Consider the following 72,089-nt stretch of genomic DNA (forward strand, 5'->3'; position numbering starts at 1 on the left):
AATAATAAAGGTGTATGTATATTATAAATCATTGCAAATCGGTAAAGTCTGAAGTGAAAATGTTGTCTATCATTATCACCAAAATAAAGTTGGGGTTTATCAGTGTAAGCAACATCTCGCGAGCTTCCAAAGCTTAGTTTAGCAACGTCTTATCCGAAGCGTTATTTAAATAATATGTTAATACAAACGTTTGTTTTGGCCCCAAAAACTACCGCCCCCGGCTATATTTCTTCATCCCCTCGCCGGAGGGCAGGGGGTTGTTTTAATTAAATCTCGCGGAGAACACGCCGAGACGTTTCAGGTTTTCTTTGTCCAGGTGTTAGGTTTTTGGGTGAAATAAGGGTGGTTCATTAAGGGTTATAATGCTAGATCTTATAGGTTACAGCATCGCGCCTCCTACGCCCTATTAATAATAATGAAAAGTCATTTATGAAAAGTTATCTTAAGCAATGTTATTCCTTTATCCAGTCATAAATAACACACTGTAAGGCTGTATTGATTATTTTTATTGTGCTTATTTTCAGACGAGCTTACCGCCCGCCCATCTGGCGGCATATTGCTTTACTCAAACTCCCAAACGAATATGTGATTTCTGATGTTATATTCTAACTCATCACCTCATCATAATGATAATAATCATAATCATTAACCTCACCACCAGCACTACGAAAGCCACCGCATTTTTTTTATTTTTTCCTACCTAAGCTGGTGGTCTTGAGAGATCATATCAGCGTCACCGGGCGAGTAGGTGAGCTCACGGGGCTCAAACCTGACGTTGTTGGTAACACGAACCCTAGCAAGAAACATGCTTCGCAGAATCTACCACCGGATCGGAAACACGACCCACTGAGAAAATCCGGCGACAAACTCAGTGGACTGTGTGTGTGGGTTAATTTACTTGCCGAGCCCTTCGTCGCAAGCGACGGGTTCGACGAGAACGATGACCGGTGCTTAGGGTACCTAAAAGCACCGTTACTGGGTCGTGAGGATCCGAGTACTCTTTTTTTTAATGCTTAGATGAGTGGCCGAGCTCACAGCCCACCTGGTGTTAATTGGTTACTGAAGCCCATAGACATTTACAAAGTAAATGCGCCACCCACCTTGAGTTGTAAGTTCTAAGGTCTCGGTCTAATTACAACGGCTGCCCCATCCTTCAAGCTGATACGCATTACTGCTTCACGGCAGAAATATGCGGGTGAATAAAATAAAAACATTAATCTATTTTATTCAGATTCGATAATGAAATTGCTATTAAAATAGTAGAATGCTTTAGCGTTAACTCGATTCGGGGAACTAAATAAATTTATAAATTTTCTCCCGAACGCTGGGCTCTTTACAAAGAGCGCCAGTAATTTCAGGCGCACACTTGTTCTGAATATGTGTACAATAAGAGATTGTGTTGCCAGATTTAGGGAACAAAATTTGAGGTTTTTAAGTTTTCTATTTTATTTTTTTATTGCTTATATGGGTGGACGAGCTCACAGCCCACCTGGAAGTGGTTACTGGAGGCCATAGACACCCACAACGTAAATGCACCACCCACCTTGAGATATAAGTTCTAAGGTCTCAAGTATAGTTACAACGGCTGCCCCACCCTTCAAACCGAAACGCATTACTGCTTCTCAGTAGAAATGGGCAGGGTGGTGGCGCCCACCCGCGCGGACTCACAAAAGGTCCTACCACCAGTAATTACGCAAATTATAATTTTGCGGGTTTCATTTTTATTACAGGGTTTTATTCCTTCACCGTGGAAATAAATCGTGAACATTTGTTGAGTACGTATTTCATTAGAAAAATTGGTACCCGCCTGCGGGATTCGAACACCGCTGCATCGCTTAACACGAATGCACCGGACCTCTTATCCATTAGGCCACGACGACTTCAATACACCTGACATAAAGTATCATAATTTATCTTAATTCATATCATTAACGTTTTCTAATGGTAACAGCCTACTGCTTATTTGAACTACTGTTATTCAATTATGAGCCACGACCTTACTAATGTTGTCGACTCATCAAGTCATTCCATCTTTCCGCTATATAATTCTTTAAGACTAAGTTTTCCCTAAATTTAGGGAAATTAATGATTTAATAAAACTATTAAAATAACAAAATTGACGACATCTTGTAGTAAATCTGCAATTGGTTGATGGAAGAGAAGACGGTTATATTTTGATCGTATCTTACGTGACGAAATTACAGGTCTGCGAAGAGAATTGGGTGCTATCTATGATTTAGTCCACTGAGAATACTCTTTGTAATAGTAAAATTCCTTCGGAATTAAGGCTAAAACAAGTCTATTCATGCACAGCCCGTTTGTAGACACTTATCACCATCAGTGTAATAATATTTGAGCCGAAGATGTCACGAATTTCGCGAAACAGTGTTTTGTCGTTCTTTAAAGTAAGCTTAGAAGCTTGGCGATTATAGGGGCTGGTGGGAAGCTGATGTCCGTAATGGGCGCTGACTGTTTTATGTCAGATTAACATGTATATAGATAAAATACGTGCTTATAATGCTCGTGTTTTTAACTCGCTTTTAGTAGGTAGATTTTTTTTTAAGAGAATCTTAGAAAGACTTTTTCACTGATTTCAAGATGTTCGATTAACCTGAATTAACCATTTAACCATGATTAACCACGCGCATGAAGGACCACTTATAACAATAGTTTTATAATTTAGCTCTAAAATAGAGTATTAAGCGGTAGGCAGCGGCTCGGCTTAGCCCCTGGCATTGCTGAAGTCCATGGGCGACGGTAACCACTCACGATCAGGTAGGCCTTATGCTCGTTTGCCTACAAGGGCAATAAAAAATTATCTTGAATGGTATCAACAGGATAAAAAAAAATTTAAATTTATTGTTAATTCGATTCGCTATTTAATTAAACGTGTTTTGTTGATTTTAAATAGCATCTTCTATTATAACAACACTTTCACAGCAGGCGTTATATTTTCATAAGATATCTAAGGTACATATTTGCATCATTTTCTTACACTAAATCAAATTGAAGTTACCGCGACAGAGAAGTTAAGGTTTCTTAGCCCATAGTAAGGGAGGCGTATTGTGCGTAAAACTTAAGGTAATTGGGAATTAAATTCAGCAAAACCCTTGTTCCATGAACTCTCAAGTAAATGTTCTCTGCACAAGAACGACTGTCAATAAATTGATAATAAAGTTTGGTCAAGATTTTTTTTACGAAGAAATTGTTTGGTTTTTTTTTCTTGCGTGTGAACTGGCAACCCAGAAACACGGGCGTACCAACACATACATACACGTGCAATTTAAGATGAATAATTATGTGGCAGCGCCGCCTTGCCTCGCTAAGGAAACTGACGTACGTTATAACATGGATAGTACCGTGCATATAATTTGTTCATCAAGCAATTTAAAGTATGCGATGCTGCCAATAATTATAATACATTGTAACAATATTTTGTATCTGAATTATAATAAATAAGTTACGTGGTCGGTACTATAATTGTGCTGGTTTAATATTCACTTTAACTTTATACTTTGCAAAGTCGTGGTGTGTTGTCCATTATAGCGATTATGATAAATTCAAGTCCAACATTAAGAGAACTCATCGAGAGGTAGGGTGAGGCTTTAATTTGACATTATAATTCGATAAATTTTATAAATTTACTCGGGTTCTAAGTAAATCGGTTTCAAATCTGGAGCCCAGAGAAAAATGGCGGAGAGAATAGCTGAACTGATGAACGCTTAGTGGGTCTATGGCGAAAGAATGGTTAGGAATTCAATTACATAGTTTTAAAATAATTTAATTATAACATGACGAATTATCAAAAGTTTTCAGATTTATTTATTTATTAAGAACTAAACAATCTACTCTAATTTAAGTTATACAATTAATTTTAAATGTGCTTCATCAAATTTCTGGTTTCCACCGTCGTTTTCTCTTTGAGGTGATAGACAATGTGCAGAGTATTCGTTGTCATTAGTCGAAATAATCGTAGATCGGAGCCCACCGGTTAAGCGGTGATTATACCCATAGGCATCAACCAGAATGCAATGGTTTTCATTAGAGCAACGCATTTGGCTATGCTCTCGGAACCTGAAAAAAAAAAAGTAAAATTAAAATAGTCTTATCCACGCTAAGCCCGACACTTTCTCAAGAAGGGTACCCTAAGAAAGCACATACTACACTTATTTATCTACGCGGCCCCACTCTTTATGAAAGGAATGATTAATGTCTGCCAGCATTAGGGCTCGCTAACGAACGCCCCCATACGGCCCCTCGGCGGCCCCCGAATGCCCCCTTTTGTAATTATTCGCACTTATAAGAGTTTCGGAAGATAATGTTTGAGATTAAACGTGTTTTGTTTGATCGCGCGAGATCAAACAAATTTTCTCGTTGATTTTAATTTTTATAATAATATTTATATTTATTTACTCCACAATACAAACAACTTTCCGATTAATATGACATAAAAATTCTAATTCTAAACAATATTACAATATATTATACTAACACAGTGGAAATAAAAAGGCCGCGGCTCAGCTTTGTGATAGCTGAAACTATCGCTGTTATTCTGCGGCTGCCTGTAATCTTAATCTATAAACTAATCTAATCTATAAAATAATAGACTTTAATAGTTTTTTGGGGGTAGGTGTCAAAAGTGAAACAAGTGCTTTAAGTTTGAAAATTAAAATTAATTCATTTTATTTACATTATAAAGATTTTGTGATCCTTTTGTGTGTCATTAAGTATATATATGCATTTTGGCAATATTTACATGATTTAAGCCAATAAAAATACCACCTGCCAGCTCCCCTTGAAACAGAAACATAACTATGTCGCAATTATCTGCGATTGAGGTTGCTCAAAGAAACTTGGAAGAGTGCTTCACGAAAAGAATGGCCGATCTTGAGGCACAGCTTCATGCTGGAGGGCCTGCGAAGGATACAGTCTCCAAGGTTGCGGAGGAATTCCGAACATTCCGGGAACTTATATTCTCTATGTTGAAACTTCTTCGACAGCAGATTGGTGAGTGCACTCGACTGGTTGATGCGATCGAGACCAGACATCGTCGAAAAAACCTCATCTTTCTGGGAGTCCCTGAAGTTCAAAACGAAGACTGCACCGCTGCCATCTTGGATATTTTGCATAAAAAAATGCTTCTGAATACCTCTGCTGCTGACTTCAATGTGTGTCACCGTATAGGAGCCACTAATAAGGATCATCACCGCCCAATCCTGGTCAGATTGAAATGCTTAGATACACGGATGTCGATTTGGAGGACGAAGTCCAAACTTAAAGGTTCTCCTGTGTCCATCAAGGAATTCCTTACAAAATCTCGACAGGCGGTGTTCGGCAAGAGCCGTCAGTATTTTGGTGTGCGTCAATGTTGGACGCAAGACGGGGTCATTATTATCAAGGCTGCGGATGGAAATCGTCACAGATTGACCACTATGGATGAGTTTAGCGACCTCGCAGTTAAATATCCTATTGTGGATGGTAAGCCAACATCAGCTAAGGGCAGCGTCTCTAAGGCGGCACCGGCTATCACTGTGAACTCGAAATTGCGGAAGACCTAGTGGCCTGTGTGTGTGTTTTTTGGTTTTTTTTTTCACTTTAATTACTTAAGATTATTCGACTTTCACTAATATATTTAGTTTTATGACTTCACAACGTATGTATATCATTATTTTCGTTTCACAATTTATGATTTGATGATTTAAATGTTTATCATTGGATTTATTATTTTTCACTTTTACTTTTATTCACGTATTGTTAATGTTGATATGTTTCGTGGGTAGATTAGTGGCATCACGGATTATATATTGTCATTGGCAAATGTTAATGTGTTTGTGGGTAGTCTTGTTTAAATAATTAATTCTGTAAATTTGACACTTGACAGACTGTTTTAATTGACTGCGTTCACAGATAAAATTTGCCTTGTAGTTTACTTTTTTGAAGTTTTAATCAGAATATTGTTGTGGAGATTTGTTCTTCATTATTCTAATTAATTGGTTTTTTTTTTATTGTAAATTATGGCCTTTATTATGTTTTTCGTTATTAATATTCTTTATTTTCTGTTTCTGTTTTATAAGGTATTGTAATTTTTTTTTTTGTTTTGTTTTGTATCATCATCCTGTGTATATCAGCTGGCGGGTGGTGCAGAGACATTGCGCGTGCATTACTTTAAAATTTAATCCTTATTTTTATTTTATGGTAGTATAGTTATATTTATTTTAGTTTATTTTATATATTTATTTATTTATTTTATTATAATAGTATAGTTATAGTTATATTATTCTGTTATATTTAATTTCTATACAATGGAATGTATTGATGATTCGTTTCTTTCTGCTAATGATTCTATGCTGTCATCTGATAACGATAGTTATTGTTCACTTCCCGATTCCCTTGGAGACTATATACGGCAGACGTTTGATAAATCATCTGACTGCCTTTTAAATGTATGTCACATTAATGCTCAAAGTATACCAAGTCACTACAGTGACTTATTCATTACTTTCACTAACACTAACGTTCATGCTGTCTTGATTTCTGAGAGTTGGCTTAAGCCTCATTTACCTTCTGCTATCTACCCTCTCGATGGCTTTACTTTAATACGGAATGATCGTATCGATGCCCGAGGGGGCGGCGTTGCTATATATCTCCGCAGTAACATTACTTATAAAACAATAGCTTGCTCGTCTGCTGATTCTTCTACACCTGTGGAACATCTCTTTCTTGAAATTTCTATGAAGGGAGCAAAAATTGTTCTCGGTGTCGTATACTGTCCCCCCAACGTCGACTACTTCTCCAGTCTCGAGCCGATTCTGGAATCTTTAGGGTCAGATTATTCACATCACATTATCATGGGAGATTTCAACACCAACTTCATAGCTCCTTTATCCTCTCGTTCCCGTAAACTTCAGGAAATCATTAGGTCTACTGGTCTTCATGTCTTGCCTCTACAGGCTACTCACCACAACATTAATGGCGATGATACTTGGCTAGACCTAATGCTGACCTCCACTCCTACCTCTGTACCCACTCACGGTCAATATCCTGCTCCTGGTTTTTCCCATCACGACCTCATCTTTTTATCCTATACGATTAAACCTCCTAAACCACAGCCCAGGGTTTTGTCCATGCGTAGTTTTGGTCGTATGAATAAGGAAAATCTATGCAAAGACGCTTCTAAAGTGGACTGGAACCAACTAATATCTTCACCCTCGGTAGATGAAAAGGTTCACATATTCAATGAGGTTGTCCTTGGGCTTTACAACACTCATGCGCCTATCAGAAAAATTAAACTAAAACGCCCACCAGCTCCTTGGATGACTGAAGGTATTCGGATGGCTATGAGGCGCCGGGATCGGGCTTTTCGAAAATTTAGGAGGAATCGGTGTAATGATAACTGGACTAAATTTAAAGTGTCGAGGAACCGGTGCAATCAGATGATACGTAACGCTAAACGACGCCACATTCTAGAAAACATAAATTCCGCTTCGCCTGCCGATATTTGGAAATTCCTTGGAACTCTGGGTATTGGCAGACAGCGTCACTCTGATTTTCAGGCGACGATAAGTTTGAATGACATCAACTTTCATTTCTCCTCTGCTACACCACTAAATAATCAAACAAAATGTCGCACGTTGAACTACCTGAATGGTTTGTCTCCACTTAATGTTGACTCCTTTGAATTTTCTTCGGTTGCTGTGGATGAGATCAAAAATATTATCCTGTCCATAAAATCGAACGCCGTGGGTTGTGACAATATAAGTCGCCGTATGATCGTCACAATCCTGGATCATCTTCTGCCAGCTATATGGCACATCACAAATTTTTCCCTATCATCAGGCTCTTTTCCTTCATTGTGGCGTAAGGCTTATGTTCTTCCTTTACCTAAAATTCCTAACCCTTCCCTTCCAAATCACTTCAGGCCCATATCTATTCTTCCCTTTCTATCCAAGGTGATAGAGGCCTGCGTACACAAACAATTGTCGCAGTTTATTTTCCGGAACAACCTATTGAGCCCTTACCAGTCTGGCTTCCGACCAGGTCACTCCACCGTTTCCGCTCTCCTTAAAGTGGTTGGCGACATTAGGACAGGTATGCAAGACACTAAAGTCACAGTACTGGTACTAATTGATTTTTCAAATGCGTTCAATGCCGTCAATCACGATATCCTCCTATCTATTTTGTCCTATATTATGATCTCTCCTACAGCACTGGAATGGTTTTCATCATATCTTCGGGGACGCCAGCAGTGTACTCGTATTGATGACACCTCTTCAAGTTGGTGTAGTGTCAACTCTGGCGTGCCCCAGGGCGGTATTTTGTCTCCATTATTATTTTCTATTTTTATAAATTTCTTAACACATAATCTTCAGTGTGCGTATCATCTGTATGCTGATGACTTGCAGCTTTATAGACAGACGACTGTGGAGTCTATTTCTCAGGCAATAAACCAGCTAAATAAGGATCTGGACTACATATGCAGTTGGTCAACTAAGTTTGGCTTAACTGTGAATCCAACGAAATGCCAAGCCATTATTGTGGGCAGTCCTCGTATGATCCAACGCTTAACTACTATGTCACTCCCACCTATATTCTACAATGGTACAGCAATTCCCCTAAGTTCCGTGGTTAAGAACCTAGGCCTTTACATAGACTCCACACTCGACTGGAAAGCTCAAGTATCTTACGTTGGACAAAGAACCTCTGGAATTCTTCGTGCTCTGTATCGCCTCAAGAATTTCTTACCATCAGCGACCAAGACTATGCTAGTACAAGCCTTGATCTTCCCTATAATTGATTATGGTGATGTGTGTTATTTTGACCTGAATGCAGACCTTCTTAATAAACTTGATCGTCTTCTTAATAACTGCATTCGATTTATTTTTAATCTTCGTAAATATGATCATATATCTTCCTATCGTGCTCAGCTCAAACTTCTACCGATTCGCCAGCGTCGTAATTTACGTGCACTGACGACTCTTCATTCCTTACTTATGTCTCCCGAACCTCCTTCCTATCTAACTTCCTATTTTCAATATCTTCACTCCAGCCATGAGCGGGCCCTACGTTCTCTCAATAGCCTATTAATTCGTTGTCCCACACATAGTTCTAGTTATGTTCGTAACTCTTTCGTCGTGCAATCTGTTCTGCTATGGAATGCGCTTCCTCTCGAGATCAGGACTATTACTAACCGCTGCACGTTCAAGTTAAGGGTTCGGCGAATGCTGTTAGAAAAGTTAGCGGAATCGTCATGAACTTGATGAAGTTATTTGTTAAGGAAATTTATTAATATATTCCTTTTAATACTGTATAAACTATTATATGTATGTATGTGTGTATATATGTATGTATGTATATGTATATGTGATTTTGTATATATGTAGATATACTTTTTTGTATGTATTCGTTACCTAATATAAATTTCATTGCACCTACCACTATTTACTCTGCACTACCTTTGGTTGACTGGTAGAGAATGCCTTAGGCATTAAGTCCGCCAATGTAAATTTTACATGAAGTGTAATAAATAAATAAAAATAAATAAATAAATAAACTACTAAAACTAAAATAATATAAAGTCTTTGAAGTCGTCGTGGCCTAACGGATAAGACGTTCGGTGCATTCGTATGAAGCGATGCACCGGTGTTCGAATCTCAGGCGGGTACCAATTTTTTCTAATGAAATACGTACTCAAGAAATGTTCACGATTGACTTCCACGGCGAAGGAATAACATCGTGTAATAAAAATGAAACCAGCAAAATTATAATTTGCGTAATTACTGGTGGTAGGACCTCTTGTGAGTCCGCGCGGGTAGGTACCACCGCCCTGCCTATTTCTACCGTGACGCAGTAATGCGTTTCGGTTTGAAGGGTGGGGCAGCCGTTGTAACTATACTGAGACCTTAGAACTTATGCCTCAAGGTGGGTGGCGCATTTACGTTGTGGATGTCTATGGGCTCCAGTAACCACTTAACACCAAGTGGGCTGTGAGATCGTCCACCCAGCTAAGCAATAAAAAAAAACTAATCTATAAAAGAATCTAATAATACCTATATTTAAATATGTGGCATAATCTACAGAATCCCTGCCTCCGCACTTTGCTATTTAAGTAGAAATTCGTTATAAAAGTATTTGAAGGGGTTTAATCCTTGTGTGTGTCTACTTCTCAAAGGCGGAGGCAAGACATTCCAGATTTTGTACGATTATTCTTGATTTAGCTGTCGAGACGTGGGATGGATGGAGCTCGAAGTAGCTGAGATCGAAAACCATTTAAAATTTCCGCCAAGGGAAGATATTTGTATGATAAATATAGAAATGTCTTTTCCAGGGTTGTGGATGTTTATTAAATATATGTATGTGTATAATAAAAATCTTACATTTATTTCCGTTATCTGGTACCTGTAATACAAGTTCTTTACGAACTTAGTACGGGACCAGTTAATGTGGCGTGATTGTTTAAATACTTATATTTATATTTTAAAAACCAATGAAACGGATTTGGCTGAATGTCGACGGACATCGACAGGACCGAGTCCATTGAGGACAGCGGTGCGGGGTCGCGAATTTACGCCGGCTTCGACACTTCGTGCAGCAACGCCGCCCGCGACACTTACTTGTTTTCATCTTGTGTTACTCTTTTTATAAATTTACCAAATAATACAGTCCACTGTTTTATTTTATATATCACCGGTCTACCCCAGAGCAGTCGTAACACTGAACATAAAAAAAAAACAGTCGTGTTAGTGCATTGAATCCTGAATCAAGAACCGATACTAATGAGTTATAATCAAACTCGCCTAAAGTTGGAAACTGGTCCATAGCATCATAGTAGGATCTTCCTAGTACCTTCGAGCTGTTAGGCCTCCTGTAGGGGTCTTAAGACAGCTGCTATTTAAACCTTCCCCTTCTGACAGAGCCCAAGGACGATAGAAAAAAAAGATTTGCTTATTTATGTACTGCGATCACTTAAATAGCCAATCGTCTCAGCTGAAAAGTCTCTTGGAGCAGGGTAAAATGGGGTATTGAACTCTGCAAGTCTAAAGAAATTAAATTCCCAAAATAAGATTGCTCGCATGACCATACAAATGGTCTGGCTATGTGGAATGGACCTAGTATCGTAGATGACCTACCAGTCATGTTGTGTATGGTAAAAGCGACTATGCGATATCCGTTTTAAACAATCATACGACGATCATCATTTCGCTTAGCCATTAGGAGCCGCAGATAGCTTCGCGAAGCAGTGGCGTGGTCCAGTCTCTGTATGAGACGGGACAGGGATTACACAACACAACTGAATCTTCAATCTTATGCCTCATAGGAGAATGACGAGATTCGTTTTAAATTCGATTTCGATTCGCGTCAAGATAAAAAGTCCACTAAACGCCCTTTTTATCTTGACTTTAAATTTATTTTGATATTTCGAAAGAAACGAATTTTAAAAATTTTGAAATTACGGTTCGTGTAACGAATTTTAATAAATGTCAAAGCTTATTATGTGGGTTCTTCAATCGGCATGTCAGCTATCAAACATTTCAAATCTAGATTAAAATGACGTGTAATGTTTTTTTGGAACGAAGTTCCTTACGGCAAGCTTGGAGGAGAGAGGGATTTTGATGCGCGACCGAACTGAAAAAAATGTGATAGTAAAACCGTAAGAAAAAGTCCGTGGAATAAAACCGTTAAATGAGACGTGCGCAGGCGCGACAGTCGTATACACAAGCGAGTAGTGTATAATACCTTTCTCTTTCTCCCTCTTTCTTTTCGTTCTCTCATCCCTTCTCTCTCTATTTTGTAATTACATATTTCTATTTCTATGTAATTTTATGTTGTCAAACAAAAATAAAGAGACATATTTTGTTATTTTAATTGATAATTTGAATTACGATTTTTTTTTTATTTTACGTAATTTATTATTTCCTAAAATACTGAATTTCCTAAATACTTTCCTGTACTTAAATAAAAACTAATCAGCAAAATTTAAGAGAAAAATCAAGAAAACCTACATAAAATTGAGCACGATTTTTTTTTGCAAATTGTGTCGATTCTACCGAAGGAACTGTGTTCCTGCCTGGTGTCCCACGACACCACATCTTTTTTTTAAAATAAATATTACTACAAAGAATTGTAACAAAGAAAAACGTAGGAAATTTAACATCTTTGCTCGCATAGTAATTAAAGTATTTGAAGTCGGTACAATTCAATTAATTATAAGTAAATAGTTGAAAGCGTTATGTAAGATTTTCAGTAAGATCGTACAGTGTGTGTGTGTGTGTGAGGCGTGCCTGAGACGGAGCGAGGAAGGTTTTTTGTGAGAAAACCCCTGCTACGACGGTAATTACTCGCTTGAGGAATATACAGGGTGGTGTTATTAGTACATAATTAAAATTAATTAATTTATACTATACTGAGACCTTAGAACTCATATATCAAGGTGGGTGGCGGCATTAACGTTGTAGATTTGAATGAGCCCCGGTAACCACTTAACATCAGGTGGGCGGCGTATACGTTGTTGATGTCTATGAGCTAGGGTGACCACTTAACACTAAGCGAGTTATAAGCTCATACAGCTATTTCCGCCTATTTCCGCCGTGAAGCAGTAATGCATTTCGGTTCGAAGGGTGGGGTAGCCGTTGTAACTATACTGAGATCTTAGAACTTATATCTTGAGGTGGGTGGCGCATTTACGTTGTAGATGTCTATGGGCTCCAGTAACCACTTAACACCAGGTGGGCTGTGACCTCGTCCATCCATTTAAGCAAAAAAAAAAACAATTAGTTAATAAAAAAATACAGCTAGTATACAGGCGATCCCAAATTTTACTTCACAGACAAGCGATTTCGAATTTGCACTGGTCTAATCGTAAGCCTCAATCTACGAGGTCAATGCTGAATCAAAAATAGAATTTTAATCTAAACTTACAGAGCACAACACGCTGTATATGGCCGCAAAATTCGTCTAAGAAAACGTAGGCCGCGCCGGGTTCTGTAGCAATTTATCACGAGTCAAGTTATATTAATGTGGATAAATGGGGCGTTGGGTGAGGGAGGAGACGCCGGTGGACTCATCGAGAGATTGATTGATTTTTTTATATATATATTTTTAGAGAGAAAGAGAGAGAGCATACTCTGTTGCACACCAAAACACAATTAACATTAGAAAACAGTCAACAAGCAGATTTTGTACAATAGACGTACATAGACAACCGTTTAATTAATAGAAATTCTGGAAAAGGTATAGATACAGCAGGTATGTTGCGGTGTACTATGAATATAAAATGAAAATACATACATACAATAAATAGATATATACAGTTAAATATGAAATCACTATATGATTTATATTGCAATATACTTCTATTCTCTTAATAAATCAACAGTATTGATAAAGCATAAACAAGCAATAAACATTAGGCTGTTAGGTAATGTTTCTTCCTGAAAATAATTAATGAAGTTCCTTTTTTCTATAATATATAATTAAATGGAATCTAAGGAAGGACTTGTGTAATATAATTAAGTAATTTATGTTTTATTTAAGTTAGGGATTGATACAAGTCGGGGTAATAACCACCGTCTTGCCTGTTCCTGCCGCGAGCTTATTTCAGTCTGAAGAGTATAATAGCTAAATTTTTTTCCTACCTATGCTGATAGTCTTGAGAGGCTATATCAGCTTCGCCCTAACGTGTAGGTGAGCTCACGGGACTAAAACCGGAGTGTTGCTAACGCTGGTGGTAGGACCTCTTATGAGTCCGCACGGGTACATACCACCACTCTGCCTATTTCTGCCGTGAAGCAGTAATGCGTTTCGCTTTGAAGGGTGGGACAGCCGTTGTAACTATACTGACCTTAGAACTTAGATCTCAAGGTGGGTGGCGCATTTACGTCGCAGATGTCTATGGGCTCAAATAACCACTTGACACTAGTTGGGCTGTGATCTCGTCCACCCATTGAATCAATAAAAAAAAGCTTAAACATACCTACATAATTATACAATATTGAAAAGTTAAATTTGAAATTACCTATATTCGAATTATTAAAGTAACAGTTATTTAAAATTTATCTTATAACAGATGCTTTTGATGTAGACTGATGTTGATATTTACAAATGAGTTGTACTTAGTTCACACATCCTCACGTTACGTATGGTTAGATAGTATATTATATAGTATGTTAGTTTATCTATATATTAATACGTGAAGCAAAAACTTTGTATCCCTTTTTACGAAAATTGCGCTGACAAAATATAGAGAATATAGAGAAGGAGTGCACAATGCTAATATTTTTTAAAAAACTATACATTTATAATACATTAATTCAATAAAAAAACATTACACACACTACCATGTATTTGACACACACACACATATATATAAATACGCTTTATTTACTGTCAAACCTGTCAAACTTTTGTCATTGCATTAAAGTCTGTGGTCAAAATGAGAATAGATTAATATTTTTTATCTATATATTAATACGTGAAGCAGAAACTTTGTATCCTTTTTTACGAAAATTGCACGGACGGAGGAGTATGAAATTTTCCACACTTACAGAGAATATAGAGAAGAAGTGCACAATGCTAATATTTTTTAAAAATTATGCATAAAAGATACATTAAATCAATAAAGAAAACATTACACACACTACCATGTATTTGACACACACCAATATACTCTTTGTTTATTGCACTGAAGTATTGTCAAACTTTTGTTATTGCCTTAAGTCTGTAGTCAAATTGAAAATAGGTTAGTATTGTTTATCATTAATATTACGAATATTTGCCTATAGTGTAGTCTTGGCGAAATCTGTAACAATAGGACCATAATAATGTTGAAACTTATAATTTCAATTACCTAATTATAGTCGAATTTCGAACTAGTTATGTTAAATAAGTATATTTATCAATCTCTGGTACCGCATAGCACAGGGAATTCTAAATTGAGGCATATGACCGTGCGTGATTTGTTCCCTATTATTCTTAAAAAAAACGGTATCTAGTTATCCAGTTCAATTACGTCATTGATTATGTCTGTCTACCGCTTATCATCAGGCGAGCTGTGTGCCCATTTTAACTCTAAGTAAATAAAAGAAACTTATCGAATGCTTATTAATAAAAATCACCTTTAATTTAAGCTTAGTTAAAAAAGATAAGCTCCCTAATAATAGCAAAACTTTGAAAATCTCCGCCCAGGACGTAGGGCAGATAACAAAAGCTCGTAATAAATATTAAAGCTGTCAATACTGGGGTATGTACAGGGAACTTATCTCTTAGATATTATATAAGCGCCCCGGGGTACCGAGGCGAGGAATTTTAAGGCGATTACAGGATACAGTTACGAAACGCAGCGTTTGTTTAAACGCTTCAATATTTGAATAGTACTGGAAGATTTTTACTTATTTATTGCGTAGATGGGTGAACGACCTCACAGCCCAGCTGGTTTTAAGTGGTTACCGGAGCCTATAGACATCTACAACGTAAATGCGCCCACCCACCTTGAGATATGAGTTCTAAGGTCTCAGTATAGTTACAAAGGCTGCCCCACCCTTTAAACCGAAACACATTGCGGCTTCACGGCAGAAATAGGCAGAGTGGTGGTACCTACCCGTGCGGACTCACAAGAGGTCCTACCACCAGTAAGATTTTGTTTGTAGTGAGCAGATGTATTGCCGATTTTAAGACATGATGAACTCCAAGAGCCAATTGAATTGACTATACCGACCTTGAAATCTGAAGATGTAGCTGCTTCTCGGCAAAAACAAGTAGACAGGTGTTAGATACCGGTGGGGCTAACAAAGTAAAAACATAATTAGATAAAAAAAAAATCGTTCTATCTCGTTCTCTCGTAGACTAAATCCTAATTGATTGTTGTTTTGTCTCTTTCTAATGTCGAATTTTTGTTTCATCGAGCATGACTTCAAATGTTAAGTGTCATTAAAAAATTGTTGATCGGAGTGTATTAACCAAGTTAATTGCGTCTCGTATTTCATAGATAGATTTTTTTTTAACCCAAAGCTTTTAATTAAAGCTGCGTCCATAACGTTAGTGTATACACCCGCCCCCTCCCGTAATGAGCCCCAGTACAACTTTCTGCAGAGCTGCGAAAGTAGCACGGAAAACTTTAACAGCGTCTTCGTTTCATACTACACTCGAACGATTTTGATACTTTATGAAAAAAATATTTATGAGCATAATAATGTTAGTAATTATTTGTGTATTTAAGGACGAATTGTAATAATCGTTTTAGTGTGTTAATTATTTATTGTAAATTTAAAGCTCGTCAATCAGTGTCACTCTCACTAAATAACATAAGCACCGTTACGACAATTTGAATCATTCTTCCATTTTGTTAAAGTTGGAAAAACTATACCTATTATTTTAATATATCATTAATTGCTACTTCAGTCTTATATATCAATGTGTATCGTACGCCTAAGCATTCGGATAGCCACACAATACTAATAAGCCATGAGCTCTTCTATAATCAAGAACATTTTACGTTATTGACTGGAAAAGGCTATTTATTTTAAAAAAACCGACAAATTTTTGATTCTCAGCCAAGATATTTGTTCCATTTTTTTGTCCACCATTGTAAGTAATGTGTAGGTAGGGCCTACAGCGCTAACCAAACGAAAACGATTGACCCCTGATACCTGATTACCTGGAGGAATTCGAATTGCGTTTTCGACTCCTTCATTGTGAAGTCCAAGAGCATCACTGACCATCCACCGTGAGACGGGGACGTATATCCGAACTATAATGATAATAAAATTATACAACAAACCTGTTTACACTTCAGTCTTTAATCGATCGAACCCTTCACGCGACCCGTTCCCACACTGACCATTGTCCGAGCAAGCTCAGTAACGTCTTCGGATAATTTTAACCCCTCATTGCAAAACGGGTCGAACTAGTAAAAAACCTGTTTTTTTTTTAAACTAAAATATAGTTTTTGTTCGTTCCTTTTTCTCACCACTGGTCATTCGAACGAGCAGGTTTCGAAGTCACGATACATGGATACCAGATTTTTATTAAGCGGTTTTTATGAGGAGCTTTTATTGCTTAGATGGGTGGACGAGCTCACCTGGTATGAAGTGATTACCGGAGCCCATTGACATCTACAACGTAAATGCCGCCACCTAGGTTGAGATATAGTTCTAAGATCTCGGCTTTTACAGTACCACGGCTGCTCCACGCTTCAAACCGAAATGCATTACTGCTTTACGGCAGCAATATACAGGGTGTATAACCTACCCGTGCGGACTCACAAGACGTCGTACCACTAGTAATAAATAATCTAAAGTGTTTATGGGGTGATATTAAAAGTATTGTAATGTAATATAATGTAATGACGCTACGACATTAGCACAATATTTTTCAATAAAAACTGATTTAATACGATTTCACCGTGAGTTTCGAAGGATGAGACCCACCATCTAAGGGTCAGTATCCTTTTCTTTGCAAAGTGCAGAGCCGTATAGATACCATTGAGCTGAATGGTGTCAATGGTCTTTTAAAAATCACTTGATAACCTGCAACAATGGGAAGGGGCGATTTAAAACAAGCGACCTTTAATGTGGCCACTACTAGCTGAGCTAATTCGTTCTGTTTTTTTTTTATTAGTGACTTATAAAATTTGTAGGTAAAAAGTGTTTTGTGCGAAAGTAGGGCATCTAGGAAGACCGCTGGTGTTCGTACCACCACCCTGCCAATTTTTGCCACAGAGGTTTCCGACTCGAAGGATGGGGCAACAAACAGTTGTACTGTAAAACTCAGAACTCATATCTGAAGGCGTCATTCACGCTGCTGATATCTATGAGCTCCGGTAACCACTTGGTTCTCCAGGTGGGCCCTGAGTTCGTCCACCCATCTGAGCAATAAAAAATATTTGTTTATTAATATAATTAGTAACCATGTTGATTATTATAAAACAACTCTTCTCACCTTTATATTTGTTGACTTGTCTTGTAAGAATAATATTAAGATTGGTTACATTAAGTTGACACAAAAAAGATCAGGTTTGTATTCATAACGAGGGGTTAATGTACCTTAAGACGGCGGTCTTCGATCGGACAACGGTCAGACCGTGTGAATATTACAACAATAGGTAAGTAGCCTAACGCCACGGGCTCGGACCGGTGGCGATTCGGGGCAGATTCAACAAATTGACAATGTCAAAACCGGTTTCGTGCGGACAGTGAATGTTCTAGCAATGGTCATTTTATGATTTGAAACCTATTGATATAGGTACAAAATAGTTGATGCATTGAATTATCAGCCCACTGAGTTTCTCGCCGGATCTTTTCAGTGGGTCGCGTTTCCGATGCGGTGGTAGATTCTGTGGATCGCTGCTCTTGCTAGGACCAGTGTTAGCAAAACCTCCGGCTTGAGCCCCGAGAGCTCACCTACACGCTAGGGTAACGCTGATATAGCCTCTCAAGGCTATCAGCATAGGTAGGAAAAAAAATATTAACATATTTTGAATTCCAAAAAAAAAACACCACTCTGCAACATTGCTGAACTATAATATGATGTACAGGGTGTGTTAAAATAAAATTTAAAAAGTTTTTTTGTTATAAATTTAGCAAAGACAGGTGAACGCGTTTATGACCCATCTGATATTAAGGGATTACCTACCGAAGCCAATAGATTAGGCGCTGTGAGCGCCACCACTGACTTAGTTGAATTAGTATAATGGCCGGGCCATCCCTCGAATCGAAAAACGAAATTAAGACTGTTACATTGACGAAAAGGTAAAAGACCAATTCTTTCTTTATTTATTTTTTAGTGCTTTGCAGGCCGTTGCCTACCGTTAAGTACTCTCCAAAAGCCTCTTTTGAAAAAAGATCGAAATTCTTCATAAGAATCTGTTTCCATTACCTTCTGATACATACATTTGACACAATCCATACAAAACAAATACCGCAGGTCATCAAGTATCAAAACTAGTCGAATCACCTAAGCCGCGCCCGAGATAAATTTTGGAACGGCAGTGAAATTTTAATAACTAATTTTCTTGTAGAACTCGTGCGCCAGCGGCGTATACATCCGACTACGTATGTGTGTGAGTTTGTATGTGTGTGTGTGTGTGAATGTATGTACGCTTACGTAATAATAACTGTAACGTATAGACTTAAGAATAACAGAGGGTGGCAACCTTGGAAGAAGCGTAGCGGTAAAACACGTGCCTCTCAACCAAAAGATCAAAATTCCAATACTGAACAAATATATTTTTTTTTCATTCTCATGTCACTTACAAGACGTTGATTATAGGTGAATCTGTGATAAGCGGTTCTCTCGAAGTAAGCGAATTCTTACATAGTGATATCAGATTAATGTAGGGTTGTCGACTTTAATTTTTAAATTCAATTCGTAACGCAAGGACCATTCTCTTAAAGTGACCGCGTGCACAAATGCTGCTTACCCTATGTTTGAAGTAGTAATTACTGTTGTTATTATCAATAAAAATCTGTTGCGTATGAAAAAACGAATACCATGAAGAATATGCAGGGAACATCCTTATTCTAACAATACTTGAGGTATTGGAAGAGAATTTTATTTCACGCTGTAACTGATCGATTTGATTTTTGTTTTAGGGGTTTGAGGATAAGTCATTATGAGCACGTCTTAAATTTAACTTTAAAGATAAGTCACCCGGTATGCTTGATATCTTATGCCCCGTCATACTAGTACCAAACTATTCTTGTATATATTCAGAGAAGAAAAGAAAGACTCTTTGAAACTCAAGGAGTTCAAGATAAATCTTCAAGCTTATAACGTCCTAACTCTATTCATGTAACATCAGATTCTTGTGAATGAGAAATAAATTCAATATAAAGCTCTGCTTACGGCCTAACCTACTCATATCAAGCGATGCGAGCTCATAGCAAGCGGTGTTCGAATCCCGCAGGCAAGTATCAATCATTCTAAGTTAATACGTACTTAACTTACTCATGAACGGTAAAGGAATAACATCGTGTAGTAAAAACCAAACTCGTAAAGTTTGTGAGTTGTATTCATTGGTAAGACATACTATGACTCTGCCTATTTCTGCATAGCAATCATAAATATGGGTTTGAAAGGTAATACGGTCGTTTGATATAACAAATAAGTCCTCATACTTCAAGACGGAGATATTCACATTGTTATGTTTATGAGGATCTTGTTGTCATGGTGAACGTTCGTGAGCACTTAGACTTAGATACGTTTTTAAATAGCACCTGGCATATAATTATCACAATTCAAAGCGTCATTTTTAATTAAAACTGACTTCAAAATTAACACAGGAAAACTTTAATTAGAAACCCTATTAAGTTCAGCACTATGCAATACATTAATTATAAATCAATTAAAAACTTACACTTCCATGAATACAAAATATTATTACAAACATATAAGGTTATCCAGATTATTTTGAACCTTCATTCCTCGTGAAATCCGGCGAGAACGGCATTTTAAACGCTAAAGCACAGATCATGATGGAATGGCCGTTAGGAAATTACCTCCGAGGGTGGGGGGGAGGGTGGTGTGCCGAGGGCGGAAAAGCGTGAAAATTACACAAGAAAATTTCTCCATTCAGCATCTTTGTGTTTTCCTTCAAGATGGCGGACGTATTGGCTGGAGCTGCAAGATGTGGTAAATAAAAATAGGTTTATTTGTGAAAATGTTTTGAGTTTAATTTCGAGTGAGCTTGTGCGTAATGGTACACCTTAGGACCCTTTTTTTATTGCTTAGATGGGTGGACGAGCTCACAGACCACCTGGTGTTAAGTGGTTACTGGAGCCCATCGACATCTACAACGTAAATGCGCCACCCACCTTGAGATATAAGTTCTAAGATCTCAGTATAGTTACAACGGCTGCCCCACCCTTCAAACCGAAATGCATTACTGCTTCACGGCAGAAATAGGCAGGGCGGTGGTACCTACCCGCACGGACCCTGCATTGAGTGTTCCGGACCGGCACGAGTGATTGCCACGAGACGGGCATCCGGGGTTTTATAAGATAGTCAAAAAATTTTTTAAGATTAACAAACCAGTCCAACCCGGGTTGACGTCACTCGCCTTATCGACGCGTGTAACGTGCTGCGTAAAAAATGCTGTATATTCGACTTTATTCGAGGGCTATTTGGCTTCAGTGACGTTTTTGCAATAGACAGCCATTTAAAGTTTTAAAAAAATGTGAAAAAATGGAGTGAAGTAAACTTAATTGGAGTTCAATTAAAAACATCGAACTGTTGATGCTTATACTAAATAAAAAGTACATTTAATTATAGAGATAAATGTGGGGTGCTAAGCGAAATTTCCCTTAAGCCTTTTCACTCCTCAATGTATATTTTTTATTATACGACAAAGTCAAATGTTAATGAAACTAATTAGATATTTATTTTTGTTGGACCATCCAAATCGCTACTCATAGCTGCTTAACGACAGATAAACGTAGATAGGTCAGATTTTTTATTCGTAACTATACCTAAGAATTGGTGGTAATCCCCTGTACCTTATTTCTCGCTTAGAAATTCACTTTGTTAAGTAGGATATCCAATTCAGTGCCCACGTAGCTGCAAATTATCTCAATAGGTACTAAGAGCCTTTAACAATGGAACATGCATTTTTTCACACGTGCGACATATAAAATTGTAGCTTAATACCCGTCCTAATTTCCTTTTTGGGTTTAGTACCACTGCAATTATACCATCATTGAAGATTGAGCTTTGCATAGCGGTTCTTATTTCAATTTTTGGATCGGGGATATGAATAATACACATTATTTTACGCCGTGACCAAGATATACAGTTGTAATCGAATTTCCAATATCTTGATATTTTTGGGTATACATCTATGTATTCTCTTCATCAATCCATTTCTATCACAATTGGTTTTTTTTTGAGTCTGAAAAAAAAACGGAGTTAAAATTTTAAATTGTTTTTTTTTAGATTAATTAAAATTAATTTTACGGTCCAATCTCGGGTTTGTTGTTTTCGACATATAATTCCAAGCGCAGTTTGGACGGCCATCCAAATGGATCGGTGACCTAGTGAACATTGCTGGGTCACGTTGGATACAGGTGGTAATGGACCGGCCGCACTGGACATCAATTGTACAGGCCTATGTTCAGCAGTGGACAGGCTCAGATGATGATGATGATGATGATGATATAATTTCAGATGTTTTGAATATTTTACACTTTCGTGATTCTTGGACGACTGCTTGAAAAGTACACTTTTAATTATTATTTACGATTCGATAAACCTGTAGAATATACTAAAATTTTAATTATTTATTGAAATACCACATGTATTATATAATCATTGTTTCTGTATCAATGTGATGATCTCGTGGACAATCATACACCGAAGCTATTGAAAGGAGTTTAATTTTTCATCCCTTGCTTTTAGCGTCATTTTCGTTTGTTCACATCTTCGAGTCAGCGCTAGGAGACTGAACTGACTTTGACAAGATGCGGCTACGTTGATATCGTGATAGTTTCGGAGCTTTGAACTGATTTTAACCTAATATCGAACGATTAACGGTCGATTTTTAAATCACAAATTTAATTATAATAAAAATTTTAATTTTTGTCTTTACGTCTTTATTCGCGTCGATTAATACAGGAAGTCGGTACAATAGCATCGCTCGACAACGTTCTTTGATCATCGGTTTTAATTAAAGCATTATAATATATACTTACTCGTTTACTTACTTACCTACGTACATATTTTATTTGTTCGTTATGCCAACGGTACTATACTGATGTGACAAATATTAACACGATTTGTGTTAGGTAAAGTTTATTTGCGTAATCGTGAGCACCCGTGAACATGCCTATTCAATTCAGTGCATGCCATTTTTTTGTATTTCATTGTACTACGTTAAATAACTTTGAAAAGTGGTAGCCTTTAGATAAGTAACTGGTATATTACCTATACGTATGTATGAATTCATGGGCTTATAAAACATCACAACCAATCAGATCCGGTTCTAAAAATTGAATTTGGAACGGCTCTCTGTAACGTACACACGTGTACAAGAAGAATCCGGTAAATCAAGTATTCTAAATTCGAAACGACAATATAAAAAATCGAGTTTCGTACAAAAATGTATTTTTCTATTTAGTTATTTAATTTTTGTGAAACGATAAACCGGATTTAACCCTTTTGAGGATGGACTGTTCGAATTTCGAAACTAGTTCGGTTGCACGATGAATGGTTATTAAGTTGAACGGACAAAAAAAACTAGTTTTTATTTTTTATTTTATTTTAATGAAACTTTCTACGTAATTTGGATGACTTGAATATTACAAGAAGCTATTAGATTAGTCCGCGTTCGTGTCGTTCGCTATAGTGAACTGTAGGTAGTATTGATTTTAACTTTAATGAACATTTCTATATTTTTGTTAAGATATTCTTTGACTACGACTATAAAAATATTAGACTATGTCTCAGTAAATGACTGAAATTATATTTCATCCCATATCATCTCATCTCATTTTATTTAATTTCATCTCAGTTGATAAATGTCTCAAATTAATCATCTTCATTTCATTTCACTCCATAATATAATTTTTCATAAAAATAAGAATATAAATTAAAATAAGACTTAATCTAAAGGTCTTAGTTACCAGGTCATAAAATACCTTAAAAATAATTTCTTTTTTCATATTTCCATTGTTGGATTCTAAGATGTACGAGTCTTTTATGTACACAATCCATAATGAATATTACGTCGACTCAACCATTTGTAAACATTTATTTAAGTGTTACATAAATTTTAACATAATACAAGATCCCGAAATCTTATCTTTTCGACCTCTTTTATCTTCCAGAAAACGGAGGAACCATTTTAATTATACCCCGGAACGGCATAACGGCAGTTTATCGCGGGTCCCTCCCCCTCCTCCTCGGTGGGGGCGAGGGGGCAAGAAGCACAGATTTTATAGCTCAGTAACGTCGCGGGCTTTTAATGGCTTATTTGCCCAGCCTTTGTGAATACTCCCCCCCTTCATCTGGGCTTTGTATTGGGCATTTTATTCTCGATGGAAGACAACGGGGTCATGAGTTAAGAAATTTTGCGTTGTGTTTTGTTTTAACGACAAACATGTGGTCAAGGGGCGTTGTGTTGGAGCCGGTAGCGACCGATGCATCATTGTTAAATATTAATACGTGAAGCAAAAACTTTGTATCCCTTTTTACGAAAATTGCGCGGACGGAGGAGTATGAAATTTTCCACACTTATATAGAATATAGAGAAGAAGTGCACAATGCTAATATTTTTTTTAAATAATGTACAAAAGATACATGAAATCAATAAACAAAACATTACACACACTACATACCATGTATTTGATGCACACACGCATGCATACTATTTACTGTCAAACTTTTGTTTCTTGACGTCTGTTGTCAAATTGAGAATAGATTAAATATTGTTTGTCTTTGTTAATCAATTTTTTATAGTGTAGTCTTGGCGAAATTTGTGATTATAGAAGCATAAAATACAATCACAATAGTGTACAAACTTACAATTCCAATTAATTATAGTCGAATTTTTACTACTGCGGGACATCTAGTTGTTAATTAATACGGCTAATTTAAGTCTTAAAGCTAATTTATCGAGCCTTTTTTGTTTTTTTTTACGAGATAAGTCTAATCGGTAATGATTGCTTCGTGGCGTGCATAGCCCCTGCGTTACCAGTCCTTACGGAGTCTAACCAATTGCTTAGGACTCCAATAACATGTAGTCTATATGACGAATGCGCTCATGTTTCACTTGGCGTTCAGTAGTGATCGGAGCACCTAGGCATCGCGATGTGAAAACTAAAATCGCCTTATTGAAATTAACCCGAAAATACAACTTGACCGGAAAGCATTATTGCTTTGCGGGAGATATAGGCCACACATTTATTGAATATGAGATTATTGTCTTAAAAAAAGATCTTGCTAATTTTTTTTATTGCATAAATGAGTGGATGAGCTCACAGCCCACCTGGTGTTAAGTGGTTACCGGAGCCAATAGACATCTACAACGTAAATGCTGCCACCTACCTTGAGATATGAGTTCTAAGGTCTCAGTAAAGTTACAACGGCTGCCCCACCCTTCAAACCGAAACGCATTACAGCTTCACTGATTGGAATAGCTGTATTTAAATAAATTTAAAACTAAAAGTTACTGAAAGGTCAATGAATTCTCGAATAGGAGCACAGCAAATAACCAAAAAAAATCAGATACGAACTTTTACAGGCAGAGCGAATCGCACGAAGACTTACAAACCGAAGAATTAAAAAAAAAAAAACATTTTAATTGTACGAACGAATGTTTTTAATTTGTTTTAGGCAATTTTAATGTATTAAGTAGGTTTTGAATTTAGAATTTGGAATTAGAATTCGGATTGTTTTGGATTTTGAATTTTACTTTTAATTTTAATATTCCTGTTTTTTTTACGTTGCCCATACTGCCATTTGCTTAAGCTGCAGTCATCAATTTATTTAAATCATTTCTATTTTATATATTATTACACTGTAGTCGTAATGTCGTTGATGAAATTGATTAATTTGGTCGCAATTTTAACTAGGACCTCTTAGGAATGTTTTTTTAGAATAAGATTTTAAATTATCCCAATATTATTTATTCCCTAAGCTTGGTTTAATTACGAAAAATTGAGAACTGTGTTTTTTGAGATATTTGAAATTTACATATTCGTAATATTTTACGCCATATCGAAAAACCAGTACAAAATATGTTTTTACGTCTCCGTCATATAAAATTAGCTTTTCATATTGAAAACTCCTTATATGTAGTATACGTTTAATACGAAAATTATACATAATAATACTGGGTTTCATTTATTTATCGCATTTACATCCCTTTATCAGCTCCTTGTCGGAGCTCATAAAGGGATTCTTGCTTTGTGGACCGACGGTTTTTTTTTCCTACCTAAGCTGATGGCCTTGAGAGACCACTTCAGCGTAACCTTAACTAGTAGGTGAGCTCACGGGGCTCAAACCTGACGACGTTGCTTACACTAGCCCTAGCAAGAGACTTAATTAATGAAATGTAATCCGTGAAGTAGTAATGCGTTTCGGTTTGAAGCGTGGGGCAACCGTTGTAACTATACTGAGACCTTAGAACTGATATCTCAAGGTGGGTGGCGCATTTACGTCGTAGATGTCTATGGGCTCTAGTAACCACTTAACACCAGGTGAGCTGTGAGCTCGTCCACCCATTAAAGCAATAAAAAAAAACGTGTTTCGCAGAATCTACCACCGTATCGGAAACTCGACCCACTGAGAAAATCTACCGTCGCGGCGGTTCGAATACTATTTGGAACATGTAGGGTAAAGCCGAGATAGATGCCCCAGTTTTTGAAATAGTCATGTAATTTTGAAAATATTAATTTTATACGAATAATTTCTATTAATGTAGTTAGCTCAATCCTTTATGTTTAATTAATATAAACTTTTTTTAACCTATCAAATACAGATTTTGCAGAAATTCGTTTTTCGTAGAACCTTTTTTTGGAGGATAGATGCCTACCTGTATGGATAGTTGCCCCACCAAGAAAATACTGAGTAGGATAGATGCCTGCAGTACAGGATAGATGCCCTTTATACCATGTAAACGAAAAAACCAATCCAAATATTAAGAAGTTCTATTCCTAACAGAGCAATTGTCTCCAAGAAACATGGGTCATAATAATAAAAAATATTTTGTATTTTTTAAGTCTTTGAATGTTTATAATTAAAAGATAATTCTCATATCACACAAATGATCATAATTAAAATTTTAAAGCGTTAAGTAAGCGTAAGCTAAACTACAAATTTTTTAGTTTCAATATGCATTATCCTATTTTTTATTAAATTAAATTTTACAAATATTTATTCAACAAAAATATAAATTCTTAATTGTTTATAAAATATTCACATTAAGTGTCAATGTGTACATTGCCAAATCATATTTTTTTATATTAAATTAACACAATAAAGATATCTTTATTATTTTGTCCAATTGAAGTTTAACTGGATAGTGCTTTCAATTTTCCACATTTTCTACATCATTTCTAAAAACACGTTTCATGTAGCTAGTTCTGAAACATTAAACATTGAATCCAGTCGGATTGCGACTTCGTATTTTTATAGTTTTCAAAATATTCAATGCAGATATATTTACATGCGTTTTAGGTTTATCCCTTAGATTTCTTTAGGGGCAAATCTATTGTTTTATTTCCTTTCATTTTATAGTTAAGTGGATTGTCTTCATCTTCGCTGCTTGAACTGTAAATAATTTGTTTATGTTTTATGTTTTCGTGGCATATTTCTGCTATATTCTGAAATGGCAGAGTATGGAGGGATAGATGCCCCTAAAGGCACCTATACCCCAAAAAATCAGGGCAACTATCCTTTGTGATAAGGATAGATACCCAATTTTTTTGTAAATAAATTATAAACATAATAGCATTTATTTACACCTAGATGCAGACTCAATGAACCAATATATTCACGTAGTAAAAAATATAATGGAATTTTACATTAATTATAAAGTTATACCACGCTAAATACTAACCTTTAAATCTTTGACGTGTTCGTGAAATTCCGCGCGGAGAAAATTACATGCACGAGGAAAACACTTCGTCAGCACGCGATTGTCAAATGGTACATAAGGTATAGGGTGACTGTGGTTCCTACTTATGAAATTAATTTTTTGTTATGAGTGCGGGAAGTTAGGTTTTTAGAACATGAGGCATCTATCCCGCTGCGGCATCTATCCAGGTTTTACCCTATATATGTAAACTTATTTTGAAAATGTCGATAGCGAGATTTAGGCATCTATGAAATATCTAATGTTCTAATGATAGGGTACCTATACCTATACACTACTTAAATTAGCATAGCACATTTTTTTCTTTTCAATCAGTGGGCCAGTTTTTTTGGTTCACTTAATCATTTGTTTTGGTTTGAATACGAATTTATTTTTTATTTACATTTTGGTGGCGTACTTACTTAGTATACACTCTGAGATTTTTCATGAGCAATTTCCCCGCGTCTATTCCTAAAAATATTTTTTTACTTTGAGGTATGAGTTAAGAGCTCGCAACCTTCATTCAAACTTCCAGCTCAACACACATCAACTTTTGTTTAATAATAGCCTAAAAATAATCTAATCAGAAACGATTACTTCCGGAAAAAACGAATCGACAAACGTATTTAATTAACCATTTAATTATTAAATAATATGACAATAAGTTGCGCCTTAAGAGTGAGTCTCGCGTCAAAACAACAAAAATTTAAAACCGCGACATTCCAAATTCAAAACTTCAAATCACGGGTGGACGGTAGAAAAAAAAAGCATAATTTCAACCAGCACAATAAAACCACAGAACAAAAACACTACAATAGGCGACACTGGCTCTAATCTCCAACCAAAATCAATACCTTTTTACCTCGAACGGGCTCCCACCCCCATTTTCACAAACTAGCCTCCCGCGCCCCCTCCCCTTTCAATTTAAACGACAAAGTATTATTTAATTTCTATCGTCTTTTCACCATTATCAAGGCGCGGAGATAGAAAGAGCGGCCCTCTCTTTTTCTCTACGCCAAGACATCGCCCGTCTCTTTCTATCGTTAAAGAAACCTGTGCGTTGGCAGAGGACGGGTATACGCAAGACGAGGGCGCGTCGTTTTCTTAATGACGTCATATAGATTTATAGATGTACCGAGGGTGGCTTTCCTCCGTTGCGGGTGGGGGTTGAAAACTTTTTGCAGCCCCTTTTATGAATGTTTTAGTTCGATGTTTTATAAGGGTTTTTCGTGTTCATTATATTTTGTGTTCTTTGTCATGAAAATGTATTATTATACTCTACTAGCAGTGCCCTATGGTTTCCGCTACGCTTTATTTGGAATTAATAACAATGAAATGCGTGTTACTTTTTTGTTTTCTACAGACAAACATCTGCTTAATATTAACAAACTACATTATTATCCTATTTTGACTTGCTTAAGTTTCGTACTAACTCTATGGCACGAAAATTAAAACACAAAAAAATTTATATGTATTTTTTTTTTTTATAATAACGAGAGGCAAACGAGCAAGACGGGTCACCTGATGGTAAGTGAATCACCGCTGCCCACGGTCACCAGCGTTTACGCCAGTGCGTTGCCTACCCTTCAGGTAAGAATATGCTCTTTTCTTGAATAACCCATATATATATATGTCGGAGGCGGCGCCAGGGATGGCTAAGCGGTAGTTTCCTCATCACTCGTATTCGATTAAACTCAGTTTAGTCAATAAAACTTTTCAATAATAGTTAGTGAAACTCAACACACACAACTTTCACAATGACAGGATAAACCGACAGTTTCGTTGCACATACCGACAGACCGACTGACTGACTGACTGACCGTCAGAGACTCACTGCTGAGACGGACGGAATCACTGTCTGACACGAAATGCCACGACTCTGTCCACGTACCGCCATTTTATACTGTGGCGTTACGGAGTCTACCCTTCCTTATGTGATATTTATCAAAACAACATTTCATCATTTAAAATAATAATCAAAACCACCGTCTTAGTATTACTAAAAGTCGTTATCCACGACATATATATATATTTCTTGAATATAGTTGCACAATAAACATTAATATTCTGTGTTACCCGATAAAACAATTAATTATAATCTATCGACTAATATTATGCTTCCTCTACAGTTGAGGATCGAATTCGAACACGTTCGAAATACAAAAAACAAAAACCGGATATAAATATTTTTGATTCGCTTAATCACGAGACTCATGACGTACATAATATGTCAGGCACGTCGGATACAAATCAAAGTTCAAATTACGAACGAACGCCATCTTGGACGTGTCACAGTTTAGGGGCATACAATAAAACAATGTGCGCTTAGTATTCGTGCTCTGCTTATTCGACTCGTAAATTTTTCAACTGTAACATTTGGGTTGTGGATTCGAAGGTAATTTTGGGAATCTTGGGTGTTCTAATCCTGCAATTACACATTTTAATGGCATTCGTTGGCGGATGGCTTTTAATATTCCCCATTCTTGTTTTACTGTCGACTCTAGTTTAATACGTGGGCCGGTATTATTGTATTAGTGATTTTAATTGTAATGTCTTGGAGCTGTAATCAGGGGACTGATGAGTGGGCTTAAAGTGGAATTTGAATTCGTTTTAAAACGAGTATAAATGTAAAGTGTGCCCAATTCAAAAAAATACAATGACATGTAAGCCATTTTCAGTATTATACAGCACATTATAAAGACGGATTCACATTGAGGCATAAGGTAAAATTTTCGATTCAATTACAGATGAGGTAAAATTTCAATAACCGTCTTAGGCCGATGTTATCCGAAGCGATATTTAACTAAATTCCAATCATAAATTGTCTTTTGTCATCCGTGACGGCGAATAATACAAACTACCCGCAAAATCGTTATTCGTATCGATTACGCAATTGAAAACGTCGGAATGCTTAAATAAATTAACACTTCGATTGCTACGAAGGTCACCGGTGACCTACACGGCGCACTTTTTTTTTTATTGCTTAGTTGGGTGGACGATCTCACAGCCCACCTGGTGTTAAGTGGTTACTGGAGCCCATGGACATCTACAACGTAAATGCGCCACCCACCTTGAGATATAAGTTCTAAGATCTCAGTATAGTTACAACGGCTGCCCCACCCTTCAAACCGAAACGCATTACTGCTTCACGGCAGAAATAGGCAGAGCGGTGGTACCCACCCGCGCGGACTCACAAGAGGTCCTACCACCAGTAAAACCTTTTCTGGAGGTAAGCACTGAATGAGCTAAGCAAACAGCTTGGTACAATCGAAACTAGTAATAATATGTGTGGTTTCAAAATTAAAAAGACACGTTTAAATAGCAAATAGAACTAGCAATTGATTGATTGCATTTTTTTTTAAATTCTTTTGATATTAATCAGGATATTAATACGAAGTTATAAAGTTAATGTATTGTCAACAGCCCTTGATTCGTGTGAAACTATACAAGTTAATAGGACGTCTTGAAGTCGTTAAAAATGAAGTTCAAAGATTCGGTTACACATTGTACAAAGCTGATAAATAGTTTTAAATAAATATTGAGGCAACTTGTTACGATCAATGGTTTCCAAATTTTGACAGCACCTATCTAGACTAGATTACCAAACCTCCAGTGCTAAAAGTAGGTAAGATTTCAGTGTGTCAGCCATTTTAATACAAACGTTCTGTACGTCTTAAGATAAATCTCGTGCTTAATTTACTTTTCGCAACATTTGCAATTAGTTTTATCTTGTACCTCTTCCTTGAAGTTTAGACATCCAGACAAGACTAGAGACAGTTCCAGGTCTAGACAAATTATTCAAAGGAAGACTTTTCATGCAATTCATTACATATAATGACGTAATGCAAAAAGCTCACAGTCCCAAAACTAAAGAACTTAAATGACATAGACAAGCTCGTAAGAACTAATTACCGTTTTGAATTGACTATTCGAAATCATGCTATCTGACCTAGTGCCTTTAAGATCAAAGTTCATAGAGACACCAGCCACTAGACTGATGAATTTGACAGTTAGAGACGAGCTTTAAGCTTCAGCTGCGTCAAGAGATAAAGTACCGCGTTCTCTCTACGAAACCGAAGAGTAAAAATTGCGAAAGAGAAAGAGGCAAAACCGTTTATTAAAACGCGGGTTTCGCGAAGTTAAAATTAAACATGAAAAACGGCTTCCCCCCTCCCTCCCCGTGAACTACGGGAGGATCGCCCCTCCCAACTATTTCGTAGTTGTAGGGCTGACAAAAATTTACTTGAAGCAAAGTTATTGCAAATGTCGAGCATTCCTGCAGCAGGAATTATAATGTTAGCTGCTGCTCTTGGAGGATCTGATCATAGAGTCCTGAACGCCAATGCGGCCGCTTTAAAGCTTGAGACCAAAATCGCAATTCCGTTCCAAAGACTGCATATCCTTCAGACCGGAACGTGTGATTTACTCCTGTTAGATATACCGGCTACACCGTCCTTCAGATCTAATACCTAAGTCCATTACCATCAGAATGATAATTACCCACTTATCCGTGATCGGAAATATTTAGTAATGAAATAAAGGAGGCGACGCTGAAGGAAAACCCGAAGTACAGAATTCATTCAGTCATGAACAATGCGTTTTATCTGAAAAATTAAATATAAAAAGCCTGATTTGTTATGAAAAGTTTTTTTTTTTATATATTGATTTATTAAAAATTACTGCCAACCCTATACAACTAATATTTTATTTCAGAGCGCGAAATTCGTAAATTTATGTAAATATTCCGCGTCTTCGTGGAGCGGGGGGGGGCGAGAAAGTTAGGGGAAAGGGGCCGAGAGGCGAGTTATAAGTGCGAAAGTATGGGGGGGCGCGGCACAACGTTGTGACTTGAATTAATTCGGTTCATTTAATTCTTGACAAATACCCGGATTATATAGATTAATGTAGTTGTGTATAGAACCTTCGTCGGCGTCTTGCGTGCGTTATATAACACATACAATAATATATCGTTGGATATATACCAGGAATATTCATAATCAACAGAACGATCCGTCCAAGCCCGGATTCCTGTTCCAAAATCCGTTTGCTTCAAAATGACGTCATATTAAAAAAATAAAAAAAAAAAACACGTTTTGCGCCTAACCGAAAGCTTAGGTAGGTAATAGTTTTGTTTTATCAATACCTACCTTTTAATAAGTCAATGGACCAATTCATTGCTATTAGTCTCGCTGACAGCTAATAGTATAAGCTGACAATATAAAAAAGTTATACAAATTGGTAATTTATAAACATCACGTTTAATAAATAGATATACAAAACAAAATGACGATTAACGAACGTTTTTAAAAAAAAGCCAGTTTTAAAAAAAAAAAACTCAAAGGTTTTTTGATTGATATTTAATACACTTACATGTATTTTTTTTTTCTACTCTAAGCAAAATAATTACAACATCCAAATTAAAATGTTCAAGACAAGAGAGGGACGTGTTCGAAGAAAACTCATTAAAACTAAACTAAATTCGATCGAAGGCCGAAAACGATACAATTTAAGTTTGAGAAAATAGAATCCTCTAGATTAAACTCAAGATATTTTGATTGAAAACACGCGTCAATTGATTAATCTTACTGCTGCTTTTGTATTAACTAAATAGTTTTGTTTGAATTCGGAATTCGATTGGAACAGATAATAATAAATTTTAAATTTCGACTTAAAAAAACAATGTATTCAATTTTAATTCAAAAAAGATTAGAACGAAAAAAATAATTAAATAAAGCTGTGCATTCCAGACCAGACTTTATAATAAGAGTTTTATTGTGTACATAAAGCAGTGTGATTGCCTTTGACTGTACGCGGCGCGAGTGGCAAGTTTTAATAGAAATTTAAATTAGGTACAGTGAGCGCCAAACGCTTGTATGTATTGCACTGGCTCGTGTTTTCGATATTGCTAGTTTTGAATTCGTAGTCGAAGAATAAACATTCCAAATTCAAACAAGCTGAATAATCTAAAAGATAGTTCTTCAAGCAAACGATTAATGTTTTGACTAACGGAAACAAACCGAGTTATTTAATTCAAAAAGAGAATGTCACTTTTCAATATATCGAAGGGTGAAAGGCTTAAGCGACATTTTTGCAACATTACAAGAGAGCCATTTAAAGTTTAAAATTTTGAAAAAATATCATTACAAAAAACTTCTTCAGCTATTTGAACAAAGTAAATTTAATTGAAGTTCAATTAAAAACATCGAACTGTTGATGCGAATATCAAATAAAACGCAATTTTAATTACAAAGACAAATGTCGCGTATTAGCCCCTCGATATGTAGGTACATATGTCTCTATAATTTATAAAAATAAATGTCATTCAACATTAACAAAAAAATGACCGAATTAACGAACTAAAAAATCAGAATATAACTACAGCCGAGCCCGAAATGACATCACTTCCTCTTCGAACTCGCGTTCCAAAATTCAAAATATCCGCGGCACCAACCGAAATTACCATATCCAACATTCCTATTCCAAAGTTAGAATAAGACGCAGGCAAAATAATGGAGCCATCAACTTATGATTGTCAAACAAGAGGCAAGACGGGGCTTAACTTTGAGCCTTCGTCCGCGGATAGAGTTGGGAGTAAATGATAACTTTAATCGATATTATTGACTAGTATCATTTGTAATACCTAGTATACTATTCAATTAGCGATTCAATTAGTTTCGGATGAAAATTTACAAAAACAATATCGGATTACAAACAAAACGTAAATAGCTTCAAAATACCCTTGATATGAAGTGATGACCTTAGTAACAGCTGCCACACCGTCCAAAGTAGAACACATGAACATTTCACATTGGAACAAGGCCCAACCTATATAACCACTACACAATCACTAATTACGTTTTTTACCTGGAAATAAAAAATGAGCCATCGCTCAAGCACATGTGAAACATAGATATTATTTTGTACAAGTACAGATGCATAAAATGATAATATACGACAGGAAAGCCATGTGGCTTAATGTAAAATACATTAATGTTAAAAAACAGTCGCTTGTGCCTGGCGACGCATCGCCACATCGCACACAATATTACTTATTATAGACTGTATATACTATATATTTACTATCATAAAGCGCGGCGACGAGTCGCCACGGCAGCAATCAGCTCTACGTGCGGCTATAGATGTTTCACATAAGACATATTATGTAGGCAATCTCGTCACTACCAGTATAGTGATACGGTTATAAATGTTTCACATAAAAAATGCTACTAGCCCAACATAATCACGTCCCTATATTTTTTTAAGGGATTTTATGACCTGGTAACTAAGACCTTTAAGTCATGTCTTATTTTAATTTATTTTCTTATTTTTATGAAAAATGATGAAATGAAATGAAGATGATTAATTTGAGACATTAATCGACTGGGATGAAATCAAATGAAATGAAATGAGATAATATGGGATGAAATATAATCTCAGTAAAATGGTAGTCATCTACTGAAACTTTTTCATTGGACTTTTTGGAGAATCCCGAGAAGTGACGTTCGGCGGCTTTGTTTCATTTTCCCATATTTGTGCACTTTCACAGATATTAAACAGTTAATAAACCACCATTATTACACATTTAATCCTGAAGAAACACTAAATAGACAAAATGAAACAAATCACACAACTTCACTCCTCGCGTTCCCGCCAAAAAGTCCACGTCCCTATATCGACATTAATAACCACAGATAATACTCGGTCAAGACCGTGACGTATTTGAGATATTCGAATAAAATACTATAAGCGTCTCATCCGTCACTATTCGAGTAAGTACAAACGAGCTCCGTTGGCTTCGTTCGACGCAAGTTTTGATAGAATTTTCAATTACCCTCCTTTGTTCCAGAGTTACGCGGGCGTCGTCTCGGAGCCGCGTACTTTGCTACTTTGTCTTTGTAACTTCGTTAGGAATTCGTATTTTGCAACAAAAACCCTATATATGTATGTACGTATTTCGAGCCCGCCATTTTCACGATTACGGAATATTTTTTTTGAATTTTCGAAAATGGAATCGTTCGTTTTTTTTTTAATTAGGTTTTTGAATATAACGTTCTAAACATTTAAATACCATCATTAGGTAAGTACCATTAGCGTTATTGAAATGCTTTTAGTTTAAAAGTAGTAAATATACAATAATTAAACGAAGGTAAACTGTAAAGTTAGTTTAGCATGACGGCGTTAACAATATTTCTAATAAACATCACGTGCAACAGGCGTGACTCACACAAGCCGGGTGCGCCGGCCGTGTCGTTCCACTCGTGCAACAGAAGTGACTCATAAGCCAGCTGCGCCGGCTAGTATAAAAAGGCGGTGCGTGCCTTGTTCAATCACGATTCTGCAGGATAGCCGTCGGAGCGCCTTGGTTCCTTAGGAATGTGGATCTCCACGACGACCTGGAGCTCGACTCTTTTAGTAAGTATCTACAGTCGGCATCGCTGCGCCATTTTGAGAAGGCGGCACGACATGAGAACCCTCTCATCGTAGCCGCTGGAAATTACATACCCGACCCAGTAGACCGAATGGTAAACCGTCGACGTCGCCCAAAGCACGTCATTACGGATCCTCCTGATCCATTAACGGTGCTTTTAGGCACCACAAGCACCGGTCACCGTCCTCGTCGAACCCGTCGCTTGCGACGAAGGGCTCGACGAGCGAACTAACCCATAGACACAGCCCACTGAGTTTCTCGCCGGATCTTCTCAGTGGGTCGCGTTTCCGATCCGGTGGTAGATTCTGCGAAGCACTGCTCTTGCTAGGGTCAGTGTTAGCAACTCTCCGGTTGAGCCCCGCGAGCTCACCTACTAACGTTAGGGTGAAGCTGAAATAGCCTCTCAAGGCTATCAGCATAGGTAGGGAAAAAAAAAAAAAAAAAATGCGAGAAACCGGTACGCGATCGTGCCGCCTTCATCCTAGGACGTCTCTACCCGATGATATGTAGGCGAAGTAAAATGTCCCTTAGAAATAAGGTGACACTCTACAAAACTTGCATACGCCCCGTCATGACCTATGCAAGTGTAGTGTTCGCTCACGCGGCCCGCATACACTTAAAATCCTTTCAAATCATTCAATCCCGTTTTTGCAGGATAACCGTCGGAGCCCCGTGGTTCGTCAGGAATGTCGACCTCCATGACGACCTGGACTTAGAGTCCATCAGTAAGTACCTGCAGTCGGCGTCCATGCGCCACTTCGATAAAGCGGCACGACACGAGAACCCTCTCATCGTGGCCGCCGGTAACTACATTCCCGATCCTGCGGACCGAATGGAAAGCAGTCGACGTCGCCCAAAACACGTCATCTCGGATCCTCCTGATCCACTAACGGTGCTTTTAGGTACTTCAAGCACCGGTCACCGTTCTCGTCGAACCCGTCGCTTGCGACGAAGGGCTCGACGAGTAAGTTAACTCTCAGACACAGCCCACTGAGTTTCTCGCCGGATCTTCTCAGTGGGTCGCGTTTCCGATCCGGTGATAGATTCTGCGAAGCACGACTCTTGCTAGGGTTCGTGTTAGCAACATCGTCAGGTTTGAGCCCCGTGAGCTCACCTACTAAAGTTAGGGTTACGCTGACATAGCCGCTAGGGCTATCAGCTTAGGTAGGAAAAAAAAAAAAAATGCGAGAAACATTCGTTGGATTGCGCTTGCCTGGTGCACTTACTATATCCTTGTTACGTTGTGTGATTCAGTGACTGTTGTACGTACTGGTTAAAGTTGGACAAGTGTTAAAGTGAATTGTTAAGATAACATATTGTTGATTAAATCAGGAATCAGAAGTGACATCGTTTTACTTGGTGTTCAACAAGATAATGACTACCCTCAAGCTTACATCAGAAGTGAGATCAGGACTCTACTCTTACTGGCGTGACGTGTTTGAACATGTTCGAAGTACAGCAAAAAAAAAAACATTATGCAGATCAGAATACTAGTAGTGGTACGCCACAAGAACGTGAATGCAGCATACGTAAGTCGTGTAATAACGTCTCTGTTACCTCGATGGAAGATCTGAGCCACGAAGAAATCGTCACATCTTACGTTCTGGCTCATGTTGCCCAGTTTGACTGTCGACGTCATCACATGGCGTTTACTAACGGAAATACAACACGTAACAAGCTATTGCAAGAAATTAAGGCAAGTGCAAATCTCAAGTGAAACTTCGATCGCAATAATGGATCTGTCATGACGAGTGGGTAGTTCCGACACGAATCGTTTTTAAGCCAATGACTACTGCTAGAGTTATATGGCACTAGTACAGTAAACCAGGACATGAGACTGTGAATTGTCGCTGAAATTTTAGAATCTACTCGATTCAATACCAATAACACTACACGTTCGATGACTTCGGGCTCCAGCAAGCAAGCAAACAAGAAAGCAAGCAAGTTTCCGTGGGGAAGAAAAATTGACACATCTGAAGTCGTCGTGACCTGTAAGATAAGACGTCCGGTGCGTTCGTGTCTGGCGATGCGGCGGTGTTCGGGTTCCGCTGGCGGATGCAGGTTTTTCCGGTGAAGTGCGTGCTTGTGCGTGCTTGACAAGTGTTCGCGGTTGGCTTCCTCAGTGTGGGAGTAACATCGTGTAAGAGAGGTGGAACCCGTAAAATTGTAGTTTGCGTGGTGGCTGGTAAGATTTGTTGCGGTAAGAAGTTTGCATGGTGGTAAAATGTCTTGTGAGTCTGCACAGGTAGCCGGAGGTGAGACTTCCGCGGTCGCGGCCCACCCAGTCCGCGAGAACCGGGCAGATCGCCTCGACGGTACGGAGGCCGGCCGACGGGTCCGCCAAACGACGAGATCACGCCTCCAGCACGGACTGCCGATATTGGAGCCCCCGCGCTCCGGCTGCACTTGCGCTAGGGTGCGCCGCCTCGTAGGAGACTGTGCTGTGGCAGGTCCAACCAGAGACGTCAACGTGTGTTCCAGAGCTTCAGTGTGTTACAGATAAGTGGTTTTGGCTTCCCCTTTATGTTCCATTCAAGGTCAGAATGTAGTCTCAAAAAAAAAAAAAAAAAAACATAGTAATTTATTCAATGGTAAGCGGTTTCATGAACAACTCACTCTTTGATCTGAAAGTAACTCGAACCAATCATGGCAAGAGCAGTTAGGGGATATTCAACTCGCCCTTAATAGTACACGTTGTCGAGTAACAGGGTTTACTCCAATAGAATAGATGTTTACCGTTCAGGGTAGTTCACTTGAAATATCTAAGTTTCAACAGAGTGATAATCCCTCTAGATTAGATCTTGATTTAGCACGGTCGAAGGCCTGCGAAAACAAAAAAAAAAAAAAACAAAAATGGGCACAAACAGAAGCTTGGTTTAGTCGAGGCAAAGCTAAAGTCAAACTCTTTTCCGCTGGGGGTTTTGTTTTCGTAAATTAGACCGAAAATATAAAGGTCCCTTCAACATTACTGCACCCCGAATCCTGATCACGCAGGAGCAAGTCACCGTCGTCGCCCTAGACACGTCCTTACGGATCCACCAGATCCAATAACTCTTGCATTAGATACCTTCAGCTCTAACACTAGGAGCAGGCTGAGGAACCCCGGTAACCGTACTCATCGAACTCTACAAAGAGGCCGACGTGCAACCTAACCCATGCATCAGCCCACTGAGTTTCTCGCCGGATCTTCTCAGTGGGTCACGATTCCGATCCGGTAGTAGATTCATTCGCGAAGCAATTGCTCTTGAGTTGTTAGGTCTCCTTCGGAGGCACTCGGGCAGTTGTTAGCAAATCCCACCCCTCTTGGCTGAGCCTTTGCTCGCCCACCCGTCCCGGTGAAGCGGGAAAGGCCTCCGGACCACCAGTAATATTTCAATCATCTGCAGTTTTGGAAAACGATAGGTATAAGTTGAGACATGTAAATGGTTCTAGTGTACAAAGTTTCCCATGAAAACTTACGCGAAGTACCTCGAGGCCCGTCAGGCCTACTAGAAATTTCTGAAAATTATAGTGACGATGACGTGACGGCGTACACAGATGGGTTAAGTAATCTTGTTCATGAAACTGATCTTAATGATGACGACTCTATCACTGACAATAGAAGCGACATTTTTGTCCGCAAATAGCGATACAGCAAACATAGTCTGCGGGTAGTGATACAATGTCTGTAAGCTCAGGCACCTCAGGTGCAGGTGTTGGAAATGTAGAAAACGATGGTCGGGCTCGCACTATTTCTGAAGAAATTCCGTATAAATGTTCTGGTTTAAGAGATGTTTTAACAAACGCTACCGTACACGCAGATTAAAAAAAAAAAAAAAAAGAGAAAAAAAAAATGTAGGTCATTGAAGGGTCTGTCCGGTCCAATGGCTTGGCTATAGGGATTTTCATCTGGACTAGCCACAACAATTAGCTACAGGGATTGCGATCCGGTCTAGCACTATCCGGTCCAGTTCGAAAAACTGAAGGGATAACAATTCCGATTTAAGTTAAAAGGGACATACTTACATACCTGAAGAGATTTAAATGAACTGGCCCAGGTATGTAAGCAGTCAGTATTTATAGCCAGTATAGGATTTTCTGAAGAATTCTGCGAACCGAACCGTATTAGATTGTTAATATCATAGACCACGTTTTAAGTTGCATCCGTTAATGTCAGGATGAACGAATACGCTTATTGTCTACAGAACAACCATAAAAAGGCGCACGAGGACGAGCGCATGTCAGTATGGCCGTGACGGCGTTAACAGTATTTCTAATAAACATCACGTGCAACAGGCGTGACTCACACAAGCCGGGTGCGCCGGCCGTGTCGTTCCACTCGTGCAACAGAAGTGACTCATAAGCCAGCTGCGCCGGCTAGTATAAAGAGGCGGTGCGTGCCTTGCGAGAAACATTCGTTGGATTGCGCTTGCCTGGTGCACTTACTATATCCTTGTTACGTTGTGTGATTCAGTGACTGTTGTACGTACTGGTTAAAGTTGGACAAGTGTTAAAGTGAATTGTTAAGATAACATATTGTTGATTAAATCAGGAATCAGAAGTGACATCGTTTTACTTGGTGTTCAACAAGATAATGACTACCCTCAAGCTTACAAGCATATAAATGTCTGGAATATTATTAATAAATAAACAAAATTCAATTCTCAATATTGACGGCTAAGTGAATCGATAGAAGAAAGCTTCACTTTCCTGGGTCATCGGGAAGTTATTCAAAAATCACTCCAAAAAGATGTCGAGAAAAAGATGTTATACTGGTGGTAGGACCTCTTGAGAGTCCGCACGGCTAGGTACCACCGCCCTGTCTATTTCTGCCGTGAAGCAGTAATTCGTTTCAGTTTGAATGGTGGGGCAGCCGCTGTAACTACACTGAGACCTTAGAACTTATATCTCAAGGTGTGTGGCGCATTTACGTCATAGATGTCTATGGGCTTCAGTAACCATTTAACACCAGGTGGGCTGTGAGTTCGTCCACCCACTTAAGAAAAAAAATATCGATTTATTGTGTCGTTTTTTGTTACACCTTTTTCGCTCTAGTCTCTTTCCACGCTCTAAAAAATCAGTAATTTGAGTTATAATTTCTGAAGTTCTAAATTTAAAACATATTTTAAACGACCAAAATGTTGTACTATTTAAAACTCCTTTTTAAACCGAGGATTCCAATTTTAAACTTTGGCGTCGATGTCTTGGACGTACGGTCCCCTCCGCGCCCCGCGCCCCGCCTCCTCGCGGTGAAACTTTCGCGTTTCAGAACGTCCACCGCCGCGCTTAATAAATTTTCAACTAAGTTTTAAATATTATTCTGTTCTGTTTATAAATACATATTAGTGGTTCCGTCCAATCATCGAAATTCGAACGTAGTTTTGTCGTTTCATTTATTCGCTATTGATTTTTTGAAAAAAGAACGATTACGATGCTTGTTCTTTTTATTAAAAACGCACTGGCCGATAGTCAACGAAAAAAAAAGAAGAATTCGATTCACAGCTAGAGTAGAAAATTGTACTCAGCTCTAAAAAAATAATGATAAATGTCGTATTAATATAATTTATATTTTTTCATATTTTACGTTTTAATTTACCATCAAGACAAGAGGTCGCGGTGATGTCAAAAAAGACAGTGGTCGAATGAATGAAGATAAAAAATTGCAAGATATAATATTATACTCGTAATAAGGGATGTGATCTACATATAAATATCCAACAATAGAATTTGCTAACGAACCTTATACTTGGTTTTACAAGTGCAATTCTGACTGCGAGTATTGTGCTTGGTATACTATAGAGGTCAGTAGTGAAATATTCGCTTGCTCACTTAAAAACTATGTTTGTATTATAACTGTACTTCCTATAGACTTCATATGTGGGGAGCATTTGTAATTTGAAACATGTCATTTTGTAGAAAAGACTTAGTGTTATAAGCTTTAAGTCTCACCTGATGACGCTTACCTTCATATTGTATGTTTGTCATATTTTTCCTGTGACATTTATGGGATCGGAATTTAAAATACTGAGAAGTTAAAAATACCGTCACAATTTAAACACCTTCGCCTTCGTTTTCACTCTCTGTTAAGTGTATTATCTGTGCTCTCCGTCCTGTCATCTGTCAAACTCGGACAAACTACAGCTTGTCAAACTCAAAACGTTCCGTTCCTACATAAGTATATAATTAAAAATATAGCGATAGAGCTGCTTATAACGATAATCTTTGCACTACAGAACATCAACAAATTTACAGACAGATTATTTCACGATTGAAAAAATAACACTAAATTCAAATTCCAAGTTACCGAACACAATATTCAAGGAAAGCTTCAAACAACAACAAAAAAACAACATTAAAATAAAACGAAACAATTCGAAAAACAAATATTTAAAAACGGAACAGTTCGAAATGTTAATTTACAACAATTTTACATTCCGAAACTATCCCGGTCGGGTAAAAAAGGTCGGCCTAACCAAACACGTACCCTTATAAACCAGGGGGGAAAAACGTCCAAAAAGGCAGTAAAACTAAAGGAATTAACAAGGGGGGGAACTACTTTCCGAACTCCCCCACGGCGGGGGTTTGACCGAAATATATGAATCTCAATTTATATTTTCGCACGGGTCCAGTGAAATTTCGAATGTTTTTCGAATAATTTGTTTCGTTGCTTTTGGTTTTTCGGAATAACGTAAATGTTTTTTTTTTTTTGAGATCGACTTTACCTCTTTTTGCCTGGCGGTCTTGAAAAGATAGCTGGTATTTTTTTTAAGTGTAAAATTTAATGGTTAATATGGAACACTAATTTAGTCGCATTTATGAGCATCGTTTAATGGAAAAAAAATAGAAGTACGGTTTGAAAATGCAGCACTTTTTTATGCACTATGAAAGATGATTCCTTAGCTTTGTGCTGATTTTGGTTATAAATTATAGGTATTAGGTATGGGCGTTTCGCTAATTCTCTGTATATCGCATGTTTCTCATTTTTTTTAGAATTCTAAATACTAAAAAAAAAAGAACAAGCAAAACAACCTTCGTCTAATCTGTATTAATGTAGTATTAATACATCAGAGACAATAGGCATCTGAGTTAGCGTTACAAATGAGCTGTCAATAACATAGACAATAGATACAAAGGTCATACGCTACCTTCGTTCACTTGCTTATTAGTGCCTATTTCAATTTCTTAGGCTTTTATGTTTGATGGTTCTTGTAACATGGAGATGATGGCGGGTCTTGATACGACATCCACGCAATTAGTGACGAAGTCTTGCATAATGGTGACACCACTGTGAAATGAGTAGAATGGTGGTGGTAGCGGTTTCACGATACGTCCCACCCCTAGTGAATGCTGTATAGCGATTATATTCGTTATAATATTCGAAAAACGTGGATTCAGATTAAAATTAATCTGAATCCGACCTTACTACGTCCAGGATAAGAGATGGAATCTTCTATCTATTAATTCAAAGCCATACATTGCATGCTCGAAATATTAATCGCAGTAAGGAATCACGAAAGATTTTAACAATCATTAGGCTTTACGCTAACCAAATTTATCGAACCGTGAACTTCTTATAAAAAAAAAAAATTTCAATAATTCACCAAATTCGATTTTCGAATACAAATTTCCCGGAAGAAACAAGAGCAAACCAAAAAAAATTATTAAACAATTTCGAATTTCGAACGCCAAGATGGCGACATGGCGTCATTTACAGCCTGCAATATTAACTGTCTACATTCGGATCACGAACACCTGACAAAAGTACTGCATCCCGACTCCAGACCGCTCTCGGAACAAATTCAATAAAGTTCAGCCGAAACTACGCTAAGGGGAATACATAATTTCTTAGTGTCTCTTTGTATGGAGTTTAGGGATGGGACGACGCAGACTGGAATTCGATATTTTTTATATATTCGCATAAGCAAACAGAATCGTCGTGTGCAGACTAAGCAAACTTTACTCATAGAATTGTAATTTATTTGGTATACTATTGCCGTTTTAATCTGTACTGCAATCCATCAAACCCTCGAGACATTGAAACTTGAAGTTTATTATCGATTAACTCGTCTACCTAAACCTCAACTGATCTCATTGGACAGAATTTGAAATTAATGTTTTTTTTTAATCGATTAAAATCTACATTTAATAAAACCTTGAATCCAATGCGACGCTTATTATAAAAAGGTAAAATTTAAAAAAAAATGTTTTTCCTACCTTACCGGTTTTTTTTACAATAAAATCAAATTACACAAAATAAGTAATAATTTTGATCACACTTTTATTGGCTTGATGCGTGCGTGTGTTTGTTTGTATCAAACGGAATCTTTGAACGTCATTTTCGCCAACTTCCAGACCTTAGATTAACTTGAATAGTTGCACATGCATCAAGGACCGATGACAGAACAATAATTTTATAACTTCGCTTCAATATCCGGACTACTCTCAACAGAATAGAAAATATGAAGTTAATTATTAGTTTGGTTTGCTCAAGCATTTTATTTTTATTTTTTATCTATTAGCGAAATTTCACATTCACGGTAGGCAGCGGCTTGGCTCTGCCCCGGGCATTGCTGAAGTCCATGGGCGACGGTATTCACTCACCATCAGGTGGGCCGTATGTTCGTCTGCCTAGCCAGGCAATAAAAAAAGGCATTTATCTTTAATTAACGGTGCGTTTTATTTTTGTATTAGCATCAACAGCTCGATGTTTTTAATTGAACTTCAATTAAGTTTAATCCATTCAAATCGCTGAAGAAGTTTTTTTTAACGATATTTTTCCTAAAATTTAAACTTTAAATGGCTCTTCTGTAAAATTTCTAAAATGTCAGTTAAATCAAATAGCCTTTTACCGTTCGATACATTATAAATATTTAGTATCAATACCGTAATGGCGCCTCCCTAGAAACAGCAGCGTTACTATTTAAATCCAGTTACGAGTTCTGAATGTATTTTGTTAATTACAAGTAAGTTGTTACATGAAAATTTCTGAGACGCAGGTGCGCCTCGCTCCTTACGTACCTACATACCTAGAGGACTTTAATTTGTTTCAAGAAATGTCTTTATTTACCATAACAACGTAAACGTACCTAAATATCGTTCAGTCATTATTACATAATTGCGAAAGGGGAGACGAACTTAATTGGAACTCTGCGGGCTACGAATTACATACCTTTATTGTTTGACACATAAATGTTTTATAACCATTTAAAAACTAAACAGTAGAGTTTCTTTTCTTTTTTTTCTAAATTCGAAAAACGTGATTCAATTCGAAAGTGACGTATAATAATTCGTAGCATCACGAGAGCGCACCGGGCCGCCATATTGTATTTAATTCCGACCAAGTCGGTTTAATTTTCGAATTTGGAAACTTGGAGCGCGCCGTTCCACGTTTAAATTCAAGTTTGAATCGAGCCGGCTCCGTATTCGAGGCACGAGTTTTCATATCGCGCCTTCGAGAGGGATCGCGACTTGTTAAATTGACTTGTCGAATAACTTTCACGAGAAAAAGCTGAGCCACAACGATTAGATTAATATTCGCGCTGCGATTATCGATGTTACTCTAATGTGATTATTGATAATCGATTTACATTAAGACTATATTCCGAAATCAAATCGTTACGTAATCGATTCCTCAACACCTAATTATTTACAAAAACAAAAAAATTCGAAATTCTAAATTTAAAAAAAAATTATAGGTATTCATTCAACACATTCAAAACTACATGCGTTCTAGAATAAAGAATTAAACGTTTTAAATGTGGAAACGAAACGAATCCCGGGCGAGTTCCTATTTCAAACGCTTCCTCCCGGATGCCGGGCTCCTTGCCGAGAGAGAAGTAAACAAAATTTCTGCAAGGATATGAGGGCCCACCCCCCCGGGCGGGGGGCACACCCCCAGGGTACGCGACTAGTTAACGTTTTTTGCATGTGTACTCCGCACGAATGGGGATTTTTATTCGTGTGCGTAGTTTTATAGTTACGTAGCTCTAGGAAGGGCGGGGGTGTTCGGATAAGCTTTTTAACCCCCGGAAAGGGTTAAATTTAATAGACGGCTTTTGAGTAAAAACTTGTAATATGGTCGCGTACGGGTTATGTTTCCGGGGAAAAGTTTCGGGTGGTTTTAATGAAATTTTTCGTAATTCAAAACCGTGTGGTTCGCTGCGTCCGCGCTTCGCGACATATTTTTTGTTTGTTGTTTGTAACAGGAACTTTAGTTTAATTTTAGTAATAAATAAAAAAAATCTTAACTATAACTAGTCATTGAATTAATTACTTAGGTACGACCATATAAAATGGTGTTAATATTTTGTTTAAGTATTCAGACAAAGCGATCGAAACGTGCTTTACAATTCCATAATATTTCTACAATTTCTTCCAAATTCGATTTTTAAGTAAAAAAGTTTTTATTCTAAATGTTAATGAGCTAAAATATCGAAACAAAAACATATAACATTTAGGTACTCTAAAATTCCAATTTCGAAAAAAAAAACTTACCGCCAACAAAACGGCAAACAAACCAATAAAACAAAAACAAAATAAAAACAAAAAAAACCAACCAACCAATCGCAACGGATTCCAAATTGAAACTCGACGCGCGCTTATAAAAAATACGATCCCCGCCATAGTGGCTTGCTAAGTATCCACCCCGATTCTAACCCAAGAATAGCTAAGGCGGGCCGCGGTGGAATGGGGAGGGACGCGCGGGGTTTTTTCACCCTTTGAAGAATTGCCCCAAGGCGCGGGGAGGTTTTTGCAAGCGAGGCCGCGCCTGTGTGAGTTTAGTTGTAAGTATAAAACGAATTGAAAAGGGTGAAGTTTTTGAACGCGCCGCGCTCCGGTCGATAACGCTAGAGATTCATAGACAATTAAAATTTACTATTATAAATTCGAATTTCGAATTTGTTATGAAAACAATTTTTAAAAAAAATGCTTAATGTCAGTAATCCGCTTGTCTGTCTAATGTCTATTTCTAAGGCAAAGGATTCGCGTGATCCTCATTTTAGGTACAACATACTCCAAGTCAGATTGTATTGATATTATGGTGTATTTATTTTTAAATTATTAATGTTGAGTAAGAGCGAACCTTGATATAAATTTTAATTTATAATTTTTGCGATTTTTTATTTATTATATTAAGCAATGTTATGTGGAAGTCATTAGTGAACATGAGTTAAGTACGTACTTCATTCAAAAAGGTCGGTTACCATCCGAACGACTTATCTCCTGGTGGATGACTGAATTTTCATTTTAGATGTCTATGGGCTTCAGTAACCACTTAACACCAGATGGGCTGTGAGCTCGTCCAGCCATCTAAGCCATAAAAAAGAATTTACGCCAATAAGCTCACGAACATTTTTAGTGGCTTACCCACGGTTGATATTTAAAATGAGAGTACCCCATAACACATTCGCATTACAATTAAAAAAATTAAACTACTTTAAACAATAATTTACTGTAATAGAATATCCAAAGAATGAACTAAGAAACACGCTTTAGATCAACAGTCAAAGAACACAATAACCATGCATCCCTTCGTGCTACAGGATGGATCCCTTTGCTTGATACATTGTAAAAGTAAGCGCCCTCCGTGAGCTTGCGATGTCTCAGATATCCAATGCAAACGAATTTTAGATACTTGTTTTGAATTCGTACCAGAAGTCGATACAGGGTGTTGCAAAATATTAATAAAAAAATTGGTAATAGAAATATTTTCATATTTTAATGTAGGTATTTGTGGTTGGATAAACACAGTTTCTCGACTCTTCAACTCTTCGGTTAAGACTCTTCATGGAGGTACCTGTAGACGTCTTCTTGATTTAGAAACATACTGGTGTTAGGACATCTTGTGAGTCCGCGCGGGTAGGTACCAACACCCTGCCTATTTCTGCAGTGAAGCAGTAATGCGTTTCGGCTTGAAGGGTGGTGCAGCCGTTGTAACTATACTTGAGACTTTAGAACTTATATCTCAAGGTGGGTGGCGCATTTACGTTGTAGATGTCTATGGGCTCCGGTAACCACTTAACACCAGGTGGGTTGTGAGCTCGTCCACCCATCTGAGCAATTAAAAAAAAAACAATTGTCTAAAATCCTAAAACAACGCATCAATTCAATTTCACTTAGAAGAGCTATGGTGTGTTTAAATGCTAACGTATTCCACTCCAGTATTCCGTTTTTGAGTAACCATGCATTATGGGTTGACCTCAATGTAATTCCCGTTCACGGTCTTATTGCTGCCTTTGCAAAGTCCTTGCTTATTTCCCACGATGCCAACACGTTCAGGTACCCAGTACGATCTACTCCATTCAAGACTCTTCACCATTGTGCCTCCGTAGAGTCCGAGTTTTTTGGCCACATCAGAAAACAGATCTCTTCATGAATGAGGAAGACGACGCGAGGGGGATGAGGTGACCACAGATACTGAACCAAGAGTCGTTGCTATTTTTTATTTATTTATTGCTTAGATAGGTGGACGAGCTCACAGCCCACCTGATGTTAAGTGGTTACTGGAGCCCATAGACATCTACAACGTAAATGCGCCACCCACCTTGAGACATAAGCTCTGCGGTCTCAAGTATAGTTGCAACGGCTGCCCCGCCCTTCGAACTGAAACGCATTGCTTCACGGCAGAAACAGGCGGCGTGGTGGTACCTACCCGTGCGGACTTCTTGTCCTACCACCAGTAATTACGCAAATTATAATTTTGCGGGTTTGATTTTTATTACACGATGTTATTCCTTCACCGTGGAAGTCAATCGTGAACATTTGTTGAGTACGTATTTCATTAGAAAAATTGGTACCCGCCTGCGGGATTCGAACACCGGTGCATCGCTTCAATACGAATGCACCGGATGTCTTATCCGTTAGCCCACGACGACTACAAATTTCTATTCTTTAGTTGGATTTCAATTTTTTCAAATTTTTTTTTAATATTGAATTGTCTTCGGTCCTTAATAATTATACCAAATTTCGAGTTAATCCGGGGTCGAAATCATTTTCAAAGATTCCGATACATACTGTATGTAACATACGTCTGAAGCTAATAAAAGCGTATTAATAAAAACAAAAATCCTAAAGATCTTGGATGAATCGCACGTTCAATATTAACTATGCGACGAGTGGATGCTTTCATAACTATCTGATAGGTACTCTCAAATTTCGCCGCAACCTTCCAATTTCCCAATGAACTCAGGTAACCAAGAAATTCACTAACAATTACGTTCGCCTAGCCGGAATCACACAAGAAACGTAATATAAATTATCACCCTATATAAACATTTGCACCCTTAGCGAAAATCTTTGCGAGTCATTACTCGCAAGCCGGGGGTGGCTTGAGGCGGTCGGTTAAGGTACAACGGAATTTAGGGAAAAATATGGCCGACTGCGAACACTAACTATTCGAAGATTTTAATTTAAGAACGGCTTAATTTAAATTTATAAGTCGCATATGTGATTACAAATTTAAAATTCGAATTCGATTCTTTTTTCGAATACAGTTAAAATATTATTTTTTATTTTACTGGTGGTAAAGTGTCTTATAAGCCTACATGGAAGGTAGCACCACCCTGCCTATTTCTGCCGTGAAGCAGTAATGCATTTTGGTTTGAAAGCAGCCGTTGTGCTGTATAAAATACTGAGACCTTTGAACTTATATCTCAAAGTGGGTGGCGGCATTTATGTTGTTGACGTCCATGGGCTCCAGTAACCGCTTAACTACAGGTAGGCCGTGAGCGCCTTCACCCATTAAAGCAATAAAAACAATCTACAGAATATGTTTTTTTAGAGTTCTTTGAATAATCATATCGATTTCTATAATATGCCAGCCATTCCGGCTGTAGTATCAATGCGCCGGTCACCGTCCTCGTCGAACCCGTTGCTTGCGACGAAGGGCTCGACGAGCGAATTAACCCACAGACACAACCCACTGAGTTTCTCGCCGGATCTCAGTGGGTCGCGTTTCCGATCCGGTGCTAGATTCTGCGAAGCACGGCTCTTGCTAGGGCCAGTGTTAGCAACACTCCGGTTTGAGACCTGTGAGCTCACCTATGTCTTAGGGCGAAGCTGAAATTGCTTCTCAAAGCTTCTCAGCATAGCTTTAGCTTTTAACACATTCAAATTTATTTTATTCGTGACGTAAAATCTCAAATCAGCTTTCGATGGTAAATCCTTGTTATTAATTTCCATGGAAACTTTTTTAAATCGCATTAAATTAGACATTGAATCACATTCTGTTAGATATTAAAGAAAACTGATGACAACAGTAAATGCAATCACGATTTTATCAACACAAGACACATCCCCTTAAGGAGCGGTGGGTGGTGCTAGGGAATCTTCGTTCAAATCTGTGACGTTTTATCTAAATGGGCCTCGGAATGGGCGCCGTTCCGCTAATGACCCCGAAGAAATACTAAGACGAGGATTTGTGACAGTGAGTTACGTGTGGGAGGCGCCTTAATGTATGTACGTTGTTTACACGCGGCCTTATTTAATTTGAAAACGTTCTAATTTTGAAACTGCGCTCGTTTCGAGAATCCGTTCTGTTTATTATCAAATATCCCATTATTAATTATAATTAAAAGTCTTCGTGGCCTAAAGGATAAAACGTCCGGTGCATTCTTATGTATCGATGCACCGGTGTTCGAATCCCGCAGACGGGTACCAATTTTTCTAATGAAATACGTACTCAACAAATGTTCACGATTGTCTTCCACGGTGAAGGAATATCATCGTGTAATAAAAATCAAACCCACAAAATTCTAATTTGCGTAATCACTGGTGGTAGGACCTCTTGGGAGTCCGCACGGGTAGGTACCACCACCCCGCCTATTTCCGCCGTGAAGCAGTAATGCGTTTCGGTTTGAAGGGTGGGGTAGCCGTTGTAACTATACTGAGACCTTAGAACTTATATCTCAAGATGAGTGGCGCATTTACGTTGTAGATGTCTATGGGCTCCAGTAACCACTTAACATCAGGTGGGCTGTGAGCGCGTCCATACAACTAAGCAAAAAAAAAAAATTTAGATTTTCAAATTTGTTTTTTCTTAAATATTAAACAAATTTATTTAGTGTGCGAGATGTGTGTTGCGTTTTAAATACATAACGTAATAATAACGTTCGAAGTTTTAAATTAAGAATGATTTTAAATAAATTAGTTTTTAAATACGAGCTCTTGGTCAACGGATTTATTATCTTTAGCTGACATCAGAAAAGAAGGAGGTTATCAATTCGACTACATTTTTAACGCGTGTAACCTCAGAGCTTTTTTATAGGTACGTGAACCTATTTTCATGATTACAATTCGAAAGCTGGTGTTTTTCTTGCAATAAGTTCCTTTTAAACTTTATCAGAATTTAATCAGTACTTTTTTTTATTGCTTAGATGGGTGGACGAGCTCACAGCCCACCTGATGTTAAGTGGTTACTGGAGCCCATAGACATCTACAACGTCAATGCGCCACCCACCTTGAGATATAAGTTTTAAGGTCTCAAGTATAGTTACAACGGATGCCTCACCCTTCAAACCGAAACGCATTACTGCTTCACGGCAGAAATAGGCAGGGCGGTGGTACCTACCCGTTACTAGTTAAATATCCTTATTAATGTATATTTAACTTACTTCGACTACATGAATGATATCCCCTTTTTTTTGTAATTTTTTTGTATTAGCTCCTATATTTTTCAACTCATATTGTTTTCTTTAAGACGTGGACTATAACGAAAACAATTGACACTGAAGACCTCACTGCGTACGATAATAATATAAACTAAACAGTAGGTAGGTACATCTCTATTATGTAGTGTTGTAGTGAGGTGCTCACCGCCAACGATAAATCCTCGCGCCGTGAACGGAAAACCTAATGAAACGACATGCATTTTGCCCCGACCGACCTCCGTTCGTCTTAGTCTTGAGACATAGTGAGGCGAACAAATCAAATAATTTTTATTTATAATTAATTTTTTTCTATTAAATTTTTCGAGAAGTTTTTTTACTAACTATTTGCTGTCTAAGGGGCTATTCCAGCTATTTGCGGACGGTGTGCTCATGGGATCAATCTGAGAGAATTGCTAACACTGGCCCTAGTGCATACTGCAGGGCTTTGCAGAATCTACCACCGAGTCGGAGCCGTTTTAAAGATTATTTTAGAAACTTAAGAGTAGACTAGAGACTTGATCAGAGACTAGTGGTAGATTACTGGTGATAGCACGTCTTGTGAGCCCGCACGGGTAGGTACCACCTCCCTCCCTATTTCTGTCTTGAAACAGTAATTCGTTTCGGTTTGAAGGGTCCGGCAGCTGTTGTAACTATACTGAGACCTTACAACTTATACCTCAAGGTAGGTGGCTGCATGGCTCCGGTAAGCACTTAACACCATGTGGGCCGTGGACCCATCTACCCGCTTAAGCAATAAAAAAAAATCGGGCATAACATAACGAAGGTCTGTAATGAGTACAAAAAAAAAAAAAAATTTGAAAAAAGAACACGCAGTCTAAGAGTTGCGGCTCTATTCACGCGGACGCGTACCTACAAAGCGAGCGCAACAGAAAACAAATTACGAATGATCTCCCCCCGCGAAGACTCCCGCCAAATGACTCAGTTAACGGTAAATTGCTCGAGTGCTGCCTCTCGGAGCGAAATTTCCGTTGTGCTCCCCCACTCGGGCTAATGAAATTGTATCGATTTAATTTCGATTCAAATCGATTCTAATTGTATCGATGTTCTGGCGAAACTAATTTGTCTCTCGAACGGGACCGAACGACTCAGTCGGTCGACTAAGCTGCTATTGTTTTTATTACCGCCTCCGGGTTATGCGAAATGTAAACATAATTAAAACGGGCTTCAAAAAAATTGAAACTAAGAAAAAACTGCGAGATTAAACCGTAAAAATATTAATAGGTTAAGAGGCGCTTAGAAAATTTACGAGAACAAACCAATACTCACTCCTTGATGTCGATCGAGATGATTTTGTGCTAAGAACATTCAAACTTCGAATTTAATATAAACACATTGTAACCGATCACTTCACACGAATGTTCAATTTGCACTGAATTTTAAATAAAACAAACAATTTCAACAAAACAACAACAATGTAAACAAAACAATAAAATATACGTTCTATATTTAAAAAATAAGAATTAAAATTTTTGTTTCAATTCAATAGTTGCGAAGTTTTCGATTTATCAAGAATGCTTAAGATTCTTAATTCAAATTCCTTCGTTCCATTTTTAAATCGCATTTCAAACTTCAACCCTTGACCGCTGACGTTGCACTGAAGAAAACACTGGCCACTGTGGGACCACTAACTTGTTTTAGTATCAAGAAGATCATCTTTAGAATGGGGTTGGTTCGAGTGACCAAAACCGGCCGGCGGTCAGCCTGGGAACAAGAGGGTGATTCTGTTATTATACCGACGACGAATAAAATAATTGAATGTCGACCTTTAAGACGTTTTACAATTTTATATCTGTTAATAAAACTCCAATAATACAACTCGCTTTATAATAATTAATAGGTACTTTATAAATTTGGAGATTAACATAATTTCTTATGAGCGGTCGAAACGTCCGCTGTTGATCGAGTCTGTCGGCGATCGCGATCAGCTGATGCGTCCCCCCGTCCGCCGCTGTTGTCCACGCGTTCGATGCGTGGACAATATCGAAAATAATATTTTTAATTTCGATCATAAATTTGACAGATTTCTCATCTATATATTAATACGTGAAGCAAGAACATCGTATCCCTGTTTACGAAAATTGCGTGGACGGAGGAGTATGAAATTTCCCACACTCATAGAGAATATAGAATAGGAATGCAGAATGTTATTTTTTTTTAATTCTGCATAATTAAATCAATAAAAAAAGAACATTACAAGCACTATCATGTATTTGGCACAACACTTATATTATTATTATTATTAACTCTTTGTTTATTGTCAAAGTTATTATTGTTTAAAGTCTGTGGTAAAATTGAGAATAGGTTAAGTTTTTTAAATTAATATTATTTGTCTATAGTGTAGTCCTGGCGAAATCCGTGATTAAAGAAGTATAGTCTTTGACAATAGAACCATAATAATGTTCAAACTTTTAATTTCAATTGATAGTTTAATTTCGATAAAAATTTTTATGAATGAAGGATTACTGCTGTCCCAGAGACTTTTCATGTTTCACCAGGGCAGGTGGGCCAGGAGGGCTGGGATCAGCTAACAGCTACCTAAGCGCTTCCAAAGAAGACCCAACGACTCAAGAGCAAATGCTTCGCGAATGAATCTACTACCGGTTCGGAATCGCAACCCGCTGAGAAGATCCGGCCATGAATTTCGGCTACTGAGGGACTACCATTATAATTAAAATACACGAAAACTGAATGATGGAATATCAATAGATATATTTATTTGGATCGCGAAGCAGCCCGTGTCTTTTCAAGAATGGTAGATACCAATGTTATATAATAATTGGGACTTCATCTTCGAATGTCAAGATGGATGAAGGCGTTCATGTTATGATGTCTATGGAAACCTATAACCACTAATCACTAAGTGGGCCATTTAGAACAAAAACAGCCAAGAAATCGCGAGTCTAAGCTTACGAAGTGAGATTTCAATCGTGACGTAATTTTTTTTATTTTGTTCTACGACTTTTTACTGGTGGTAAGACTTCTTGTGAGTCCGCACGGGTAGGTACCACCACCCTGCCTATGTCTGCCGTGAAGCATTAATACGTTTCGGTTTGAAGGGTGGGGCAGCCGTTGTAATTATACTTGAGACCTTAGAACTTATATCTCAAGGTGGGTGGCACATTTACGTTTTTGAGGTCCATGGGCTCCAGTAACCACTTAACACTAGGTGGGCTGTGAGCTCGTTCACTCATCTATACAAAAAATAATAATAAAAAAAACTGCCAAAGTCCAAGGACTACAACCCGACCAATGTCTCATCGATCCATTATCTAAATACTACAAAGAGTTTTCAGGATTGAATCTTGTATTTCTGACAGTTAAAGTCTCATGGGAATCGTGACCGGTTCTAATGTAACGAGCAAAACCGGTTCGAAGTCCAGTTTCGGGTTAAAAATGACCATAGATGAGAACTATATGACAATACAAAGGGCTGTCGAAGGGTTAAAGATATCTATTAGGATATTTTAAAATTATCCGTGGCAACCCTGAGTCGATTAAGGTCGATAAGTATCGTGTTTTAAAGTTTTATCATAAGCTTATCGAAGTTCTGACTGAGACTAGAACTCGTGTCTCGAGGTGGGTGATGGCATCTACTTTGCTGATGTCTATGGGCTCCGGTAACCATTTAACGCCAGGTAGATCGTAAGCTCGTCTAACCATCTAAGCAATTAACCCTGCCCATTTCTGCCGTGAAGCAGTACTGCGTTTCGGTTTGGAGGGTGGGGCATCCGTTGTAACTATACTTGAGACCTTAGAACTTATATCTCAAGGTGGGTGGCGCATTTACGTTGTAGATGTCTTTGGGCTCCAGTAATCACTTAACACCAGGTGGGCTGTGAGCTCGTCCACACATCTAAGATTAAAAAAATAAAAAAAGAGACCGTCAACACTGAGCACTCGTGATCACATTTTATGCGTCTTTTTTTATTGCTTAAACAGAACTTTACACTGGTGGCAGGACCTCTTGTGAGTCCGCGCGGGTAGGTACCACCGCCCTGCCTATTTCAGCCGTGAAGCAGTAATGCGTTTCGGTTTGAAGGGCGGGGCAGCCGTTGTAACTATACTGAGACCTTAGAACTTATATCTCAAGGTGGGTGGCGTATTTAAGTTATAGATGTCTATGAGCTCCAGTAACCACTTAACACCAGGTGGGCTGAGAGCTCGTCCACCCATCTAAGCTATAAAAAAAAAAAGATATACGAAGCTCACGCCCTAACTTGTGTTAAGTGAGTAGCCGGACCGCGTAAGTGCTTCGCAACGAAATAGGCCGGATGTCAGAAACAAGCCGGATGTCACTTAAAAAAAACCCGATTGGGTTCTTATCACGCGACCTTGTTCGGAAGTGGTTCGGTACGTATTTTAGTTTAAGCAAAGCTTAAATTTATCATACTGTTACTAAAATGTACCGCCCTGTGAATATCTATATCTATGAATATATATCTACTGGTGGTAGGACCTCTTCCGAGTCCGCGCAGGTACCTACCACTACCCTGCTTATTTCTGCCGTGAAGTAGTAATGCGTTTCGGTTTGGAGGGCGGGGCAGCCGTTGTAACTATACTGAGACCTTAGAAAACTCATCTCATATCTCAAGGTAGGTGGTGCATTTACGTTATAGATGTCTTATGGGCTCCGGTAACCACTTTACACCAGGTAAGCTGTGAGCTCGTCCACCCACATAAGCAATAAAAAAATTAAAAAAATATCGCGAAATATACGAACGATAAATTATTTATGACCCGCCATGCCCCTTCTTCGTGATTATGAGACAGAAGGTCGCCTTTGAGGTGGATCATATTGAGCACGACTAAACATTATGAACATTACAATCGTAAATAACTTAAAGGCTTGGGAACCAGTGCGCTAACCCATTGATCCTCGTTGGAAATAATTTGCTAATAATAAATTATTTTTTCTTATTAGAAAGAAATACAGTAATTCAAATTAACTGCTAAACGAATCTCAACCGAGTGATGAATTTCCTTCTTTTGATTTTTCATGTTTTATATATATATATTTTGTAAATTTGATTTGATAACTTTAATTTTTTCACGAAACGCGGATTATATTACACTTACTTACATATATAAATGAGTTACTGTACATGCACAAATGAAAATGGAAGATTTTGAGAAAAGTTGCTTAGCAGCGCCATCTAGTATTAGATAGGATACGTATATTTTGAAAAAAAAAACACCATTAAATGTCGTTGTAAAACATTTTGTACGCAAAATCAATTATAAATCTTATTACACTAATAAATTTAAATTGAATAAATTAATTTTGCTATATCAATTAACTTAGAAATCCACTAAAAAGCTTATAGCGACATCTATTGCCAAGTATATATAATCTATTTGGAAAAATATATTCTTTTAAAGCTTCCATCTAGCGCTGAGTAGCGGAATAAAAAAATTTTTTTTTAATAAACATTGAGGAACATTCGATTCCAACATTATTTGCATAAATAAAGAGGCATTTTATTTTATTAAAAAAAATAATGAATTATTCTATTGTAGTGTTAAGGAATTTAGAGGTACGCATGTGTAAAAATTGTTCATCTTAAAAATCTTATTAGATTAATTTTGTCTGTCACGCAATCCGAATAATAACTTTAATGAACGGAAATAAAAGATATTTTTACAATTTTTCATTTTGAAATCGCAGAGTTCGTATTAAGACAAACCATCTAGTCGTCGTCAAAATCACACAGTGACTTTAATAATTACATTCAGAGCCGAAATATACTCTAGTCTATTTTAATATTCTAAATATTAATTATAAATATTATAAATATTAAAATGTGTTTGTTTTTTTTATCCTTCTTACTAGTCCAAACATGAGATGATTTTTTAAAATTGATAGTTAGCGTCAAGGTCAAGCGATTGAGATAGGCTACATTTTATCTCGAAAAATAAAACTCATTGCCGCGTTTAACTACACTGACAGTATTCCTTGACCATGCGGGCGAAGTCGCGGGTAGCAGCTTGTTAAAAATGCTTATATCTATCTATAAATTAATACTTGAAGCAAAAACTTTGTACCCTTTTTTACGAAAATTGCTCGGACGGAGGAGTATGAAATTTTCCTCCCTTATAAAAAATACAGAGAAGGAGTGCAGAACGCTAAAAAAATTTTAGGCTTACGACTGGTAAAGCAATACAGCTTATAGATAAGGTTTGAGGTGGAATTGGTGCTGCAAGGCATGAGCTCTTCTTTTTTTTGTTGCTTAGATGAGCGGATGAGCTCATGGAACACCTGGTGTTAAGTGGTTACCGGAGCCCATATACATCTACAACGTAAATGCCGCCGCCCACCTCGAGACATGAATTGTAAGGGTCTCACTTTTAACAGTACAATGGTGTAGCCCACTCTTCAAACCGAATTACTGCTTCACGGCAGAAATAGGCAGGGTGGTGGTACCTACGCGTGCGGACTCAAGACGTCCTACCGTCCTTCTGTCTATTAGCGGCAAAAATGGAACATCACTTTATAGAAATTTTGCGATAAGCAGCGACTTTAACCGTGCCTATGCTTATGAGAGACCTCCTCCAACGAAAGCAATAAAAAGTTTAAGCACCAGTGTCATTCGAGATGTTCTATGCAGAAAAAATCACGGTAGTCGAAATTCGACTATAATTCATTGAAATTTTAAGTTTATATAGGTATACACTATTATGATTATATTGTAAAAGGCTATTCTACTTCTGTACAGATTTCGCTGAGACTACCTACACTTTAGACAAATATTAACAAAGACAAATAATATTTAATCTATTCCCAATTTGACCACAGACTATTAGCAATAAAAAAAGTTTGACAATAAACAAATAGTATGCATGCGTTGTGTGTCAAATATATGGTAGTGTGTGTAATGTTTTTTTTAATTGATTTAATATAGTTTTTATGCCTAATTAAAAAAAATATTAACATTATGCACTCCTTCTCTATATTTTCTATAAGGTAGGGAGGAATTTCATACTCCTCCGTACATGCAATTTTCGTAAAAAGGCATACAAAGTTTTTGCTTTACGCATTAATATATAGATTTAATCTGTGCATGTCCTTTTTACTGAACTCCTCCTAAACGGCTGGACCGATTTCAATGATTTTTTTTGTATGTATTCGGGTGACGCCCTGCAGGGTTTAGATTCACAAATCAGCCCGGCAGATGGCGCTGCAGCCGTTATATAGACTATTTATTATCTTTCTTAGAAATAATTGATATGGCAAAACAACGTTATATGGCAGCTAGTTTCAATGTAAAGTTATCCAACATCTGTATTTGTGAAGTGTAAAGGAACAAGTCTTCCTAAAAGTGAGCAGAGCAGATAGCGAGTAAGTCAACGGTCGACGTGTCTACCATAGAGTTACTGTTGTAGGTACTTAATAACTCCATGGTGTCTACAGTGTGACGACTGACCGCCGATGACCTCAGGCGCAGAAGTTCTATTGAGACGATAGTTACACTTTTTTTTTTGGTATATATTTTTTTGTATTCGCTTCGATTTTTTTCTAGATAGTTTACGTATTTTTAATGACACTAGTTTTTTTTTTATATATTTATTTTAGAAAAGGATATTTGCTCATTTTACAAAATCTATTTTGCTTACCAGAACATTAATAATGCTATTACTTTTTTTAGACCCACACAGCTTTATATTACACAGAACTTTATATTATTTTGATTAAAACACGATAACTTATATGATATATTTTTTTAATAAAGTATCTACGCAATTCTACATATAACAGCGTGACTTAGGTAACTTAATACATGATAAAATTATAATTTTACTAATTAATATTATTCGGGAATGTTCGTTTTTTTTATGGCTCAGGTGTGTGGACGAGCTCACAGCCCACCTGGTGTTAAATGGTTACTGGAGCCCATGGACATCTACAACGTAAATGTACCAAGCACCTTGAGATATAAGTTCTAAGATCTCAGTATAGTTACAACGGCTGCCGCGCCCTTCAAACCGAAACGCATTGCTGCTTCACGGCAGAAATAGGCGGGGCGGTGGTACCTACCCGCGCGAACTCACAAGAGGTCCTACCACCAGTAAACGTTCCTATACGTTATGTTGTTTTGGTTGTTGTAAGCTATATTCTCTGTTCATTTTGTGTAACCACAGTTGTACATCTGTAAATGCTTAATTTATCATAATTCGGGGAGTACACATGATATAAACAATTTTATATTCAATAATATCGGTATTCTTTACAAAAACTAAACGAATAAAAATTAGCTTGACCTAGTGACATAACTAAAAAATCGATTTCTTTACCTATCTATAAATATAAAAATGAATTGCTGTTCGTTAGTCTCGCTAAAACTCGAGAACTGCTGGACCGATTTGGCTAATTTTAGTCTTGAATTATTTGTGGAAGTCCAGAGAAGGTTTAAAAGGTAGAAATAAATATGGAAATTGTCGGAATTAAATAAAAATAACAATTTTGTTTTTCCTTTTGATGTGTCCCCCGTCGGACGGATTCCTTTTGTTTGTTTCAAGTTTATTTTATACAAAAGCTTAGGTCTTTTATTTATCGATTGAGGCAATGAAGTCTGCGGGGTCAGCTAGTTTATTTAAAAAAAATGTTTTAGTTTGGCGGTGACTCCACGACGTCCGTTGTTCGTAGCGGTCAGCTGAGTGACCCGCCACGGAATGTCACACCCCGGCTCTGCGATGCTACTCGCATTGTATCGTCTGACTCCTTACAACATAACACGTGATTGCTAACCGTAGAAATTGGCGCTGACCGCCATTATTGACAATAATTAATCATGAATCCTAATTTAATTTATTCGAAATTAACATTTATTTGTTATATGTAACACAAAATTGTTATTTTACCCTATTTAGTAATTAGGAGACACAGTTTTGATATGAAAATGCTTAGTTTGTTGTTATAAAAACTTAAATGACTAGCCGTACTCGTCCGCTACGCTGGGTATTTAAAATTAACATTATTATTTATTGTTATTATTATAAGGGAGCCCAAAACTCACATAAATATTAGCCTATCCATTAAGTACATGTATTTTCTACATGGATACCAAGATTCAAGTCAATCGGATGCATGGTTCAGTAGTTATAACGGAACATCCGGAAAAACCACCGTAGGTTTATATAACTATATTAGTATAGATTGTCGGAATACTCAACTATTAATAAAGATAAATATTAAAATTAAAATATGTTACGATTAACATTACATATTATTTTAAATAAACACGTAGGTATGTATGTATATATACCTATTATTTTGTACCTTGTAATATGTATATATTATTATATGTAATGTTTACTGTATGCACTAGGTTTGTGTCCTTAATTCTTCTTTCATTTTGCGGGCCTACTGGAAGAGATTTCAACATGAAATAAGTAGTGCCCTTGTACTCTGTATCCTTATTGTCGTGTTTTTTCTAACAGCTGTGTGTACAAAATATATTTAAATAAATAAATAAACACTGTAGGTAATTGTTTATGCAAATCATATTGTTGCCGCCATCTATTATCAAACTAGATACTGATAATATTTGTTTATATAAACTAAAAGTTTTTGGAAGGAAGTTCCTTATCGCGCGTTGTGAAAGGGGGCTAGACGGAAAAAATTCTTACGAAAACTTGTCACGACACTATTTGCTATAGTATCATTTATGTATAGTCTTAGTATGATGGTTATACAGTGTCTAATGTATAGTCTACGTAATGATCTGTTTCTTTGTATATTATTATTATATATTTTTTTATAAATCCTTATGAATAAAATAAAATTGATAACTTTGTAAAATAGTTTTTATCAATAAAAAAATCATAATAAAAAATGTATACCCGAATAATTATTTATTTTCTTTATACCTCGAATAGAACTTAAAATTAATTTTTATAATAAGGAACTTCGTTCCTATCCGGTGTCCCACGAGTTTTTTTTTTTTATGTAAAATAAATTACACTTGGTATTATTAAATTAAATTTCATGAACTGTTTCGCACTAAATCCGTTTGTTTGTTTAAAATAATTTGTAGTTGCTATAGCTAACACAACAAAATAAAACTGTGTTGAAATTAAGATAGAGTACTCTTTCATTCATTGTATTTTTGTTGTAATGAATCTTACGTGTAAAAACCCTTCTGATTTTTTTATTATTTTTATTATTACCCTTATAGTGACTGATTACCGTCGCCCGTGGACGTCAGCAATGCCAGGGGCAGAGCTAGACCGCTGCTTACCCTCACCGATAAATACATAGGTAATATACCAAAGTAGTGATTGCTTTATGAAAATTATGTTTACCTAGCTCTAATATGATCCGCTGAGGAAGCAAGACCGTCGTAAGATTGACGCACTGGAAATGTGGTGTTGGAGACGTCTCCTCAGAATTCCGTGGACCGCGCAACGTACCAACGTTTCGATCCTGAAAGAGCTCAACATCAAGGAGAGACTATCGTCAACTGTCCAAATACGAATCCTCAAGTTCTTCGGGCACATCACTCGTAATGAGGACTCCATTGAGCGGTTGGTGGTGCAAGGGAAAGTCGAGGGCAAAAGATCTTGCTGACGATCTCCAACACGATGGCCCGACCACATAAAATCTGTGACTCACTCCAACGTAAATGATTGTTCTCACTCTGCGAAGCACCGTACCACATGGCGTCGCATCGCGAGAGCATCGGTATCGCAGGATCCGACTGATGCATGACCACGACCACTCTGTCAAGAGTGTGCGAATAGGAAGAAATATGATCCACATTGTTCGACTAAAATTCATCCCATAGACACAGCCCACTGAGTTTCTTTCCGGTACTTTTCAGTGGGTCGCGTTTCCGATCCGGTGGCAGATTCTGCGAAGCACTGTTCTTGCTAGGACCAGTGTTAGCAACGCCTCCTGGTTTGAGCCCCAAGAGCTCCCCTCGTTAAGGTTACGCTGAGATAGCCTCTCAAGGCTATCAACTTAGATAGGAAAAAAAATATACTTCTTTTGTTAGCGTTTTTAGGTCTATCGCTTACGAAGGAACACGTCTAATAAAATCGGCTGTTTTTGACATCGCTCTGATATTCAAAAGGCTGGAACTGAAATGAAGCCAAACCAACATTATGATACCTACGGTATATCTCTATTTATTGTACATATTTCTGTATTTTTTAAAAATAATGTATTGTTAATAGCACACCGCAACATACCTGCTGTATCTTTATTTTTTCCAGAACTTCTGTAAATAAAACGGTTGTCTGGAACAGATCGCTTTTAGCGATAAGACTGCCTGTTGTACAAATGTATCTGCTTGTTGACTGTTTTTTTAAAAATGTTAATTGTATTTTGGTTTGCAACAAATTCTCTCTCTCTCTCTCTCTCACTATCTCTCTCTTCTCTCTCTCTCACTATCTCTCTCTTCTCTCTCTCTAATACGAGCCACTCAATGAGAGATCGTTCTTTAGGTTCGTGGTCATCAGTAACGCGGACACAATTAGTTCACATTATACTGTTGAGAGCTTAGAAACTCGTTTGAAGAAAGCACTCCGCCTGTTTTTGTCGCGAAGACCCTCTTTGGAGGTTGGGACGTTTACAAAATATTTCTCATAAGACTTAGACCTCATGTCTCAAGGTGGGGGGGCGAAATTCAAATTGTCAAGTCCGTAGGCCGCTGTAGTATCAACACTAGATGGAAATTATTTACTCAATTCTCCTTAGAAAATCATTTATGGATATTTTTAAATATTTTTTTGAGCGTTTTCTGATTCCCCAGGACGAGTGGATGAGCTTGAAGGCTCAGCTGGAAGGGAGAGGATATGCCCACAATTACCAGAGCGTGTCAGAAGAGGTCCTGAATTTGAGGACTTCTTCTGACACGCTCACCCATAAAAGAAAAAAAAAAGATTACCATTCTGATGAACTTGCATTCTTCCGTCTTCATATACTCACGAATTGGTACGAGATCTTCATCGTGAAGATCTATTCCTCACGCACCACGCTGCTCTGATGGACAGTCTAAGAAAGCGACATAGACACCACAGCATCAACTTCACCAGCCAAAGCTTATTACCTTCTTACACTCACACATGCTCAGACTCATTCATTACACACAGAGGGTACATTAATACATTCATTTCAATATTTTTTGTTAATTGTTATATTTTTAAGGTAAACATATTGTCACTTTTATGCAATCCCTGAATTTCAGTTTAATTTTTGTCTATTAATTTTCTATTTTTGTGTATATTGAAATAAAGTTGTCGTATTCTTTGTACAAGGAGTACTGCTGCTTGAGATACAGGTTTTATCACCCAGTTCAAGCACAGATGCAAATTATTATTGTGTTTCCACTTCTATGCTAACAATAAATAAATAAATATAAATAAATAAATAAAATACAATTTTAACACTTTGACTGCTACGTAGGTCACCAGTGCCCTACGCGGCGCGCTGAAGTAATTACGTCGATTTCTCTCTTCGATCTTCTCACTAAGGCCACGGAATATATAATAGACTCTGGGAAAGACGAAGATACTGAGAATGAACCGTATTTCTAAGAGACCTAAAGGACTAATATACATTAACAAACAAAAGAAGGTAAAGTTAGGCAATCCAGGCGCTTTAGTAACAGAAATCGACGTAATTACTTCAGTGCGCCGCGTAGGTCACCGGTGACCTACACCGCAGTCAAAGGGTTAATATTTTTTTTTTAATTAATCATCATTCTGGATCTTAAAGATTACGCAATGAAATAAGCATTGTATTAAAATTAAACCTATAAATACTAATAGCCGTTACAAAATATCAAGTTTCGACCTCATGTCCCAAAATGAGTTTTGACCCTCGCGCCGTGATGCCTATGGGCTCGTGTAGCTTCAATAAAACAGTACGTAATGTGTTATTTTAATCGTTAATTTAAATCTATGCGTAATTTTATTTCAGTTAAAAAAAAATGTTGTTGTAATAACATCTAATAAAATATATTAGATTTTTTATTAAAAGCATGACTGGTTAGTATTATAACGATTTTAGGTAATCAATTTGTTGAATTAATATTTAAAAAAAATACAATGTTACGTCTGTACCAGTGCACTTTGTAGTCCGCGATCCGTCGCGAACGAAAATTCAATAAAATTCAATGTACCCTCTTCTGAACTTCTTCCGAAACTTACTCTGTTTAACTATACCCGCCCATTTACAACGAAACTATTGAAATATATGCGTCCCGTTTTATCGCGCTCGTAAGGTATAGGTGGAGGCGAGCTAGAAAACACGCTACGCCAGTGCATTGTAGTTATAGTTTCCGAAAACGTATACCGTAAAGTCATAAGTGAACTTTCTTGCTAATACAATTTCGACTTAATGCAATGCTATTAAGGTGAGTATTTTAGAATCCGCTTTTTAAAATGTGCCCTTCCAACTTAGTGATCAATGTAGGGAAAGAGATTTTTCCGCGAGCGATTTACCGACTTCGAGCTTAGACTTAAGGACTATTGTGGCTTAAAAATATGTCACTTGAGACGTTCTAGAAGAAAAAAAATACGCGGCGCATAGTGACAAAGTATCGACGTCTTTCGCAAGATGGCGGTGCGAGAGGCGTTCGAAATTTGAATTTCTCTCAGGAATATGGCGGGCTGTTTGTATAGACTGTGGACGGCTTTTGTAAGAGCAGCTTCGCATTAGCACATATTCTAATAGATACGGGCATCTAATAAAGTTTATTAGAATGTATTTCACATTCACAAGGTAACCATGAATTGTTCTATGGATATTTTATTGTAGGTACCTTTTTTAATGAGTGTAAAAAAATCTGTTGCATTTCTACTATGTGAAGGTACGTTTGCATGTTTGTTTGTCACGAATTTTATTGCAATTTTGTACTGAATATATAATATATACAATGCATTGAAACGGCAGTATTTTATTACGGTAATGACGTATCTATACTATAACAACTAATGGTGCCCCAGTGGTCGAGATTCGACTAAAATGAATTAAAATTATAAGTTCGAACATTATTATGGTTCTATTGTCAAAGACTATTATACTTCTATAATCAAAGATTTCACCAAAATTACACTATAGACAAATATTATTGAAGACAAACAATATTAATCTATTCTCAATTTGACCACAGACTTTAAACATAAATAAATATATAAATATTTACTAACAACCACGCCACGTTAACTGGTCCCGTGATAAGTTCGTAAAGAACTTGTGTTACAGGTACCAGATAACGGAAATAAATGTAAGATTTTTATTATACACATACATATATTTAATATACATCCATAACCCTGGAAAAGACATTTATATTTATCATACAAATATCTTCCCTTGGCGGGATTCGAACCCGCGACCCCCTTGTGTAGTGACCATGTCACTTACCACTACACCAGACGGCCGTTAAGGTAAACAATAACAAAGGTTTGACAATAAACACATAGTACCTATATATATGTTTATATGTGTTATGTCAAATACATGGTAGTACGTGTAATGTTTTTATTTATTGATTTAATGTATTTTTTAGGGACAATTAAAATATATATTAACATTCTACACTCTTTCTCTATATTCTCTATAAGTGTGGGAAATTTCATAGTCCTCCGTCCGCGCAATTTTCGTAAAAAAACGGTACAGTTTTTCTTTCACGTATTAATATACTTATGGATAAATATGTGATCTTTACGTACTGATACATTAAAGAAATACACATTGGAAGAAAATATGTATAATGAAATTTGATATACAAATTTTAATGCGAGTGGTTTTTTTTTATTGCTTAGATGGGTGAACGAGCTCACAGCCCACCTGGTCTTAAGGAGCCCATAGACATCTGAAACGTAAATGCTCCACCCACCTTGAGATATAAGTTCTAGAGTCTCAAATATAGTTATATTGACTAATTCTCTACATATACCTACTGTCTCTACGAAATACTATTTTTTTTAGATAACAATATTGAAAATGATTTTTGTTTTGCTTTACACAGCGTAATGCGCTTGAGATTAGGATCTCATTAAATGTCATCAGGAAATCATTTTAAAACATCTTCATCTTACAATACAACAGAACGTATCTCTAATACATAACAAGCGTTAGTTCTCAAAAACGGAACGCGTATAATACAACGCACACACCTCCCCCCAACCCCCCTACACCCAGCCCGCCCCCCGGTCCCCCCTCACCTGTGTCATTAATTCATTTTAAGACGCCTAACGCCGCGGCCTCGAGACGCTCGCTACATTTGCATATTACAAAGTATGGAAGTTTGCTAACGAAGAACGCCGGGGGGTGCGGTTTGAGCGGGCGAGGCTGTCTAAGGTGGAGCCGTAAGACGGAGAATTGGATACAGGGACGTATTGAGACATAAATGACTGTATTAGGAAGATTACAGTGTGCTTAGTGCGAGTTTTTTAACGTTCTCGATAGCGTAAAAGTTAACACAGATTTGTATGCAATTGGAACAGCGCCCCTAGCGGCAAACGTAGGCATACAAATTTGAGTTAACTGTTACGGTAGGCAGCGGCTTGGCAGCGGTAGGCAGCGGCTTGGCTCGGTAGGCAGCGGCTTGGCTCGGTAGGCAGCGGCTTGGCTCGGTAGGTATCGGCTTGGCTCGGTAGGCAGCGGCTTGGTTCTGCCTTTGGCATTGCTGAAGTCCATGGGCGACGGTAACCAGTTACCATCAGGTGGGCCGTATGCTCGTCTGCCTACAAAGGCAATAAAAAAAAAACGCTATGGAGAACTTTAAAAAATTAAGTAGATACCACCACCCTATCTATTTCTGCCGTGAAGCAGAAATGCGTTTCGGTTTGAAGGGTGGGGCAGCCGTTGACCTTGAACTTATGTCTCAAGGTAGGTGGCGGTATTTACGTTGTAAATGTCTATGGGTTCCGGGGACCAATTAACATCAGGTGGGCCGTGAGCTCGTCGACACACCTAAGAAATAATAAATAATAAAAAAAACTCGCACTAAACACACAGACCGAAAACACATCTGAAAAACTCGTGAGCCACGGAAACGGTTAACCCTCAAAAAAATATTTAGATGAACATTCCTCTTAAACACGGACTTTGTGATTTTCAAGCTTACATTGGGGGTCAACTAGGGGGACTGTCGATGATCACCAGTGGGAGATTACCAACGCGGTTAGGTTAGGTCCGATTATGTCATCATGAGACAACAAGCTTATTCTCTGCCAAGTCGTGATCTAATCGGTCCGCTTCGACGCAGGTGCTTAGAGGAACTAGCGTGGGCTGAAGGCGTGTCGTAAATTTTAAATGTCAGATATTCTCAATTATTAAGAGAGATAGAGAGAGAGCGAGCGAATACACTTTATTGCACAACAAAACACTAATAACATTAAAAAAGTACAATATGGAAATCAGCATATATGTACAAGCAAACAATACTAGGTGAATATGATATGATAATGGCTCCTTCACCGTTCCTTTAAAGCAGTTTAAAGATGGAGCACTCCTCTATCGATATTGATTTCAAATTTTCATCGTTATTGATTGAACAAATTGATTGAATTAAAACCAAATTCCAAATTCGGCCCCGTGCCAACGAAAGCGCAGAAAGATGAAGGAAATGAAAACGTACCTCGCAAAAAGGGGTCCCCTCCCGCCCCCCGGCAGCCCCGAAAATTCTATAAAGAGGGGCGGACCCCACCGCGATAAGCCCTTTTAGAACGGGGGACCCTCAAGTCGGAAACATTAGTCTTGCAGACATTTCGGAATGAGTTCTTATCTGTAAGGATAATTTCAATGCGGGTGTTTACGTTAAGGTATAAATAGACATTTGAAGAAGGTAACCCGAGGGGAAACTTTGGGGTTCGATTACCGCGTCTATATTTTATAGTGCTCATTAACGTTTCCCTCGATTTTACGTTTTAAACGTATCTAAATTAAAGTCTCTTTTTGTGTGTTCATAATTCGTGACCAAAAAAATTTAATGGTCATCACTACATAGTATAAAACAAAGTCGCTTTCTCTGTCCCTATATCCCTATGTATGCTTAAATCTTTAAAACTACGCAACGGATTTTGATATGGTTTTTTTTAATAAATAGAGTGATTGAAGAGGAAGGTTCATATGTATAATAACATCCATTAAATAGTGGAGAAATCAGTAATAAATTACAGTTTCCGAAGCGAAGCTAGGGCGGGTCGCTAGTATACTATAAAATGGAAATGTTATGTAAAATGTATAAAAATATTATTTTTAATGTTTTCAGCTTAATTTAATATGCTAGTGAACGCTCAATTATCAAAATTCGACTGTAATCATTGACGCCTTAAGAATTACATTAATTTTATGTCCAATTTTTGCTTTTATAAAACAGCTCTGGCAAAAAAAAAATTGAACAAAACCTACCCAAAAATTATTGGCAACACTAAAGCTTGTCAATAGTTACTACAACAAAAATCCGTGTCAAACAGAAGAGAAAACGGTTATGAACTTTTTTGTGTTTGCCTGCTTAAAATAGGTACTACCTATATAAATAGTTAATAAGGTCAATTTTAACTGAAATGAGTGCATTGGTGTCTTTCTTGAAAACAAAAACTGTAGTCGCCGATTCAACTGGTGGTAGGACCTCTTGTGAGTCCGCACGAGTAGGTACCACCACCCTGCCAATTTCTGCCGTGAAGCAGTAATGCGTTTCGGCTTGAAGGGTGGGGCAGCCGTTGTAACTATACTGAGATCTTAGAACTTATATTTCAAGGTAGGTGGCGGCATTTACATTGTAGATGTCTATGGGCTCCGGTAACCGTTTAACACCAGGTGGGCCGTGATCTAGTTCAACCGTTGCAATAGAATTGGACGGGAGCACTAGCACTAACAGCAGGCTAGTTCAGTCAGTATCTTTATTGAATATTCAGTATTCTGAAGTCGTCGTGGCCTAAAGGATAAGACGTCCGGTGCATTCGTATGTAGCGATACACCGGTGTTCGAATCAGGCAGGGGGGTACCAATTTTTCTAATGAAATACGTACTCAACAAATGTTCACGATTGACTTCCACGGTGAAGGAATAACATCGTGTAATAAAAACCAAACCCGCAAAATTGTAATTTGCGTAACCACTGGTGGTAGGACCTCTTGTGAGTCCGCACGGGTAGGTTTCGGTTCGAAGGGTGGGGTAGCCGTTGTAACTATACTGAGACCTTAGAACTTATATCTCGAGGTGGGTGGCGTATATACGTTGTAGATGTCTATGGGCTCCAGTAACCACTTAACACTAGGTGGGCTGTGAGCTCGTCCATCAATCTAAGCAATTTTTTTTTTTTTTTTTTTTTTTTTTTCCTCCGTTTTTATCTACAATCAGTATCCAATACTTTTATTAGATGAGTTGAAATTTTCTATGTCAGTAAGAGCGTGACTCCAGCGAGCCATCTACTCTAAATTTAAGATTTGTCATTGAACTATATGACGTCTTTTCTCTTGAGCCGTTTACCGTAACTTCGTTTTTTCAAGGCGGCAGCCAGATTGTTTGGGTGCTTTTCCAGTCTTTCGTGGTGTTTTTGTTTAAATTTTACGATTTCCTGCATTATTGTAGGCATCCCTAGTTCTTTGTGTATTTCAGTGTTTGTGACCAACCACGGAACACCACTTATGGAGCGCAAGATACAGTTTTGCATTCTTTGTATAATACTGATATTCGAATTGCAGGCGCTACCCCATAATTCGATTCCGTACAGCCAAACTGGCTTAAGGATAACTTTGTAAATTAAAAGTTTGTTGTCAACACTCAGCTTGCTGTTACGTCCCAACAGCCAATGGAGATTTTTGTATCGGATGTTTAGTTCCTGTCTCTTAGTTTGAATGTGGTGTTTCCATGTTAGGCGGCGGTCCAAGTGCATTCCCAGGTATCTTACATTGTCTTGATGGGGCAATATAGCGTTATTAACATGGACAGGTGGACAATCGCCTTTTCGCAATGTGAATGTAACATGTACCGACTTGTTTGCACTGGCTTTTATTCGCCACTTGTGTAGCCATGTGGATATTTTATCAAGACCTTTTTGCAATCTCTGTGATGCTACAAAACGATCCGTGTGACTCGCCAATATTGCAGTATCATCGGCGAATGTTGCAGTGGTAACATCATTAACCTCAGGTAGGTCAGCAGTGTATATAGTATATAATAGTGGTCCCAGGACTGATCCCTGTGGTACACCTGCTGAGATATCGCAGAATCGTGACAAAGAATCGCTTTCTTTCACCTGGAATATTCTGTCTGCGAGATACGATTTTAGCAGACAATAATACTGATGAGGTAGCGCTGCCTTTAATTTATACAGGAGGCCTTTATGCCACACTTTATCAAAGGCCTGCTGTATATCTAGAAACGCCGAGGAGCAGTAGAATTTTTCTTCCAAACTTTTGCGTATTTTTTCACAGACTCTGTGAACTTGTTCGACCGTGCCATGATTTCGTCTAAACCCAAATTGATGATCAGGAATGATTTTTTCGTCATTGAGAATTGGGACAAGTCTACCTTTCAGGAGCTTCTCGAAAACTTTGGAAAGTATTGGCAGCAAGCTTATAGGTCGGTATGAGGATACTTCATTGGGTGGTTTGCCCATCTTGTGAATCATAATTATGTGAGATACTTTCCAGGCCATTGGAAAATACTGGACTCTTAGTATGCTATTATAGAGTGAAGTCAGGAACACTACCACCTTCCTTGGAATTTGTTTTAATATCTCCTTGGTTATAAGATCATATCCGGGAGCCTTTTTATCCTGTAGTTTTGATATAACTCTCCAAACTTCGCGTACTGTGACTGGCCGCTGTGGGGGTAGCATTTGGAAGTCTTGTAGCAGAATTTCATTGATATGTTCCTCATGTACTAAATCTATGTCAGCATTTGGTTTAAAAACTGATTCAAGATGTTGAGCGAATGCGTTTGCTTTTTCTTGAGATGTTCGCGCCCAACCATTCATGGTTTTTATCGGAGGTTTGAATGACTGAGGTCTGCTATAATTCTTGGTGAATTTCCACAACGAGTAATTAGTTGCTGCAGTGGCTGTTAGTGTCACAAGACGATCCTCCAACGTTTTATTGTGCCAGTTGTTCAGTATTTCTTTTAGTTGAACCGCACTCCTATACAGCGCTTTCTTGTCTGCTTCTAATCTGCTTTGGTGCCAGACTCTTCTAAGCCTCCTCTTTTCCAGTACTGCCTTTTTGACTTCCAATGGATAGTTTATACGAGTTTTTACAGACTATTCTTCAGGCGTGGACACCCAGCATGCTTCTTGGATCAGATTAGTTATGTATCTAGTCGCATTTTCAATATCATCAGGTGTTTTCAGAGCTACTTTCAGGTCAATTTTTTCATCAAGGGTTTCCCTGAACGATTTCCAGTCAGTGCTTTTATTACTCAACTTTTCAGGTGTCGTATATTCTATCACCATTGTACTTAAATTTAGTATGACTGGAGTGTGGTCTGTGGAGCTGTCATAGC

At 37.6% G+C, this 72,089-nt stretch overlaps 1 long non-coding RNA gene across 1 annotated transcript; it reads right to left on the minus strand.

The window, feature by feature from the left end:
- Nucleotides 1-20,300: 20,300 nt before the first annotated feature.
- On the minus strand, nt 20,301-53,328 carry LOC134201523 (uncharacterized). Its single transcript, XR_009976872.1, has 3 exons — nt 52,901-53,328; nt 21,486-21,877; nt 20,301-20,610 (listed from the first exon to the last, which is right to left on the minus strand). It is a non-coding gene; the product is annotated as an uncharacterized LOC134201523 (long non-coding RNA).
- Nucleotides 53,329-72,089: the final 18,761 nt, after the last annotated feature.

Source organism: Bombyx mori, chromosome 27, assembly GCF_030269925.1.
Source record: "Bombyx mori chromosome 27, ASM3026992v2".
NCBI lineage: Eukaryota > Metazoa > Arthropoda > Insecta > Lepidoptera > Bombycidae > Bombyx > Bombyx mori.